General features: G+C 37.7%; 1 protein-coding gene and 3 long non-coding RNA genes across 4 annotated transcripts; 1 reads left to right on the forward strand and 3 right to left on the reverse strand.

Annotated features, from left to right (window-relative positions):
* The first annotated feature begins 20,430 nt into the window (after positions 1–20,430).
* Positions 20,431–20,963, forward strand: LOC149640718 (uncharacterized). The gene is made up of 2 exons (XR_016372282.1): positions 20,431–20,780; positions 20,847–20,963. It is a non-coding gene; the product is annotated as an uncharacterized LOC149640718 (long non-coding RNA).
* A 6,318-nt stretch (positions 20,964–27,281) lies between these two features.
* LOC149640719 (uncharacterized) lies at positions 27,282–27,710 on the reverse strand. Its single transcript, XR_016372221.1, has 3 exons — positions 27,648–27,710; positions 27,516–27,565; positions 27,282–27,451 (listed from the first exon to the last, which is right to left on the reverse strand). It is a non-coding gene; the product is annotated as an uncharacterized LOC149640719 (long non-coding RNA).
* Positions 27,711–36,887: 9,177 nt separating this feature from the next.
* LOC149640720 (uncharacterized) lies at positions 36,888–37,376 on the reverse strand. The gene is made up of 4 exons (XR_016372222.1): positions 37,216–37,376; positions 37,095–37,146; positions 36,969–37,020; positions 36,888–36,910 (listed from the first exon to the last, which is right to left on the reverse strand). It is a non-coding gene; the product is annotated as an uncharacterized LOC149640720 (long non-coding RNA).
* Positions 37,377–40,598: 3,222 nt separating this feature from the next.
* LOC149640721 (uncharacterized) lies at positions 40,599–41,720 on the reverse strand. The gene is made up of 3 exons (XM_089850696.1): positions 41,715–41,720; positions 40,930–41,189; positions 40,599–40,866 (listed from the first exon to the last, which is right to left on the reverse strand). The coding sequence occupies exons 1-3, from the start codon at positions 41,718–41,720 to the stop codon at positions 40,599–40,601; spliced, it is 534 nt and encodes a 177-aa protein (XP_089706822.1).
* Positions 41,721–72,089: the final 30,369 nt, after the last annotated feature.

Here is a 72,089-nt window from a genome sequence, read left to right on the forward strand (position 1 = left end):
GATGGCGCTTATTTTTCCGTTGTGACAGGGGTATTCCTTAAATTATCGTTGATATTTTAGGGGTCAGTCATAAAATGTTTATGATTGAGAAAAGTTTCATCCTAAAATTAACGTAAATGTTTTTGGGGCTATTCACTTTTTACTGAATCTTTCGGTTAGATGTTATTGATGACAACAAAATAAATTATTTCAATTAAAATAATTCAGTAAGAGTTATAAAAACGTATACTTACAATCCGCGACCTTGGCCCAAATACTTAAGCAGTGACAGGGTCACAGGGTTGAACTTTGTTTATTTTTCGGTCGTATCAGCGCCCCCAAACGGGAAAACACGGCGAACTAAATTAGTTAAAAATATATTTTCGCTTCGCCACACGCATGGGCCTAGTTCATTTCGGAGGCTCCGATCAGGGAAACCTCTGTAACTAAGCAAGTTTATGATATTACCATCTCTGTAAGTGTTCGAATTAAATAAATATATATTTATATTGTAAGTTAATTAAATTAACTTGCAAGTGCGTCTAGACAGACACATTTTTGAGGTTAACTATACCTGTACATTTAATTTGGGAATTTAGGTTTTGGGATTACATAAGCTAAAGTCTAAAAACTTTTTTTTCTCTTTAAACCAGAGGTGGATTAGGGGAAGTTACGAAAGAGGCCGAATTTCTGGATGGGCAAATGCTTTATAAAAGCGATGGGGGAACATAGAGCTACTCTTTATTTTTTAGCCCCCCCCAAAAAAAATGAGAGAGAATTCGCGAGGATAGCAGGGTAACGATATCGCCACCTAACGGATTGAAAATAGCGTCTGCTTAGTTTAGTGTATGATGTACAAGGCTTACTCAGTCAAGAGTCGTTTATAGTTAGAAATGGAACAATCGTCGGGAGGCGCGGACTTTCCCATTATTAAGAAGTTAATAGAACAATTTAAAAATGAACTCAGCTATTTGTGACTTCCTCTGAAACTAGAGTAGCGTTGGTGGCCCATATTTTAAGTTCCAAAGCAGGGTAAATACCTTTCCGTTTAACATCCGATTTCTTTGGTGGTATTGTGACGGGGTTTATTAAAGTCAAGCACTGGGTTGAAACTGATTTAAAGCGCGGCAAAGGCTTAGCTATCTTTTCCGATTTTTCGCTACTTTTTGTCGGTTTTTTATCTATGTTATAACCTACAGCCTTATTTCTCATATTTTGTTTGACCATTAAATAAAGATAACATTGAGTTGATACTTCTTCATAACTTTTAGAGCTGTTAATACTCATAATAGGACCCGAAGAGTTTTCAAGCTTAACTTCGGAGGCCATTTTCTCAGTTTCCCGTGTTACTTCTCTTAACATCCACCAGGTAGAGACCTTAATCTTACTCCGTTGATAGAGGGGAGGAATTTTAACCCACCCAGCCGTTCCTCTTCCTCTCTCTCGTAAATAAAATGCCCCCACAGTGAGCCCTATGGCTCGTTCATAACTTCCCCTAATCCACCTCTGTTTAAACGCGTTACAATTTTAAACAAACAAAAACGATAATTTGATGTTTAATTTTAGTATTAGCATTCGCAATAAAATCTTTCTATTAACGTTTGATTACTCAAATAATCCTAATAATAAATTTTACGAAGCACAAGCACTTTCTAAGGTTCTTTTCACTTTTCAGTAACAAATTTTGACAATGAAAAATTATCATTTCAAGTTTAAATTTGCCAAAAAACGATAATGATAATTTATTTAATTAACTCTTAATTGGATTCTTTTCAGTTACATATTTGCCAAAGACAAAATATCGTTTCAAGTTTAAATTTAACTATAAACGTTAATGATAATTTATTTAATAAATTCTTAATTTTAACTAATAAGAGTAATCAATTACTAATCATTACTTATGATCACTAACTTTAAGAAAAAAGTTCAATATTATTTTTATAAACGTAATCAAATTAAGCATTGTTAACATGATAATTAAAAACCTAATACTACAACTTCACATTAAGTAATGAGTTTCGAAATAAATGTACATGTTTCTCTCACCAGAAGGAAAACCATTATCTAGACATCAAGAAACAATATCAATATCATCATCCCATTCGTAAACGCAACAGTTATGAACCAAATTTCAAAATTTGCAAAAAATTGTCTTCGAACTCACTTCCTTGCTGATTGCAGACGCTTTTCTATGCCTAGCAGCCTACCGGCGTTTCCCTATTGTAGCGTCATCTACGTACACTACTATTTTAGCAACTTGGAAGAAATAATTATTCATTGTTAACTATCTATTAAATTTAGTTTTTTAATTGTAAATTTTATGTATGAGCAAAACAGTTTAAAATTACTTTGGCATATGTATTAAAATTAGGCCGACATGATGGCGCTAAATAGAGCCTACATCTGACTTAAATAACCAGCCTTCATTCCGACTCTCAGAGCATTCCACCCCCATTTTTCCTTATAACTACTCCTCCAGTTCAAAGAATTCGATTTACATGTATAAGCGCGACTTTTGAAGAAAATTCGAAGGAACCGAAAATTAACATTAAGTTTTATGGGAGGAGGTAGGTATTTTTGCCAGATCCTGCCTTTGACCTATTGATTCAAATGACCTTAAATTGTAGTGAGACGTGTGTTTCAATGTGTTTTATTATACTAAGAAAGATTAAACCTTTTTTGTTTAAAAATTATTTCCAAGGCCAAACTGATGATATCTTCGGATCTACTGATCCAAATGTCCTGAAATTTTACCCTGAGGTGTGTTACAATCTATTCTATTATATTAAATAGGATAAATATTTAATAAAAATGAATTTCTAATGTAAAAATTGTAAATTCAGTATTTAATCCACAATTCAGTACTTACAACCATTTTCCAAGAAAGAAACCCATCCCCATCCTTGTCCAAAACAGGCCTTTTAGAGAGTAATAGATTATAAAACCAAGACCTCTTGAACCAATATTCTTAGATTTGTAAACGTGCCGAGGGGCAGGTCTCGCGAAACCTGATCAGTTGAATAACACACATAATGAGAACGTTCTGCGTTCGTTACCAAATGATACTGATAAAAAAATATTGCATTAAAATGTAAGGTCTCCCTCGCAAGAAGCTTCAGAATGTCATCGAAAAAGTAGAGTACCGCTGAGAGGAAGCTTTTTTCTTCTTGGACCTGCTTGACAACTATGTATAATTTAAAACTATATCTCAAGTAAATCCTGGTTTTTTACCAACAGTAACTGATATTGTGATACTTTTCCCCCACCCTTTCAGTTAGTTTCTTAATCATGATTTTTCTACTCTTCATTGTTTTTCAAAATATGTAATATTTCCAATAAATACAGTTTTGAACTAAAATTGCGTTAATATAGTAACGTTTACTTGGTAGAAACACAAGGGCTTTTTTGAACTTTCCCATTTAGATGTGTTGTAAGTTTTATGGCCTGTAATTTGGTTTAGTTACAGGATTTTTAGTGCCATGTGTAAGCGATATGTTTGATCTTGGAAAGGGCCTGAAAGTACTATATTTATCATTTTGACAAAGCTAATTACTTTGAAAGTTTTAACCATTTTTAGATATAATAGATAGTAGCACATCTCTCATTAAAGTTTCATTACATTTGGACCATTAGACCTAAATATATTGTGGATTGAATACTGAATTTACCATTTTGGCATTGGATATTATTTATCAACAAGAGGAAAAAAATGATACTTGAACTTCATATCATATTATTTGTGTTTTTGCTTTTGCGCTTCGAGTTGCAAAACTATTGGCCTGACCCTTGCTGGAAGGCTGGCTGGGTGCCTTTCCGCCCTTTTTCGCGCGCGGAATTAGATTTAAATTTATTAATAGCATTTAGAACCATACTTATGTGGCTTTGCAACGTCAACGTATTTTATTTATTTAAGAAACTATTAAGATTAGTCATGGTAAGTAATTGACTACACTTGTTATAAGTTAAAATCAACAGATAATTAAATAAATTATTAAGAACGCTTACAGGCAAATTTAAACTTCAAATAATAATTTTGGTTTGTCAAAAATTGTATGTGAAAAGAACCTTACAAACTGCCTGGTCCAATTTATTATTAAGGGTTATTTGAGTAATCAGACGTTAATAGAACGATTTTTTTGCGAATACTAATGCTTATAATTTAATCTACAAATTATCATGTTTGTTTATAAAAAATTGTAACTGAAAATAACCGTTGAAAGTGCTTTGTCGAAACTATCATTGAGTTTATCAAACCGCACTAGAAAGATTTTATTGTGAATACTAATTCAAAAATAGTTTGTATAGTATAAAAACAACTGTAATTGTTTTTGTTAAAGAATTTATTTTAAGGTCAATGATTATATTAAACCAAAGTCATACTAAATTGATTTGGTTCATAATCGAAAGGATATTTGATAAAGAAAAAGAGAATACTGCCAAAATATTTGCCGGAATCACACCAGTTCTAGCCAAAAGAGGGCGCGCAAAGCATAATATGGCCGGGGCCATCTTGTTAATTCTAAAATAGTTTTGAGATGCCAACCTATTTAGAAAGTCCTATTTTGTTACTCTAGCTCAAATACGAACAAAATGGCAGCCAAATGAAAATGTCCAGAAACTTTTGTCCGGGACTGTACATAATATTGGGATGTAAAAAAGTGTAACTTTATGATTTTTGTGTAGGATTGACGAACCAGACAAGGCTGTGCTGAAACGAGGCTGAGCCAGAGATAAGCAAGGTCATTAGACCTACGTCTTCAACAATCAGGACCTAAGCAATGCACACAAGTAGCGCTCTTTATCTTGCATCATGGCATAACACCTCTGCTTATGACAAGACTGCTGAAAAGAGACTGAGCCATAGAAAAGCAAGGTCATTAGACCTTCGTCTTCAACTATCAGGACCTTAGCACAGCACACAAGTAGCGCTAATCTAGAATGCGACATTAAATTTCACTCATGCTTATTGGGTACCGCGGCTGCAAGGTCAATCAGACATCACACCTATACAACTACGTCATTCGAAGACCACTGAATATGGGAACCAACAACTAGATGAACCATTGCATCCTTCAACCCATGAACAAGATTTGAGTCGATCTCCATGTCAAAAAGAATCTGCCCAAGCACAGTTTCCATGGTTTACAGTCTTGTCTGTCTGGTCCCGAAACATGCACCCTTCTGTTTTATTCTCAATTTGGACCTACATAAGAAGTAATAACGCACGAACGTCTTTTATGGGCCCGTTGCGTTGCAGTTGACCAGCAATATTTTACACCTACATTCCACCATGGGTACATTAAACTCACATAACTATACAAAGATACTTAGGAAAGGATTGATGAGTTTGTACCGATTAGACAGCAGTGGAGGCAGCTCCCCTGTAAAGTAAACGCTTAGATAGGACATTATAAATAACTTGCTCCATGTATTGGAGAAGAAGAACTATCAATAAATTAACAGTTAGTGAAGTGTGAACGGTGGTGAGCGTGTATAGAGTGCATGCAATATATTATGTCGCCGGGTTCTTACTGGTAAAGGTAATGCAGGTAGTGTATGCGATAAAGTAAATAAGAATCAGCATTAAATGCAATGAAAAGAGTGAAACAACGCCAACAAATATAAAGCAAGCTTTGTCAACTACCCAAAATTGTAAAGCAAATAAACACATTAAGTGTGAACAAAGACCATAAATAGCGCAAAAGACAGAAGCTCAGTAAATTAAATATTAATAATCGTTAAATGCCACGCATGTTATGCACGACTTAATTAAAACAAGAAAACTTAATAAATTCATACCAAATAGAGCAAGTAATAAATGAAGGTTTAATTAAATAAGGAATTAGTCCCAAATAGGGCAAACGCTGTGAAAAGCCAGGACAATAATTATGCAACCACTAATGATATTCAATAATGTATATTCTGAAGAAGCCAACCAGAAGCATGTTAGCTGGATATATCGTACCAATAATACTCAAGCTATTTAAAGTAAGGCAAGAAACTAAATACACATTCAGCATGCAATAAATAAAGCAAATTCGTTCAGTAAAGACATGAAACAATTTAAAGGCCAAAGTACATGGAGAAATTAGCATGCAATAAATAAAAAAAATTAAACAAATAAAAGGACAAAATGCACGGCTAATTTAGCATGCAATAAATAAAGCAAATTGATTCGATAAACATTTATAAGGCCAAAGTGCACGGGTAATTTAGGATGCAATAAAAAAAGCAAATTAATTCGATAAACAATTTAAAGGCCAAGGTGCACGGGTAATTTACGATGCAATAAATAAAGCAAATTAATTCAATAAAGAATTTAGAGGCCAAAATGCACGGTTAATTTAGCATGCAACAAATAAAGCAAATTAATTCAATAAACAATTTGATGGCCAAAGTGCACGGGTAATTTAGCATGCAATAAAAAAAGCAAATTAATTCAATAAACAATTTAAAGGCCAAAGTGCACGGGAACTTACCATGCAGTAAAAAATAAATTAAATAAAGACAATAATTTAAATGAAGCGAAGAAAGGCAATGGAAATACTATATACAGGAAATTAATAACGTACACATGTGTTTTTAACATGCAAATTATAAAAAAAGAAACTCAAGAAATAACTATGACTCGTTAATAGGGTTGGATGGATTCGGATGTCCGCCTAAAGGCTAAATTTTCATTTATACCTTCAAGTACATGAAGCATTTGGCGCTGGATGTCATTCGACGCTTCCATCGCAACCCTCTGACGTTTGGCCTCTTCGTTCAACTGTTCTGTTGCCAACCTCTGACCTTTGTCCGCCTCGGCGCACCCTTTGGCTGCAGCTACCATCTCCTCCTTGTGTGTCAGAGGCCTTTTTCGGGCTTGCGATTGAGCTATAAGACACGTATAGTCAGTTTATAAACTAACCAACCATAAACTCATAGGGTAATAGCGATCTGTCTTGTCACGTGCAAGCAATACTATGTAACTGGGGTTTGTATTTGTCGCACCTATTTTATTAACAGGTCGTAGTGCACAATAGCCATTGCAACCAGTGTTTCAACAAAAGAAGCCATTGGTATTGTATATGTGTCACAAAAGAGAAGGAGTATTTCCAATGTCTGTAACTGCTTTCATTGTGTTTGGGGATAATAACACCAATGTACAGAATATGCTAAAATCAAACTTACAAGTTCCTGGTGCTTCACTGTTGGAGCAGCTTGCTTCTGCCTCTGGTGCAGGAACTGCAGGAGCAATACAGGTTTTTGGAGGGTTACTACCGGAGCAGCTAGCCTCGGGATCACTAACGCTAGCATCTAGGAACATACATGCCTACTATTAATAACCATTCATTTTCATTAAAGGAATAGAAAGATAATTTTTCATCGTACCAAAGATGGACGAAAAGGATGATGAAGTCGTGGAGTCGTCTTTAAATGGTTGCAAAATGGCATTTATCTCCACATCCAAATCCTCACTACTAATTGAATAGGAATCCCGCAATTTTAATATGGTTAACAACATTACAAGCAAAACGTAAGTTTAGTTCCACAAACCTTTCAGCCAATGGGTCCGGATTTGATGGTGCAATGCAAGAAGACCTGTGAAAACAATGTTTTAACTGTTTCGCTCTTGATAATATACAGGGTGTTACAAAAAGATTTGTCACAAATTCAGGGGCGCATTGTACGGGTCAAAACAAACTAAGTCACCAAAGAACTATGGTCCAAAACTGAACATCCGCGGAGATACGGGCCATCAAAGTATCACGTAAAATGCGATGAATTTTCCCTTCAAGTGAAACGACGAATATGGCTTGACCATATTGTTTTCAATTAATTGGTCATAATTGAAAAAGATTCGATATTTAAGAAACAATCGATTCTGGGGGCAGAGCTAAAAGCATTTTACACCAAAAAATTAAAAATTTAATTTGGTAAAGTGTTTTAATGTGGCCTAAAGTTACAACGGCGTTTTCAGATCGCTGTAGTTGCTGAGTGGCTTGGTTTTTCATTCATTAAAACGATGGCCCATTCAACTTCTTTGTCAAGCCAACGAGTAAAGCGCTTTTACGTGTAAGCAAGAGCGCCTAGTTATTGGAAAGATGTCGTGACAACGGAATGAACCTAGTAAAACCGGCGTTTTTAACCAGACCGTGGTATTATTACCCAATCTCGCATGTCTGTTATCGAACTCCTGTGGAAGTTACGTTTGCCATCGAACACTCGTGGATATCTGTGTCGTGGGACATTCTTCTAAGACAGATTCACTATTGGCGACGTATGCAATAAATGACGCATACGGCGACAAACGACAATGCTATTTCTCACGTGATTGTAATACTGCTAGATCAAATGTCACCTAATACATTACAATGTTTTTTAAAGGGTCTTAAAGTAGACCAATTAAAAAACATTTGTTTTGCTATAAGAAGGGACTTTGCTAGTTTCAAATCACTTCAGAGAAAACTTACAGTCCTAAAAGTTATGGAAATTTATTCAAACGAGGAGCTAGCCGATATGCACCTTATGTATGGACGAGCATTCGGGAATGCTCTGGAAGCCAGGCGCCTTTACCAAGATATGTTTCCTCAACGACGATTGCCGTGTCGTCAAACTTTCGAGGCGGTAGATCGACGTTTGCGAGAGACTGGGCAACTATGGCGAAGGAGTGGAGCTGGAAGACCGCAAGACGTACCCGAAAACTTAGAAAACCAAGTCCTGCAAATCGTACAAAATGATCCCGGAACCAGTACCCGCAAGGTGGCAGATCAACTTGATGTGAATCATGTAAAGGTTTGGAGAATCCTAAATAATCACGGATTTCACCCGTACCACTACCAGAAGGTCCAGGCTTTAAATCCAGATGACTATCCAAGGAGGCTACAGTTTTCAAACTGGTTTATCCACCCATGTGTTGCGAACCCCCAAATTCCAGGCATGGTCTTAGTGACCGACGAGGCCACGTTTGCCCAGGACGGAATCATCAACTCTCACAACATGCATCAATGGAGCCAAGAGAACCCGCACGCCATCGTGGTAGACAGTCATCAAGTCAAATTAAGTTTAAATGTTTGGTGCGGTATTGTTGGTAATCTTTTAATCGGACCGCACTTCCTCCCACAAAGACTAAACGGTCAACATTATCTCCAATTTCTAACTGAAACGCTACCGGAACTCTTAGAAGATGTGCCCTTGTCTCAGTGGCGCGACATGTGGTTTATGCACGATGGCGCTCCCGCTCATTTCAGGCGCGACGTTCGGGCACATTTGGACGCCACCTATCCTGGAAGGTGGATCGGTCGTGGAGGACCTGTTGCTTGGCCAGCTCGTTCGCCCAACCTCAACCCTTTGGATTTCTTTCTTTGGGGTCTTGAAGGACATCGTTTACCAAACGGAAGTTCCAAACATCGAAGAGTTACGTCGAAGGATCATTGAGGCATGCGAAACCATCAGAAATACACCAGGAATCTTTGAACGAGTTCGTGGGTCTTCCGTTAAAAGGGCCGAAGCTTGCGTAAGAGCTCAAGGACAACATTTTGAACCAATTTTGTAAAATTTAAATAATAAAATACAATCTCGATGCTCATTGCACCCTTTAAAAAACATTGTAATGTATTAGTTGACATTTGATCTAGCAGGTGTAGTTATCAATCATTACTAGCAGTAATGTACTTCAGCGACTTCTTTTCGAAGGATTACGCGTCATACAATATTACAATCACGTGAGAAATATCATTGGTCGTTTGTCGCCGTATGCGTCATTTATTGCATACGTGGCCGATAGTGAATCTATCTTAGAAGAATGTCCCACGACACAGAAATCCACGAATGTTCGATGGCAAACGTAACTTCCACAGCAGTTCGATAACAGACATGCGAGATTGGGTAATGATACCACGGTCTGGTTAAAAACGCCGGTTTTACTAGGTTCATGCCGTTGTCACGACATCTTTCCAATAACTAGGCGCTCTTGCTTACACGTAAAAGCGCTTTACTCGTTGGCTTGACAAAGAAGTTGAATGGGCCATCGTTTTAATGAATGAAAAACCAAGCCACTCAGCAACTACAGCGATCTGAAAACGCCGTTGTAACTTTAGGGGTGGCGTAGCGGTTAGCGCTTTCGCCTCGCAGCAAGAGGATCCCGGGTTCGATCCCGGATTGTGGCACCGGGTGAAAATCTGGGAACAAATCCTTCTGCGTAGAGTTTGCAAGTTCTCTCCCCGCTTGTCAAAGGAGTTTTCCTCCGCGGTCTAACCCGGTTTCTCCTTTCCATCAAAACTTGCAGAGGTTAACGGTAATAGCTAGTATAGGGCGCTGTCGGTTAGCTGTGGCATAGGGGCTAGCCACCACCCCTCTATGCATTGTAAAGGGACCCACCTGTAAACAAGCCAAAGGCTTAGTGTGGAAATCCCTTCATAGGCAAAGCTTAGATTATTATTATTAAAACACTTTACCAAATTAAATTTTTAATTTTTTGGTGTAAAATGCTTTTAGCTCTGCCCCCAGAATCGATTGTTTCTTAAATATCGAATCTTTTTCAATTATGACCAATTAATTGAAAACAATATGGTCAAGCCATATTCGTCGTTTCACTTGAAGGGAAAATTCATCGCATTTTACGTGATACTTTGATGGCCCGTATCTCCGCGGATGTTCAGTTTTGGACCATAGTTCTTTGGTGACTTAGTCTTGTTTTGACCCGTACAATGCGCCCCTGAATTCGTGACACATCTTTTTGTAACACCCTGTATACAATGTTCTGAGAACAAGCACGTACGGGTCATATTGAGGAGCTGACGATGGACCTGCATTAGACTGTGCAATCCAGTTACGACCAAAATCATAGGCTCGAGAGATCCCTTGCATTGAAACTTTCGGAATCAATGCGGAAATCTTCGCCTCAGGTGGTGTAAGCGGTACTGATGCATTGGTACCACCACCAGTTATACGTCTCTCCTGAGAAATGTTTGCCGCCTTCTTACATAAAACTCCTTTCAGGTTGGCTTACTTCTTCACCTCCGCGTCGTGTGCTGCTATTGTTTCACATCATTGACGCGTTCAGTGATTCGACTATACATCTTTTTGTGCTGCTCAGGGGAACAGCCATACTCGTTTAAGACAAGTGATGGAACGGCCTCCGGCTGTGTCACCAACGTTTCAATTTCGTCTTGAGAAAATGGTACCTTCTTCGACGAACTTGACATTTCTTGAAATCTCAGTGTAAATCATGAATAAACGGTTAGAATACAACATACTGAAGTACACATTTCTAGCAGAAAAGCTCAGTGGTAAACGTAGTAAGGATATATATTACTACAGCTTAGTTTTAGAGAAATAACACATGTTCCTGCAAACACTAGTATAGTTAACAGATTACAGGAAGAAAAGTGACCTAGGGTCGAAACATTGTTGAAAGATAACTATGAAACGAATTGCAAACATTGAGCAAAGCAGCAAACTCAGACAATTCATTACCGATCAAAAACACATAATGAAAGCAGATAGTGCACTATAATATATGGTTATATTTCAAATGAATTGCACTACTGCTTTTTCCTGTAAAGGTTAAGACTGCAATACGTTCACAGGCCTGCCTACAGCCACAAATAACTGCTGAAAATATTCGCACCATGGTAAACGACTTACTTACTTGTAGAGCTCAGTAAAATGGGGTCAATGGAAACCTTTAAGGTCCTTAGAAGTGCGTATTTAATTAAACATCACAAATCGCTGATGATTTCTGTTTTAGGCTTAGTAGGTGTTCATTTCGTTACGAGCGGCTAAATGTGCGCCGGTTTTTGTTATTATAGAGGTTTATCAACTGAATAAATTCCCCCTCCCATTTTCCAAAATAATTCAAAATGTCGTGTGTTTTTACCTCAAAATGTTTGTGTTTTACCTAATTATTGCTAATTAGCTTGTTTATTGTCACCTTTTTCCACAGTATTGTTATTTTACGTCATATCTACCCTAAAAAGCGGCGCACGTTTAGCCACTGTATCTCTTTTCATATATCAAACTCAATGATTTGAGACATTCTTGTTGCAATGAATTTAGTTTTCATTATTTATTTTTATTCTATACATTATTGTCACTTAAATGTATTATCATTCATTTAATTCAGTTAAAGTTTCAGGAAATGAAACATATACATAGTAATTAATTGTTTCATAGAGTCTTACCCACCTTAAGGCAAACACATTTGACGAACACAAATAACACTTTACTTACTTTCAAAAGACACGTTATTCACTTATTTCAAATAAACGTAGCAGACGAAATAGAACAGGCTTGTGCGGTTAGTAAGTTAGATGGCGCTATAAACCTAAGTTGCATCGAGCTTTAACGATAATTTACAATGTTCACTGACCTTACACCCACGGTTCAGTGTCAACTAAAAACAAAACTGACCTGAACCGCAATCTTTCCTAGATTGTAGGAACATCCAATCACGGCACAGAATCCAAAATAGTGGTGAAAGCGTTTCCGCCACTCAGAAGAGAGAATTCAATTTCGCTCCGGACCAATGAGCGAGGAGAATCCAAGTGGGCGAGGAAGGTTAAGCCTGCAGAATACGGCGGCAGAGAAACTAGAAGGGTCGATAATTGATAAGGAATGCAGATGCAAAGTAAGGACCTTCTATTCCAGTTCTTTTTTCTCTTGTCTAACCTTTCCCCGCTTTGCCGTTCATTTTCATAAAAAAAAACCAATATTTCGTCTAATTTCGTGAAAGATTGCCAGTGCGTGATTGAATTTTATTGCATCGAGACGCGTTGATGCCGAGTTTATTTGTGATTTGAATTAGTGTTGCGCCTTGACAACGACAGTATTTATAATACCTTGCTTCTTTCAGTCAAATTGTAAGTGCTTGATTATGTTTAATCACTTATTGGTATGGGAATCCAATATGTATATGTATTTATACCCGAGTCTGTCTTAAATGTTTTTAACCTCTAGCTGGTGGAGAATGGGGATGTTAAAAAAAATTAATCAATGGTGACATGATCTAGGTATTTCGCTAATACAGCCCGAGATTTGTGATGCTCGCGCTCACCGTAGTATTAGGCTTACGCATGTAAAATAATTACGGGTCAGTGGGATACTTATTGTTTCTATTGTTGTCAGATCTTACCTTAACCGAATTTAATCTATTTAGAATATCTTAGTTTTCGTAACCATGTAAGATATTAGATAAATTCATTTCGTATAACGCTTTAGATGGCTCAAAGACCTTCAAAATTTCGTGCTAAATTTAATGCGTGGAATGTACTTCAACGAGTAGCTGGATCGCCTGCTTCATCATGGCCAAAACCAATTTCACGATTATTTTTTTAAGACAAAAATAATATATACTAATCAAATTTCAATGATCTCTGCTTTCGGTTATTTAAACGGCATTCCATCTACAATAAATAAGAAAAAACCAGCAACCTTTTCTACGACTTATGGGAAGGGAGTCCGGATGCTTGTGGCGCAGTTGGGAGCTACTCAACTCAAAAACAAAAATATTGCTTTCTTAACGGAAACAAGTACTTTTTTATGTTAATATTTCAATCATAAGTCTGTTCCTTACGATTAATGAATTAACTTAAAACTTTTAGAATTTCTCAACGTGATTTGATTGAGAAAGGAACCGTTTTTGGGATTGATTATGTTCCGACAGTTGGAGAGTAAGTGCATGTACATACGGGAACACATGTCGTGATTGTAACGAACTATTGCCATGTGTAACATATTTTAGTGCACCAATGAATACAACTGAAATAAGCCTAGTAAGTGATTCATCGGATGAAGTGGATGATGGTAATGATGAGGATCTCTCCCAATGTCTAATCGCTTATGAAATACACGAGTATTTTAAAGACCTCGTGGATGAAATAATGCAAGAACGTCTCTGTGTAATATCTGTTACTACTAGATATTCATAAATGGATTATATGTACTTTAAAACGTTCCAAGGAACAGGTTTAGAAGAGTTCATATAAATACTTGATTTAAATTTCGGGAATGCAGCTATTACAATGTGCGTCATGAATGAAGACATTTTTATGGAAAAATAATATGAAATAAAGGAATTGCCCGGACTGAGAGTTATTATTTCGGTTATTCCAACTCCTTTGCGCGAATGTCAAAGGTTATTGATATTTTACCTAAAAAAAGGGTTTACGTTATCTCAAATATTATTTCATAAGGTGGATTCTAAGCCAAATCTTTCTCGTGATTTAAAGTTCTGATATGTCTTCGAATAGACCGAATAGCATATCCATACAGTATAGTGAGTAATAATAAGAAAGCGTTGAAAATATCGCTAATATTTGCCAACAATTCTTCGATAATCGTTAATTCATTAATGGAGTTGACAGTAGGCAAAAATGTATATTAAAGTTGAACCTAGATTAATGGTGGATGTTAGTCTCGACGTTTTCATTGGATACATAAGGTTATATAATCTTCTCGACTCGAGGAGGTAATATTTTGGTTTTCCCAACTTGTTGTAGCTAAAAGTTCCTTGCAACCCAACACATTGTTTTATGACTGCGAGATTGGCTGACGCTCCATCACATACGACTCCAGGGAGGCTATTCTCTAAAAATCGAAAATCATTCGGATCACTCCGAATCCTTATGATTCGGATCGGCCTCATTCGTAGTGGACCGAAAAAACCGTATTCTCTAACACCAATCCTTATCGTCATTCGGATACAATCCAAATGGACGTCACTTCCTCTTAAGCCACGTGGTATTTTTTGACGCCCACTTTTTCTTTATTGGACAATTTAATTTGGCGCGCTTTCAAATTGAAGGGATGGAAACTTTGGTTTTTCCCAAGGAGTGGAAATTTTGGGAAATGGTCTTTGTATTGGGAACACATTCAATACAAAGCAAATTTTCTCTTTTTTGATTTCTTTTCTTAAGATAGAAATAAGTGTTTTTTTTCCTTTTTTATTTATTTATTTATTTTTGATTAAAAAAATTATTTATTCTTAAATTGCTTCATAATATTCTATTAAAATGGGTATTAAAGAACACGCTAAACAACAGTTAATATACGTCGAATTTTGAATGAAACTTAGCGCAAGTTTTAGTAGGGTTAAATATGAGGCAATGAGAACCTAGAATAACAACGTTAATTAATCGCAAATTATAATTGAATTTTGTGGATCTCGTGAGATTATAATAAATTCATTAATGTAGATCATTAGCCCTCTATCAATGGTTACACACCTACCAAAATTTAATAATTTAAATAGATGCAAAACGAAATAACCAAATTAAATCTAGCAATTATTAATAGTTGATGCAATTGGTCAAAAAAAGGTGGCTCTAACTTACAAGCCCCGGTAGAAAAAATGTTAAAATGAACAATTAAATCTGTGTTAAGTAATTGGATCTCGCGAAATTATCCCGTAAATGTAGGATAAATTCAACGACTTTTTTTACCTTTCAATCTACCAAAAAGCCGTCGATCAGTACCTTGTTGATTTCGCCAAGGCCTAAAGCAATTTCCCGCTTTAACCTAAAATTTTGCCCACGCTTGATTTTAAGTCTCGAAAAACCCTTTGAACTCGTAAATCGCGACGGGCAATGCGATTACGATGTTCAAATGGCAAACGATGAAGCTTGAGTTGAAAAAACAAAGCAGCCATACTAAATAAAAATATGAACCGCAGCCAAGGTGCCAGCAAAAAGGTACGGCGAAAATACTTAAAAACTCCGGCGAAAGTTCCGCGAATCTAAGATTGATGGAGGGAAGAGAGGCGGTAAAAACTCCGAATGCCCGATTCGGCCGTCTCTTACGGCCGCCAAATGATTCGGAGAGGTTATCACCGCATGATTAGGATAAGGTGCTTACAGAATACGTTTTATTTTCATTCGGAGAAAATGACTCCGAACGAAAAGATTCGGATCGAAATTCCTCCAAAAGGACCTTAGAGAATAGGGTCCCTGCTCTACTTCATCAGCATCTCTTTCCATTTCATCTCCATCTTCCTCCCTGAATTAAGGTTGCCCAAATTAGAAAGAACCAAGACTTTAGGAGGAGAGTTTTAAGTTTAACACAAATGAAAAGGGCATGTTTACTTTTCAAGCTCTTCCTCCTCTTCCATTTCCACTTCAAATAAAGTACGTTTTGCCCGTTTTGTTGGAGTTCTTTTAACAGGCGTATTAGCCAATGGTGACTCCATAGCCAAACCTAGCCTCTTATAGGTATGAGTCTCTGGTTTATCTGCAAATAAAAGAAAAACTAAACTCCCGGGCTTAGTTAGGTCAATAAAGCATTGAATATCTACATTTTGGTGTCACACGCCGATAATGTCCTTGAGGAGGAAACCCTGGAGATGTCATCATCTCAAATGTGGTAATGGGGTCAGTTTGAGTATTTTTCTCAGTGGTATCAAACACACTTTGGGTCCATTTATTACACATTTCCCCATGGCTTGTTTTCAATAAAAATGTATATATATATTAGCTAACAGCATAAGAATTACTGTGAAAAAGAGGGTTGGGGCCTCAAAAACTTACTGCAGTTTGTCAAGTAGGCGTTGTCCATCTTTCAAAAACTGCTTTACTAAGCTTTGTTCTATGGATAGCTTCTGCAAAACATAATGGATTTCTAATTTGTCAGACAGTAATTGGTTTAGTTAAATTTTTAACCTTTATTCGCCATAGTAAGTTTACTTATAAATGAATTTCCAAAGCCAAAATGACAAGTTTCCTAAGCCTTTGTCAAAACAAACGTTTTTTTTTGCTTCCTAAACTACCAAAAAATTTCTAATATTTCAGTTAGTGTTATGTTACTAGTACTATTAATTCTTAAATTATGTTATGAAAATTATAATAAATGTATTAAAAAATTATAACTTTATATTCGTAAGGAACTAGTACAGCTCTCTACGACGAATAGACCAAAATCGTAAGCAGACGAAAGGTCACGAGGAACGTGATGTGATGCTGTCAGCAATCTGCCACCATGGAGCAGTATTAGTAAAGACGTAAGTACATTTAAGGCAATTTTAATAGAAATACCATTATCACTCCTACTCCGTGGAAAACGCCAACGGAAAAGAGGCAAAAAATGTAAGTAAGCCTATTAAGGGCCTGCGCCGATTGGATGGCCAACTATGTTACCGAGTTGTATTTAAGGCGCGAAAAATCGTTGTTGTTTGTGAGTCGTGACACGGTTTCGGTGTTTGCAAGATAGTGCTTATACGTATTTAGTTTTAAATCTTTTAATTGTTTAAATTCCCGCACCGATATTACTTTAAGTTTAGTTTTCGCCATCAACTTACTTCAATGCCACCCAAAAGTAAAAAATCATCTACTTCAAAGAAAGTCGAGAAACAAGAAGAAGGCAAATCACCGTGTGAAATCGTTGAGGCGCTATGCCAAAATGCGATTGCTAAACTTGAAAGAGATTTCAACGCCAAAATGGAAAGGCTGGCTGACGAAAAGGAAACGCTGAATGCCAAAATAAACGACTTGATTGTCGAAATGAACAACCTAGATGCGAAAATGGAAAATTTCACTGACGAATTTCATCTAGCTGTAGGGCAGATAACATTGGTAAGATTGTAACTAATCAAAAGGGTAAAAATTTGTATAACACATGTAACGTGTTACATTGTCTCATTGTTACATTGTCTCATTGTAGCAAGTTATGGAACAGATGAAAATTGGCGATGCCTTAAAATTAGATGGTAGATTATTAACTTGCCTCGCGTTGTAATCTTCTAGTTACTGGTAATTAATAATATATATAATTACTTATAGGCAAGCAGCTTCAAGAGGTAAAGGGAGCCACAGCAAATGCTGTGGATGATGAGAGCGATAGCGACAGTGACATGTCCATCGCGTAAGTTTTAGTTTGGGCTTAACCGCCAAGTTACTGATATACTAAAGCGTATTAAATTTGGTTTCCAGGCGACAAACCCGCAGTCAGCGAGCCAGGTCCAATTCGGCTGACTCCGCTGGCAAGCCCACGCTAACGAGAAGCAGATCAAGGGCAGCTTCATTAAAGAAGGCTGGAAGCAGTCAATCAATTGCCCAGGTGAAAATTGATAAGGATATAAGTTCTAATCATTGCGTTAAAAATAATTACAAGCATTATCATCTTCTTTTTTTCCTAGCCCCAGACTTCAATAGCCGAGTTGGAAAAGGCAGCAGAAATGCTAAAAAAGACTCTGCGGCCAAAAAAATAAGTTTTTTTAATTTTCCGTTTTTATAATTTAATTTGTTTTTCTAATTTCAACAAATTACTTGTTAAATATTATTTTGAATTTTATAAATTTGTTCTTCTAATTATATGTTAAATATTATTTTGAATTTTATAAATTTGTTCTTCTAATTATATGTTAAATATTATTTTGAATGTTATAAATTTGTTCTTCTAATGATATGTTAAATATTATTTTGAATGTTATAAATTTGTTCTTCTAATTATATGTTAAATATTATTTTGAATTTTATAAATTCGTTTTTCTAATTTTAATTACATGTTAAATATTATTTTGTCTAAATTGTTTTAAATCATTCTTGGAAAAAAAAAATTTGTTCATATCTAAAACGACTAAAGTTGATATTAAAAACTGTTCGCGCAATTTCTACAATAAAGAATGCTGGTCAAAATATATTTATACGCTCTTTCAATATCAAAATATGAATAAATTATCAATTGCCAGTTAAAAACCACAACTGTTAAAATTATTGAAGAAAATACAATCTATTAAATAAATTTTTATTGTAGCCTATAATTAAGTAACCTCGTTCATTTTAAATAACTATATAATTAATTTCATATATTCTAGAATAATTAAATTTAATTTGATCATATCTTCTATAATATTAATATTTTTATGGACGCGAGTTTTAATTTCAATAGGGATATCTCAATCGCGACGTCAGTGCAAAGGTAAAATGTCAGGGGCTTACCTTTGACAGTGGGTGGCCGTGTCTGGTACCACTTTGGTTCTATGGGAAAATACTGCGTGGGTGACGTCACACTAAAGCTTCTGAAATGGCTCTATTTTGAATAATAAAGAATTTATACCGAGTAGACAACAAAGACTTCATTACCAATTAACAATAAACAAATCCATCAATTAATATCTAAGCAATTTTATTTAAACAAATTATCTTAAACAATTGAGAATTCTCACTGCAAAAGAATGACAAGAGTTCCTTTTACTCCGCAAAGCTCTGAGATTTATAATAATAAAGTTATTCACAATTTGGTAATTATTTTTTTAAAAAAAACACGAGTTTAAAATAACAAACACTTAAAAAAAAACAAATGCTCATGAAGATGACTTGAATTTCTCATAAGGCACAATTATTAACATTTTCTTATTTTTATTCAATAAACTAGTTTAAGCCTCTAAGGTGATATAGAGTAGTGGCACTCCATGTTAACTACCCATAGAGCTTAATACAGTCAAAGGCAAGTAGGTGCCATTACTCTATTAGTAGGTAAAATATGTCAAACTTTGTACGAAGTATCAATTAAATAATAATTATTATATTTAAGATAAAAGAAATTACGATTAAATATTATATTATTAATAGCGAACCACTACTACCACCCAGCTCTATAATCCATTATTTACGCAATGAAATCGGTTTTCAAAATCACGCCCAAGTCAGTGTGGGAAATAAGGCACTTTCACAGGCCAATAGCCAGTTTAAAAATTACCTGGGCCAGTTTAAAAATTAAACGCTTTGGGGTCTACTGGCCCTGGTGGCCACTTAATTAATTCAAAGTTTTCCCCCTCAAGATTTTGGATCATTAAATAAATACTATGTTAATCCCTAAGATTGTCTCGTCTTTGCTTCTATGCTGTTTGCTTGCTTGGCCTGAAATTCCTGAATTGTGTATGTGGGAGTGGGATTATGGGTGGTTTTCGTCTGTCTACGCTCTACACAGTGTAGAATCTGTAGATGAAGTGATTTTTGCAGTTAGCTAAAGCATGGCTAAAGGGAAGATAATCTCTCGGTAGTCTTGTTTGGGTCTGGTCTCTGGGGAAAGGCAGCCTGCTGCCTTTGATTGTATTAGAGTCTATGGGAAGATAGCAATGGAGTGTCAACTCCCTCCCTACGGGCCGAATTTTTTAATTTAGCATTACTCAAAAAAGACTTATAGTTCTTAATTTAAGACTCCAATATTTTTAAATACCCATAACTATAAAAACTAACCTACTAAGCCTACGCCCTAGCAAATATTGTCCAGAATAGATAATTTGGCCCTAAATTACGAAAGCCTGATTTTTTAGGCTAAAAGTGGTAGGTGGCACCGTGACCAGTTTTTTAATTAAAATACCTAGGCTCTACCAAGGAAGATGGAGATAGGGAAGTTTCGTGTAACGCTATAACTTCGGTCGCCCAAAAATCCCGTTTTCGGCGAGGATGCGCATGTGCGCACGCGCCGCACTTTTCTCGCGCATCGTGCTGAGGATAGGCGCCACTACCGCCCCAGTAGCACGAGTGTTCCGCGTTCGAGTCGGTTCGAGGTAGATTCGTCGGTTTATGGTCCAGTCGGTAGTTACGACTAAAATCCGACTCTTATCCAACTTCAGTTGCCAACTCCGCTTTGCAGTCGGCCGTGAGAACAATAAAATAGAGTTGGCTGATAGTTGTCTTTAAGTCGGTTAATGTAATGAAGGATTAGGTCGGCTGCTCGACTCCTTACCAACTAACATGCGTTTCTATCAAATAAAGGATAACAACAAGGGTCTAGAGGTCGACATATCCGACGGCCTACCGATCACACTGAACATTTCTGATTTTGTTGTAATGAAGCTTCTTCCGCGATTGAGTCGGTTCGAGGTGCATTCTTCGCTTTATGGCCTAGTCAGCACTTAGGACTAAAGTCCGCCTCTTATCCAACTTCAGATACCAGCTCCGCTTTAAAGTCGGCCGTGAGAACAAACAAAAAGAGTTGGCTGATAGTTACATTTTATGTCGGTTGGAGTAAGAAAGGACTAGGTCGGCTGCTCAACTCCTTACCAACTAACATGGGTTTTTATCAAAATAACAACAATTAAGGGACAAGAGGTCGGCATATCCGACTACCTACCGATCATACTAAAGATTTCAGATTTAGTTATAATGAAGCTTCTTCCGCGTTTGAGTCGGTTCGAGGTAGATTCGTCGGTTTATGGTCTAGTCGGCACTTACAACTGAAGTCCGACTCTTATCCAACTTCAGATACTAGCTCCGCTTTGAAGTCGGCCGTGAGAACAAACAAAATGAGTTGGCTGATAGTTACATTTTATGTCGGTTGGTGTAAGAAAGGATTAGGTCGGCTGCTCAACTCCTTACCAACTAACATGGGTTTTTATCAAAATAACAACAAGGGACAAGAGGTCGGCATATCCGACTTCCTACCGATCATAGTAAAGATTTCAGATTTAGTTATAATGAAGCGTCTTCCGCCTTTGAGTTGGTTCGAGGTAGATTCGTCGGTTTATGGTCTAGTCGGCACTTACAACTAAAGTCCGACTCTTATCCAACTTCAGATACCAGCTCCGCTTTAAAGTCGGCCGTGAGAACAAACAAATAGAGTTGGCTGATAGTTACATTTTTTTTTCGGTTGGTGTAAGAAAGGATTAGGTCGGCTGCTCAACTCCTTACCAACTAACATGGTTTTTTTTATCAAAATAACAAGGGACAAGAGGTCTGCATATCCGACTACCTACCGATCATACTAAAGACTTCAGATTTAGTTACAATGAAGCTTCTTCCGCGTTTGAGTTGGTTCGAGGTAGATTCGTCGGTTTATGGTCTAGTCGGCACTTACATCTAAAGTCCGACGCTTATCCAACTTCAGTTACTAGCTCCGCTTTGAAGTCGGACATGAGAACAAACAAATAGAGTTGGCTGACAGTTACATTTTTTTTCGGTTGTTGTAAGAAAGGATTTGGTCGGCTGCTCAACTCCTTACCAACTTACATGGGTTTCTTATCAAATAACAACAAGGGTCGAGAGGTTGGCATATCCGACTACCTACCGATCAATACTAAACATGTCAGATTTCGTTATAATGAAGCTTCTTCCGCGTTGAGTCGGTTCGAGGTAGATTTGTCGGTTTATGGTCTAGTTGGCACTTACAACGGAAATCCGACTTTTATCCAACTTCAGTTGCTAACTCCGCTTTGCAGTCGGCCTTGACAACAATAGAATAGAGTAGTCTGATAGTTACATTTTAAGTCGGTTAATGTAATGAAGGATTATGTTGGCTTCTCGACTCCTTACCAACTAAAATGCGTTTTTATCAAAGTGCACTAGTGTAACAACGGTTTAAGATTATCTTAAACATTAATATAAATATAATTAATATTATATATTTTCTTTGATAATTATTAACCTTATTGCGCGTTACATCGTTTAAAAAATAACTATTGAACATTCTTGAGAGACTAGACTAATATTGACGTTTGAAATGAAGTATACGCCCATTGTTGTCTTACTCCAATCGGTACATAAGGTTTCGAATCTTAGTAATGGATAATAACAGCACAATTGCGTGAACCTTTGGTGGTAAATGCACCATTGGGAAACTAGAAGTTTCTTGTAACCCTAGCCGATCTCTAACCTTAACGATGATGAAGGAGTAGAAGCCAGTAAGTACACACTGGTGTCCATGTGGGATGGAAAAATGACCAGATGAAAGTGGTGTTTAGAAGACAGTAACTACAACCCTTAAAGCCGACCATAAACAAGCCAAAAGCCGACCATAAACAATCCTAAAGCCAACCATAAACAATCCACAAAACCGACCATAAACAATCCATAAAGCCGACCATAAACAATCCATAAAGCTAACCATAAAAAGTCCACAAAACCGACCATAAACAATCCATAAAGCCAACCATAAACAATCCACAAAACCGACCATAAACAATCCATAAAGCCGACCATAAACAAGTCGTAAAGCCTACCATAATCAAGTCTTAAAGCCGACCCTAAACAAGCCATAAAGCCGACCATAAACAATCCGTAAAGCCGACCATAAACAATCCGTAAAGCCTACCATAAATAATCCGTAAAGCCGACCATAAACAATCCACAAAGCCGACCATAAACAATCCATAAAGCCGACCACAAACAAGCCATAAAGCCGACCACAAACAAGCCATCAATCCGACAAATAACAGTCGATAAAGCCGACCGCAATTAGATTAATATTCCGACCATAACCAGATAACAAAGCCGACTTCTTGTTTGATAATGTAAGAGCTGGACACGCTTACTTTTTAGAGTCGGTTAAAGTGCTGGCCAAATTTCTACGGCCGGAAGTCGGGCCAACGCTTAAACGGATAGGACATTTCGACGGTCGAAATGAAAGTTTACCGACGCTTTTACGTCAGTGTTGGTTGGACCTCGAACCGACTCCGTTGGCCCAACGTCGATTTTGCTACTGGGGCGGTTTCCTGCGCAGTTCAAACTAACGCCGAATATAAGTCATGTGACCTGCTACATTTCGTGAAGAGAGATTCCTATACTGACCAAACTTCCCTATCTCCATGTTCCTTGGCTCTACTGGCCACAGGTCCAGTTTTTAAAAAATCCTTACTTCCCACACGGGCCCAAGTAACCACGCTTCTCGAAAGGTTTTTGAAATTGACGGTGAAACAACAAAGCAAAGAATAGACCAAAATCGTAAGCAGACAAAAGGTCACGAGGAATGTGATGCTGTCAGCAATATGCCACCATGGAGCAATATTAGTAAAGACGTAAAATACATTTAAGGCAATTTTAATAGAAATACCATTATCACTCCACTAAAACTACTCCATGGAAAACAGCAAAAAATGTAAGCTTATTAAGGGCCTGCGCCGATTGGATGGCCAACTATATGACGGTGATTGGCTTGATTACCGAGTTGTATTTAAGGCGCGAAAAATGGTTGTTGTTTGTGACACCCTTTTGGTGATTGCAGCGAGACAGTCTCTTATATTTAGTTCAAATCTTTTAATCGTCTAATTTCGCGCAAGGGTTATTAAGTTTAGTTTTTTGTTTCACGTCGCTAAATCGTTACCAATTTACTTCAATGCCACCAAAGAGTAAAAAATCATCTACATCAAAGAAAGTAAACGAACAAGAAGAAGGCAAGTCATCACTTGAAAACATTGAGGCGGTATGCCAAAATGCAATTGCTAGACTTGAAAGAGATTTCGACGCTAAAATGAACAATCTGACTGCCGAAATGAACAATTTGTATGCCAAAAAGGAAAAGATGAAGTGGAATTATTATTTCTTGAATTAATCGAACTAAGTTTTTTTTTATCATTAGAGGTTTCAATGTAAATTGGGTCCCTTAATGGTCCGCGACAAGGATGCGATTATTCAGGTTTCAGTTTGTGAATAATCAGGGAAGGAAATGAGGTTTACTTGGGAGGTGACGGAAGGGGTGTGGGGGTCAAGTCACCCCCGGCGGACACGGGGCAGTCGGCACCTATAGGGGAGGATCGCCGACATGTGTCTTATTCCCTCAAACTTTGTCGCCCAGAAGCTTGGCTTACAGGAGTGCGCCACACTCCCGGCTTAATCGAACTAAGTTTCTTGAAGACACGTTTATCTTAATTACGGGCCTGTACTGTACTTTTAAAACTTTTTTCACCATTAGCCAACCGGCAAGCGCTGCCTGCTTTCTACTACCCCTAAGCCTTAGCTGCTGCCATGAAAGAAGGCAACGCTCATTAACCGAGGCTTAACCTATATATTTTGAAAAAAACGCTTTTAAAAATTTCAAAGTGAAATTATAATCCATAAGTGCTCTAAAGGCTGCTAAATAAGTAATTAATCACAAAATAAGCCTAATTTTTAATAAATTTTCCATTTATAATCATATTCTATGGTAGTAAGTTTAAAAATAAATCCGCTTACTTGGTAACGTCTCGTTGTTTGAAAATTGTAAGTGCGTTCAGCAACCACTACCAAGATCTCGGTTTAGTCATAGCCCACTCGATCACGCGCTGCTCGCCCTATCTTTCTACGTAACCGGTAACCTAAAGCGCTTTTATGGTGGACGTAGCTAAACGCAGCGAATAAAACCAGGGAATACGGTAAATTTACTTTCTTCATTAATATAGCTTTTCCAGTAGTTTTAAAACAAAAATATAAGATAATTGAAAGAACAACAGTTACAGACAGGTTTACAATATTTCTTTATTTATAGGGTGGAAACAATCATAACTACATAATTTTAAAAGTGGCGGTATAGGAAGTTTGTTCTGTTTAAAGCGACATCTCGAGGAAAAGGTGTTAAAAAATATGTTTATCTGATCTCTTAGAAGGAATAAAGAGTATCAGAAGTATTATACATAAATATTATTATAAGTAGGGAGGTTTCTTATAATACTTCTGAGAGTATGTATAATTTCGGCATGATTGTTATTTTAAAAATGATTTTCACTATATGATTTCTAAAACTCTATTTGTAACGTTAATCTTGAGCTTAATATAAAGTTTAGTCGGTTAGAGTATTTTCAAAACTAAACTACCTGTTGCGACTTGCGAGTAATAAGCATCTCTTCAGAATCTATTTACAATGCCATATAATAAACGATGCGTGGTTCTTGGATGTTCAAGTTGTAGTGACAATCTAGCCCAAGACAGTTCCTACAGTTTACATTTATTCCCGAAAGGTACTGTAAACCTTAACAAAAAGTGCCCTTTTGGGCGACTGGGGTATTTGGCTAAGTTTTTTACCATGTAAAGGTAATGATGATCTAATTAAAATGTGAATTTTGGCTACAAATCGTGGTAAAGAGTGGAGACCGAACAAAGTGTCTGTTATTTGTTCAAAACATTTTAGTCAAGATGATGTTTTCGTTACTAAAGGGAAAAAAAGGATGTTACTGAAACCACATTCAATACCAATTCATGGAACAAATTTAGATAAAGACCTTCTAGAAAGCTCAAATTCTAAACTTTTACTAACAGTACATAAAGATATAAATTTACTACATGTTCAAGCTTTTGATGATAATGAAACAGCAATCCAATCAAAACCAACTGGAGGTAGCGCTGCGTTTGTAGGTACAGTTCTGCCACCATGTAAAGAAGGAATAAGTATTGCAACAAGAAAATTTGGCACTAAATGTAAAGCTACGCAAACTGTTATTACAATGGCTACAAAAGGTACTCAGACACTAAACTTAAATAATGTTTGGTTTCAATCGAGAGACATTTTTGGAGTATTGCTGCTAGAAACGTAAAAATTCCGAGATCATTGATTACAAACAAACGTCAAACAACTCTTATTTAATTCAGCACCTAGCATTCACAAAGTAGAATCTACACTGATAATGTTGAACCAAAATCAAGATGTCAGCTACTGCCCATTAGTAAAAGAAGTAGAAACTAATCTTATAAAACTGTTCATCTTGCAAATAAACATTAGGCCCAGAAGTTTTTTTCAGTGTAAATGTTTATTTTCAACAACATTTTCTGCAAGGACAGAACATTCAGTTAGATGCCTTGCATTTCAATTTGAACTTGAACATAAAAAGAAGAATAGGTTTAAAAAAATTTACAAAGTGGGAAATGCTTTTTTTTTAATATTTTAAACAGTAGATGCCAGAGACATTTGTTGTGTTATCTAATGTTTCAAGTCCAGAAAAAGGTGAAGAATGAAATTTAAATTTCTTCCAAGCTTTGCGTCAATTGCAAACAACATGCAATAGAAGTTGCAGATTATGAGGCTAGAAATGTAGAAAGCAACTAAATGCATGAGTAATTTTTACTAAACATTATGTCATTAAAAATAAATGACTATAGAATTGCATGAAAATATTGTTTACCTAATTTTTACAAATTTAAGAAACATCAATACTGCTTTTGAAAAGTTTGCCTCACTTATTTTTCTTTATTTAATCCTTCTTTGTGATTTCATTCTGTGTACATTATTTGAAATAAACATCAAAATTATTGAGATGATATTTTCCGCAATCGTGATAATTATTATGTGGTCTATTGCTAAAATTTGCAAATTTCTTTAAATTAAATATTATTATCATAACAGATTTAAAAAAAGCAAACTCATTATTTCTTCATTAATAGACTTCCTTGCTTTTAACGGAAAAATATAAGAATAAGAACAAACTTACGTGCTTTTAACGGAAAATATAAGAAGAAGTATTTTTTTCTCAAATAACAACTTGATTACATAAAATAATCACAACAACATAATAATTTTAAAAGTTGCAGTATATAGCAGGTTCGTGCTGTTTCAAGTGATAGTAATTTTCACATTCCGAAAGAGGCTAAAAAAAGGAGTAGAAGGCTTTACTGAAGTGTTCTGGCTTTGAAATATTTCTCTGAACTTCCTGTGTGCTCCTAAAATGTTTTGCCAAAGCTGCTAGTTCAACTCCCGTTCTTATTACCTTCTTTGATTTAATGTAGTTTGAATTCCATTTGCTACATATTTATAAGGGTTTGTCGGTTTCAGTATTTTCTTCACTAAACTCCCTTTTGCATACAGTCATGCCTCTCTGCAACGAAGGCAGTATTGAAACGAGAAATATGTCACTAAATGTAAAGCTCAATTTCACTTACAATTTTCCAACTTCTTCAGATTGCACATTCCACACGAGTTTTCTTCCAAACTATTTAAACATACGTTTAATGTTTCAATCAAACTCAAATTTCTATCCTAGTCAATTTGGGTCTTAACCATTTTAACTATACCTTCAAACTCCATCTTTCTACCCAAATCCAATGGTGTATTGGCATTTTTGCTAACCACTTTTTTACTGTAATCCACGCCTTTGGACAAACATGGATCGTTGGTATGGGTAGCTATGTGAAAGTCCTTTGATGGATTTAATGTGCGCCCCTTTTCAATCAAAGCAACAGTTACATTATATTGGCCTATATTATTACTGATTAATGATGTGAAGCTCTTCTGAGCTTTTCGAATAAGTTACCTAATTTTAAATCAGGGCATTTCGTTGTCGATGTTGAAGTTTACACTACAATTAACGTTCAAGGATGTTATCAAAGTATCTATTGCGAAACGGCAACATTAAACTTGCATAACTTACGTTCGCGGGATTCGAAAACTAAATCATAATTATAATAATAAAAAAGCTCTTACAATATACACTTTAATTAAAATTCAGCCTTGAAATTAGAAACAAGAAACATCAACCAAGGCTCGGCTAAAATCGAGGAAGTAAACAACATATACAACAATGGAGGGTTATTCTCCGCATCTCTGATTGGGCGCTGTTTGTAGGTCTTACCTACCTGGTCTTACCGTTTTCCGTAGAGTACTAGCAATCTGTTACCATGGAGTGGTATTAAATGATTCTAAGAGAGAATTGGGGTATTTTTAAAGGAACTTTCGTTTACACGACAATAAATCTACCCCACGCTAAATAGCCCACGGAAAACAATATTCAAGCTCAGCCTCGTGTCTAAGCGGTCGTATTAAAAGGTTTACAAATTTCTTCAATAACATTTCAAACTAAACTGAACTGAATCAATGCTAGCTGGAAATCTAACAACAGTGACGTATACGCGTTAAATGACTAACAGTACAGTGCACGTTGACTCGTGCTCGTGTTTGGTTCATTTTTGAATTTAATTGACGAATTCAGGCTTATTTGATAGGCCTACTTTTCTCCAAACTCTTAATTAGTTTTGATTCAAGGGCTGCTTATGGCTTACGCTTTTTTAAAAGCGTTCTAAGCTTAACTTTGCTGCTTTGAGGATTTATTAAGGTAAGATTTATTTTGATTTTTTTCTTTGTTTGTGCTGTATTCTTTTATATTTTCTTTGTTTGTGCTGTATTCTTTTCTGTCTCCGTTGTTTGTGTTGTATCCTATTTTTCTTGTCTACGGCTCCTGTTACACTGAATAAAATAGACCTCTTGTGGCTCACTGAGAAAACCTTCAGTGACTTGGTAATAGACCTATTGTGGCGCACTGAGAAAACCTTCAGTGACTTGGTAATAGACCTATTGTGGCGCACTGAGAAAACCTTCAGTGACTTGGTAATAGACCTATTGTGGCGCACTGAGAAAACCTTCAGTGACTTGGTAATAGACCTATTGTGGCGCACTGAGAAAACCTTCAGTGACTTGGTAATAGACCTATTGTGGCGCACTGAGAAAACCTTCAGTGACTTGGTAATAGACCTATTGTGGCGCACTGAGAAAACCTTCAGTGACTTGGTAATAGACCTATTGTGGCGCACTGAGAAAACCTTCAGTGACTTGGTAATAGACCTATTGTGGCGCACTGAGAAAACCTTCAGTGACTTGGTAATAGACCTATTGTGGCGCACTGAGAAAACCTTCAGTGACTTCTTAGTAGACCTATTGTGGCGCACTGAGAAAACCTTCAGTGACTTGGTAATAGACCTATTGTGGCGCACTGAGAAAACCTTCAGTGACTTGGCAACGAAACACATCTTTGTGTGCTAAATTTAAGAACTCAAAATGGTTTCTCGAGAAAAAGTTAGAAGGGACAAGAATCGTTTGAAAAACAAAGTCAAAGAGCGTTGATAGCTAAAACTAAGACTTTAGCGAACAAAAACAAATCAAAGTGCAAAAGGTACTATATAAAAAAAACAGCTCTTTCAGAAGAAATCGAGTGATGGACTCAATCGCAAGTCTTTATTGACAAGTTCAATAAAAACTCAAAAGGTTTTGCAGGCCCCTAAAATAGGTGGCGCTTCTCGACAAATAAAAGTTGGTGCGAACCCGACTAAGAATTATCTTAAAAAAAACTCCTTTAACAAAGGAATTTTTAAAACAAAAAATAAAAAAATGATTTCCGAAAGTTTCAAGCGGTTTTTGGTGACGCGACTTACGGACCGTTTAATGACGAAAAGAACTTTTGCTAATTCACGTAAAAAGCAAAGTTCCAAATTTGCATCCCACAAACTCCTATGCCAGTTGCTATCTGGAAAAACATTCTATTTAAAAAGGCGAATATATTCGGCCTACCATGCAAGGCGCTCGTTACTTATTGAAGATTTCAAAAGTTTCGCGAAGAAAGTGCAAGAAATTGGATTGGTGGATAGTGACAATTTTATCAAAGTCATTGGAGGAAAAAGGCTTCACAGTAGTCTGGAAGAAGCTTTTTATCACCAGACAACATATTTTACTTTGGGGAATGATGGCAGAATTTTAAAAAACGAGGACCACGAAACGCGTTTTGAAAAAATTTTGCAGTTCGACGAAAATGGTCTATTAATAAAAGTGTTAAGAGAAAGCTCTCGTATCGGCGAAAAGGTTAATGAATTATGGGTTGATGAAAGTGGTAATTTTATTGACCAGAAAAGACTGAACAAAGGCATTGAACGCTGCTTGCAAGTTAATGATTTAGGGGTTGTCACGAATCTATTCAATGCAGTAGAAAACGTGTCAGAGGAAAAAAATCCCAAAGCGAATATCGTAATTAACGAATCTGGGTTTATTGAAACCAAAGAAAAAGCTTCGTATTGGGAATGCAGCGACATTTGCAACGTTAGAGAGCGGGCTATTTTTAAAGTCATAGCTTTCATTAACCAGACGGCAAAGGCCAGTGATAGCGACCTAAATAAACTTTTTGGCTCTGATTTTGACATTTGCTCCTACAAAAATAAGTTTTGCCAGAAATCCATTGTCAAATTGCCATTGGACGATTCAGATTTTGAAGTTAAAGTTTTGCCGTACCTTGGTCATTTCTCTTATTGCTCTGAAAGCGAGGAATGCGAGAGTTACTTGAGAGCCTTCAGAGAACTGGCTCCACATTACACTACAATTAGAACTATTTTGAGTAAAATCTACTCCGTTAAAGCGTTGCTTAACGCTTTTTCAACATTGACCGATGAGATTGAGCATGGTGATTACGAATCTCTTCAAAATGTTATACCCAAAATTAGTAAAGTTGTGGAGGCACGTGGATTAAAAATGTCAAATGCCGAAAACGAGGCGACGAAAGGCGGTGAGAACGATATAAGGCCTTGTCTCGATGAGGGTGAAATCTTGGCTTTCTACGCTAAACAATTTGCTAGAGCTGAGCGTGATACGAATGAATTTCACGACGCATCTTGCGATTGTTGCGCTAGATTATTGAAAAATTCTGATTTGAGGACCGTGGAAAAACTAGCATGCACTTCAGTTTTTGACAACCACGCCTTTCTCATTTTAAGAGCTGGTTTACTGTTGAAAAATCCAGAGTTCAGAGAAATGGACATGCTTTTATGCCCTTATTGTTCTAAAGAGTTGCAAAAGGGAAAGGTTCCAATTAGATGTTTCCTCAACGGCTTGGGGGTTGACGTTCCTCCGACCGAGGTCACGAGTTTGAACATGTTTGAAAAGGCCTTAATTCAGCTTGTGAAGGCATTTCACACTGTTGTCCGGTTAGGTACTAAAACTAATTCCAACATGCAGTTTGGCGCGGTGAAAGCTTTGAAAGGTAGAATCATATATTTGCCAATTCCAGTCCAAAAAAATTTGGATATGATACCAGCAGCACTGCCTAAAGATCAAGAATTGCACGTCTTGGTTAATGGTTTGCCCACTAGTGACAAAAAGATTTGGCAAAAAATTGTTCGCCTTGATGCTTTGAAAAAGGCCGTCGCTAAACTGAAAAAAATTAATCCATTGTACAAAGACATTGATATTACTCTTATCAATGAGGATTACATTTATGGCACCGAAGAGATTAACGGAACTATTGAAGACGAAAATTCATTAACTCCCGATGAATTATTGGCGAAAACGGATCCTCTGGCGCTGTTAAACAACCGCGACGAGGTCAATACAAACGGCTTCAGTACATTTGCAAAAAATCCGCAAGCGGAATCGCACCAAATCGATACCGATGTTATCAATGATGGTGTGCTCGAATCAAATCTTTCGCCAGACGACCGTTATAAAATTTTAACTCAACCCGAGGCACTGTTGTGAAAACTCTCAAAAGATGAAGTGAATGAGCTGTACGATCACTATACAATTCACCCGGTGAATGTTCAGCCGTCAAAAGATTTGTTGGCTTCTTACCAAATGAAGCGTGTCGAAGCCGAGCCTATCAGTAATTGGGACAAAAATCTAGAATACATGTCATTCGTGCACTTGTTCCCAATGGCTCGCTATGGCAAGCACGACGAAAGACCGTTTGGGAAAATGACGGAAACTGAATACCGACTTTCTCGTCTTTTGAACGCGAATCCAATGTTTAGACGTGATTATGCGTTCATGTTCCATTTATACCAAGAGGCCGAAATGAAATCCATTAACAGTAGTTTGAATTACGTTCTACGCGTGAAAAAACCCATGAACGTATCGGTCAATGATTTCGTGAATCAAGTTGATTCTCGAGATTCGGAGCTCGAGAGTAATTTAGCGACTTTCATGGCCCACATTCGAGGAACCAAGGATTATTGGTATTAAGTTCTCAAATGTGTTTTGGCCATGATTAGGGAGTTTGGCCCCCCTACTTGGCTTTTAACTTTTAATCCGGCCGAATACGATGACATTGAACTTCACGACCACCTACGACGAGTGAATGCTGACGTGCCAGGGATCGAATCTATGTCGGTGGCTGAACTATTAAATTTAGATCCTCTTAGCGTTAGTTTACATTTTCACAACAAAGTGAGGTCTCTCCTAAGCAACTTTGTGCTTTGTAAAGAGAATCCGGTTCTTGGACCGATAGCGCATCATTTTGTGCGCGTCGAGTACCAGTCTCGCGGCTTAGCCCATTACCATTGCTTGTTGTGGGCCGAGGAAGCTCCCGTGATTGGTTCCTCTTCGGCAATAGCTATTTTAGAATACGTGCAGAAGTATGTCACGTGTTCAATCCCAAAAGCTGCTGAAAGTCCAGAACTTTACCGGCTAGTAAAAAAATTTCAAACACATAAATGTTGCAGCAGTTGCTACCGAAAGGTTAAGAGAGGAAATAAGGAGCTCAAAGTGTGTCGTTACGGTTTTCCTCGAAACGTAACAAACGTTGCGACATTGAACTCTGCTGAATCAGTTACGCGTCATCGTAAAATGAAACGAAGCCAAAAACGCCTGTATGATTTGCCCAGAAATGAGAGCGAAGTTTTTATCAATGACTACAATCCGGCATTACTTTTGGCATTGAAAGCCAATATGGATTTGCAGTTTGTCGCCGATTCCTCGGAACAAGTGGCGATATACGTCACGTCGTACGTGACAAAGGGAGATCGGGCTGAAATGGATCAGTGTTTCGCAGAGTTGGCACACGAAAGCTTGTCTAAAAGACTGTTCGCTTATGGACTGAAATCTTTCACAAATAAATCGGTCGGTATGTACGAAGCCTTGGACATGATGTTGGGTCAGAAATTGTTTCAAAAGTCTGACAGCACCAAGTTTATTAACACTAACGTGAAAGAAAACCGATCCAAAGTTTTGAAATGTTACAAGGATCTTGCGCGCTTGAGGGAAATTGATCCTGAAAGCTAAGACATTTGCCAAAAAGGTTTTGTGGACGATAAGTATCCCAACAGACCCGATAGCTTGGAAGATTTAAGCTTGCGCGAGTTCGGCCGATTTTACGATTACGTCAAGTACTCGGAGGCAGCGAAAAAATCTGAAAATGTAATCGAGTTGAAAAATAATCTCGGTTTGATGAGAAAGAGGATTAAGCCCTACATAATAGAACATTACGTTCACGACCCAATAGAGGAACCAGAAAAGTACTGCCACTCTCTACTTATTCTGTTCAAACCATGGCGAAACGAAACTGAATTATTGGGCGAATTTGCAACCTTCGCTGAAGCTTTCAAAAGCTCATTATCGACGCTAAAACCCATGAGAGAATACCATGAGAAATTTTCGGTTTCCAAAGAAGTTGAAAAGAAGCGCAAAGCCTCCGAAAAAGCTAAAGAGACTTCAGCTCTTTCGGATACAGAAAGCTATGACGATGAAAATGCCCTTCAAGGGAAAGAAATCGTCGTTGAAACGGAAAATGCGATGCACGATGTCGAAGCCGCTATGGAAATTGATTTCGAGGGCATGACACTAGACCAAGTTGCGCTACTCAACACTGATCAAAAAAGGGTGTACGACAAAGTCATGGATCACTTCACTCAAGAGGGAGGAGGGCAAAATGAAAATTTTTGCCATTTTGTGTCTGGTCCGGGTGGCACTGGAAAGTCCTTTCTTATTGCCACTATCGCCAACACCGTTAGACACCACTTTAAAAATGCCGGTAGCGTCGCGATCGCCGCTCCCACGGGCTTGGCTGCTCTAAATGTCAACGGCGTAACATTGCATAGATTACTTATGTTGCCAGTAGAACATGGGCGTACCGCGGAATACCATTCCCTCAATTCCGAAAATATTTCCATTATGAAACAAACTCTGGGAAATTTGAAACTCTTGATAGTCGATGAGATCTCTATGGTGTCTTCGGTCTTACTAACTTACGTTCATTTGAGGCTAAATGAATTTTGGGAAATGAACAAGCCTTTCGGCGGTGTCGTTTGCATTCTCGTTTTTGGAGATTTCTTCCAATTGCCGCCTGTACAGGGTAATCCCGCGTTTTTAAAAGTCACTTCCCAGGAATCGAGACTAAGATTTAATAGCATTGGTGGCACTGATCTTTGGAAGTATTTCCAATACGATGAACTAACGCAAAACGTACGACAGGCCGGCGACAGAGTTTATGGCGACCCACTTAACCGAATTAGAATTGGAACTGTTACAAAAGATGACGTTTCAACCTTAGAAAGTAGACTAGTTCCGGGAGGGAACAAAATTGAGGTGGCTATGAATCTTTACTTTAAGCTGGTTAAAGAAGGATTTCATCCCATCTGTTTGATGCCGAAATTGGCCATGTGCGATAAATTCAACATAAAAATGCTCGAAGAAAGCCGACAGAAAGTTGAATGCGTTGAATGCGAAGACAAACTCGTTGATTACGACAAAAAAATTACCAAAAACATTGTCAGGAGACTCAAAATGTTAGACAATGAGCCGTCTAAAACCGGAGGTCTTGAGAGCAAGCTGTATCTATGCGTTGGATCTCGAGTAATGGTTAGGAGAAACATCAATTTCGAAGAAGGTGTTATTAACGGCACCATGGCCGTTATAACGGGATTCCAAAAGAACGACCGTGGAAACATCATTGGTATTCGGATCAGAGTAGATCGGGAACCAAACGACGAGAACAATAAGCCCGACTTTGTAGTCGAGAAAATGAGCGTCAAGTTCTTGCTAATGACCAATGTATACGTGAAACGAACGCAATTCCCCATAATCTTGGCATACGCCATTACTATACACAAAAGCCAGGGAATGAGTTTAAAATGCGCAATTATGGATTTGGGATCAAGTTTATTTGGAACCGGCATGGCATACGTTGCTCTATCGCGAGTGACTTCCTTGGCCGGTCTCCATCTCTTGCAGTTAGACCCGAATAAAATTATGGCAGATGGACGAGCCATTGCGGAGTATAACAGGCTGCGTCAAAAACACAGACCTGATCTTCCACTTATAGAAATAGTGGGGTCGGAAGCAAAGAGAGGTACAAAAAGGCCAACGTCGAAGAATATTTTAGAAGGTGAAGGAGAGCGATCTGATGAAACGGCAAAAGAAAGACCAAATAAAAAGATTAGACTAGGTCTTCAAAGTGTAGACATTTTTCCCTTGAAAGGATTTGAAAATAGAGATGGAGTAACGTGCTACGCAAATAGCGTTTTGCAATTGCTCTTACTGATTCCGGAATTAAGAAACATGGTTAAAGGGCATAAAGGATCATTGAGCGATAAGCCTATTTTGACTTGCCTTCGTAACACTATTGAGCATGTTGAAAATTCAAATTCGAGTTCTGGCGACGATGGTTTCAATTTGCGAACGGCTGTTGGTCTGCCTTTTACCCACAAACAACAACAAGATGCTAGTGAATTCTTATGGGTTCTCTTGCCAAAACTTTGCGGAGAAATGGAAACTTGTGACTCTGACGCTCTTCAAGAACTATTATGGACAAAGTCGCAAAACGTTACCAAATGCCCGAACTGTCACCTTGAAAAAAGTTCTGGAAACATTATCCAAAGCTGCATCTTCACTCTTCCTTTGCCAAACCTCGCTAAAATTGATTGGAAACTATTAATCGAAAGGATGAGACCAGCAATGATGGCATGCGGAACTTGTAAACACAGAGAAATTAATGAACGTGATATATTGATTTCTGCCAGTAAGTACGTATTTCTGTGGTTTCCAAGAGATACTGTAGTAAATGGTCACCCTATTAAGATTTTAACCAAAATATCTTGATTCGAAAATCAGAAAGTGGTTTTAAACCAAAGCGTTTACAAAACTAGGGGCGTGATCATTCATAAAGGTTCATCTTTAAACCAAGGTCACTATCTGAATTTTATTCGAAAAGATAACAGCTGGTACGAGGTTAGTGATACAACAATCACCAAGCGTGACAGATTCGTCAGTAACTTGACTGATGTCTCAATTATCCTTCTGGAGAAAGTCTCTCCTTTTTAAAGAGAACCCAGCCAAACTAGCGTTGTTAAGGGTGATCACTAAAAAATGGTAAATTAAGGAAACATAGGAAATTTGCCCTTGAAATATACGGAGATGTTGGTGTAAAATGTAAGCGGCAAAAAATTAAATTGCACGGAAAAAACTTGGAAGAAAAGCGTAGATATGTAATTTTTTAAATTAATTTAGAGGGAATAGATCGATTAACAGTAAAATCAGTTCATTGAATTAAATATTAAATTAAGGATTAAAGGAATAAAAATAATTTAAAAAAAATCGCAATATCTGAAACTTCAGTCAAACGATAAACCTCACACATATCGTTTGTTTTTTTCGGCCTTGGTCCAAACCAAGACGTTTTTTTATAATACCCTTGATGATCTATAAATATTCTTGATTATTATAAAAATTTTCCCTAAAATGTTCAACTTACAGTTTTGGAGACTTGGGAGACCACAAAAATCCAAATTGCGTTCTAACATGTGAATGCTCACTGAGAATAGCCAAAATAAAATTAATTTATAATTAAAATATAGTGAAACCCTGTATACCTCATGTGGAAGTGTTGAATTAACTGCGCTTACGTAAACACCACTATCTTAACTGCCAAGCGAAAACACTTTTTGTCATCTTTCAAGTAGTATTTTAAAGTGTAAAACCTTGGGTTAGGAACTTACGATATGTTTCTAGCATGAAACGAAGCAGACTATATCAAATTCCAAAACGGAGCTGGAAATCAGCTTTTTTATAATCTTAAAGGACGAAAGACGCTATAAAGAGTATATTACACAGACTCACCAAAATTCAACTTAAGCCTTGGCCAAAACGAACGTCGGAAAATTACTTCAAACGATATTAAAACCTCTATTAACTGTAATTATTTACCTGAATTACTTTTTAGACGAAAATTGGACCTGATAACAAAGTAGTGGTTATTAAGGGCGTTATACTTCATTATAAAATCCAAATAATGGTGTTCAAGCTCGGATAAAATATGAAAAAATGAATTAGCGTCGACGACAGTAAGGCATCGCTAATTTAGCAATGCCTTACTGTGGTATGCTATGAAATAATCTTTCTTACTGTCGTCTGCTATGAGATAATCTTTCTTTCTGTCGTCTGCTATGAAATAGGGAATTCAAGGCATAATTAATTAGTTAAATTACAAAAATTAGGCTTCATTTAATTAAAAACTAAACAGGTAAGTTTCTCATTTAGTAAATTCTTGTTAATTTGAAAGTATTCCGAAAACTAACTTCGCTGTAGTTTTTGCGTATCGCCTATGACAATTTCCCTAAAAAACCGGGTAAAATGTAATGCTTTTTCTATGGGACGCTAACCCTAAAAAGGTGATTTTTTCGTTTAGCATTACAAACGGGTATCAAGTCATATCTACAAGGGCCTACCGGCCCTGTAGAATTACTTGTACGACTGTAACAATGCAAACAAGGCGTATGACCTCTTTAAGGTCACTTTGACTGACTCATATAATTCTAGTTTTCCTATGAAGACTATGACACTTAGTTCAGAATCCTGAATGACTAATAACCTAAAACTAATTAAAAAGTAAAGCGAAAATTGCACAAAACCTCAAAACGATACCCAACGACCCAAAATATAAAAAATTACACTACATATCGGAATTATTGTAACAATCATCAAACTAGAAATGCCCGCTGCTCATATATAAGTAAAACATTTGCCGACGCCACAAACGTTAAGGCCAAGTGGAGGATAATTAATCAAGTAACAAATAGGAAACAGAAACAAAAACTGATCCCGGATAGTATCACCCCAAAACAATTAAATGATCATTTTACTAGCATTATAGATTCTTCTCAGACTAGACACCCCAATTGATATAGAAATTAATATGTGCACTGTTCGAAGTGACTGAACCAGAACTAAGAAATATAGTTTTATCCCTGCCAGTGTCCTCAAGTCCAGGAGTAGACGAAATACACCCCAGACCCCTACGTCATATACTGGATATTATTATCACCCCACTCCTCTTCCTTATCAATTTATTGCTTCTGACCGGCATATATCCGGATAATTTAAAAATGGCATCAATAAAGCCAATCCATAAGAAAGGGGACCCGTCTGACCCGAATAATTAGAGACCAATCTCAGTGCTTTCAAGTATAGCTAAAGTCTTTGACAAATGCGAAAATCAAATGTTAAAAAAAAGTATAACATCCTCTCAGATCGCCAGTTTGGCTTTCGAGAAAATCGTGTTACGAAACTGGCCATCGCTAATGTCTATAAGATTATTTTGGACGCATTAGATAAGAGCAAATATTGCTAAGGTCTACTTCTAGACCTAGAAAAAGCCTTTGACAACGTTCCACACTCAAGATTACTGGAAAAACTAGAAAAATGTGGTGGAAGGAGGCTGGCTATAAACGGCCATTTGTTGGACTGTAATCTATAAATTATGGGCAACAAAAGAATTGTGGATCGATCGCCCATGCCAAAATTAGTATGCAGAAATAATGTGAAAAACGGTGTCGGACAAAAAGATGATTTCGCCTCGAATAAACTTCAAAATTATTCGTCTCTAGCCCGTCCGGGTAGACAATCACGATTGTTATTGGGACTCATGCTTTATAGGGGTACTTTTTTATATAATCCACTTTTCGAAATAGAAGCGTTTTCTTTCACAATGACCCTTAACATTACGAATTTGAACCTATTATGATTAGCGAAATGTGACCTTATTTTTTCCTCTCACAGATCATCAAAATTCCAAGATGAAATTCTAGAAGCGATAGCGACTTTAAATTTGGGTTTTAAGTCGTATTTAATTTAAAGAGAATTGGAAAACGGAAAGAAGTGATTATTCTAACAAGAAACGATAACACGCTTTACTTTTGAACTGCTACACCGTACAGAGTTATGAGATAACATGTACTGAACTAACAGATCATCAATATTCCAAGAAGAAATTGTAGAAGAGATAGAGACTTTAAATTTGGGTTTTAGGTAGTATTTAAATTATAGCGAAATGGAAAAGGAAGGTATACGTACATAAAGAATTGAGATTCTTAAATAAAGGTTAAGTCGCTTTACTTCATAACTGCTACACCGTAAGATGATAACATGTACTGTACAGTCAAGGTTTATATGAAGTTTTTAATTTTTAGTCGATTTTGTGCAACTCTAATGCTTCCATTAGAAAAACAATAGGGATTGAAAGAAATGGACTCTAGAACATACTATGCATTATCTTTAATATTGTGAAACAATGGTTTTATTATTTGTCCCGATAATTATATCCAACTATTAACTTTATTACGTTAATTTTTAAAGAACTCCTTTGTTCTAGTAAATCTTGCTTGAGGACGCGACGTTTTTAGAAATTGTATTTTGATATAACCCAGAATCGACCAAATTGTCGCGATGCACTAAAGTAACTTACACAGAGACATTAACAATGAACTTGTGAAATAGAGCTCTCAATTCTACCTTAAAGATATTCATCAGCTTGCAAAGCTGTGTATTAGTAACTATGGAGGGGTAAGACCAAACATTTTACGTGATATTTCACTTGCATCTAATAGCAAGGAATTCAGCCAATTGGCCGAAAACAAACAATTATCGCCGACGACACTAGGCAATATTTAGTCAAAATGCTCTATTTTCGTTACGCAAACTTCTTATAAGATTAGGGTAACGTTTATAACTAGAAACATGTTTAAATTATTTTACATAAAGAGAAACATGTTTTAAATATTCTACACAAATAAGTTTTATATAGTCAGCATAAAGTTAAACATGAGTTAATATTTTGCACAAATATAAATATGTTTTAAAAATTCTACACAAATACAAATATGTTTTTAATATTCTACCCAAATATAAACATGTTTAAAATATTCTACAAAAACGAAAACATGTTTCAAATACTAAACATAAATGGAAACATGTTTTATATATTATACACAAACAGAAATATTTCATTAATATTCTTTATCAATTAAAACATGTTTTACATATAAATAGAAATGAGTGAATATATTTTATATCTTCAATTTGAAACCCTTTTGCCATGTTTGACGTAAAATTGAACCATTTTAAAGTGACTTAAACACTTTTTGATATAAATTATTTTTAAATTTTAACACATTATTTTAAAGTTTTGTTCATTTGAAGTATGACAAGAGTGGTTTTAATAAATTTCAGCGCATGCTGTATGTCCGCAGTTCAAGAGCTTGAAGTCTTCGTTTCACATCTCTGTTGTTGAAAACGTGTCGTAACTGGCCAAGCATTAAGAAAAGGGACATCGTCACTGAAGAGATGTACACGAGAAATATAGCGCCAACATCACTGAGAGATATCTTCGCAAATTCCGAGCTTCGCTTTGTCTTGAGGTATTTTGAACAAGCGTGCTCGTTCAATAGGTAGTTGGCTCTCATTTGATGTCCAGTTTCCCAAAAGTTCATTAGTCTGTCGAGAAAGAGGGTGTCATCTAACTATTTTGGCCGTTCAAAAAAGACTAGGCCCTATTACCTTATATTGACGACGTCTTTCACTATAGTCGAAGCCGCCTTGGACAAGTGGTAAGCGGCGGCGACCGAGAGGAAAGGATTTATGCCGTAGTGTAAAGCTTTTTCCGCTTCGTAGGCGTGAAGGCAAAAATATTCCAGATGAGTAAGAGTGGCAATGAAGACGGCTTTCCCTCGATTGAATACGTCGTCGTCGTCACCCTTTCTTCGTTTGAATTTTCTGAATCTTCTTTCGTATTCTAACACAACGTCTTTTCGGATCCTCTATTTATAGAGAAAATAAATACCAGTTTTACGAACTTGAAAATAAGGACCTTCATTTTCTACCTTAATATATGTGAAAAAGAGACTGAAATAACTAGAAAAACCTTTTCATTTTACAGCAACTAAAGAACATTTTAACACTTGCGTAATCAAATTTTAATGTGTACTTGCTAAAGTCTTTGCGTTTTTAAAATTGTTTCTAAATGTCGAGACTTTTCGCAGTCGAGATTTATAATCTGTTGTGATCTTTTTCCATGGGATTTTGGTGTCGGGATCATAGCTATCGAGAATCTTAGTGTCGGTAATATGTCCATGAGTCCATGCTAATCCAATCTCCAACCAATATAAATTTATAAGGTTTTATTGTTTCAACATATACATTCTCTTAAAGACGATATAGAATGGCAATAGTTTAAAACAAGGAGCAAAATCAAGGATTTCTAGGTTATATATCACTGATTCTGATACATTGTCTACCTTGGTATCCTCGAATGTAACTTCTTGTTCCGAAACAAAGATTCATACCCGCATATCCTGCAGCGTGCTGGGATTAATAACAATCCGTATGCCTGGGTATTTAAATATATCGTCCAAGTTATTTATGTTGCGATCAATGTCCACTGTCAATTTGGTCGACAAGTGGGCTTTGAAGACTTCCACCAAAATGATACCGCCGACGAAGTAGGTTGCCAAGATAGCCTTCTTGGCAGCTTCGCATCTGTTCCGGAAATAGTCAGAGAGCAAAACAAGAGGCCTGCTTAATCTCGGCACGAAACGGGTCGCAATCGCCATGAAATTGAACACGAAGAGAAAAAGAACGATAATCGTCCACACCTTCGAGAGACAGAGTTCTTACTAGATAAATTCTCCTAATGATGAAAATATGTACACACCTCCGGACAAAAGACCTCAAAGATTCCACTAAGTGATATTTGGTAATCGGCTTCTTGGAAATAAGACAGCATGTTCGACTCGTAGAACCACTTCGGGTAGGTAAAAGTTCGATTATGCCTCCATAAGGACGCCAGAGTTTTAGAGTTAACTGTTGACCCTCTAAGATAAACGTCTCCATCCTAAATCAAATTTAATGTAATCGAAATATTTCCTCATACTTTTCAATCCGAAAACCAAACTTACCGTCTTAAAAATATCATCACTGGGAATGTACGTTACGTTCAGTCTACCAATATTCAACGGTTATCTTATGCTAAAGTAATCTGGTAACATTTTCAAATTTTACCTGCCATTAGGATAATATAGAAATTCCAAAGAGAGCCTATCCCCTGGGTGAAATTTTCCAATGTCAAAAACTTTCTTCTCAACGTCATAATCTTTCTGAAATAATATTTTACATTTCATTTTTCAACTCGATAAGATAGTGATGATATCGCCTCGAGTAGTAATAGGAGCGCATTCTTATTATTGAAGCGTTAACTACGTGATATTGTCCAATTTCAAGAAATCAGCTCGCTATATAGGTTCATTACGGTACACAACAATTTGGTCTCGCCGATTTGGTCTAGGGACAAATTGATCTCAGGACAATTAGGTCTCGAGACAATTGGGTCTTGGGGCAAATGGGTCCCGGAACAATTGCGTCTCGAGACAAATTGGTCCAAGAATAATTAGGTCTCGGGACAAATTGGTCTCTGGACACGACAGTCTCGTTTAAAAAAAATATCCCTTCAGTATGTTTTTAACCAGCCAAATTTAACCGAACCAAACGAAACAAAACCTTGCCTTACCAAATCTAATATAACCAAACCGAACCTAAACTAACCAAACCTAACCCAACCTTGTTTGGAGGTAAGAAGATTATTTATATGAGTACTAGCTGTTGCCCGCGGCGTCGCTCGCGTGTAATAAGAACTTCCATCAAAACGATATAAAGAATGGGTAGATTTTACTGATGACTAAAATTTTTGTACCAACCTAGGAGCAAAGGAACTCGGCGTTGCCCGTCGGGATATTTTTTATTATATTCCATGCGGACATAATTCCATAAAGAAGGGTTTTTAAGTTTGTGGCCGTCATTTAAAAAGATGGCAACAAGTCGAACCTAAAATACCATTCTAAAGGTACTAAATATTTTTGAATTTGCTTCAAACACGCGGACTTTGTTGCATAGAGAAGTTTTTTTACATTTGTGGTCGCCATGTTTTAAAATGGTGGCGGATTGGAAAAAACTTTCTTAGTACGCGCCTACTACATATGAGTAACGTTCCTGCAATTTTGACCCTTCTAGGGCAAGCGGTTTGGGCTGGGCGTTGATTATCAGTCAATCAGTCAGTCAGGACTTTGATTTATGTTGATATAGATTCAAAACCCCCCTCTTAACACGAACAATTTATAAGGAATAATAGAAATATTTTAGAAAAGGTGGCAGCTAATTAATTGGAGAATATTTTGGAAAAAGTGGCACCTAATTAATAGGACAATATTTTGGAAAAGGTGGCAGCTAATTAATAGGAGAATATTTTGCAAAAGGTGGCAGATAATTAATAGGAGAATATTTTGTGAAAGGTGGCAGCTAAATAATAAGAGAATATTTTGGAAATGGTGGTAACTAATTAGGTAACCGAATAATCACGAGACCAAACCCTATCAAGACCAAATAATCACGATACCAAATAGTACCGAGACCGTAAAATTACGAGACCATAAAATTACGAGACCAATAGTACCGACATCAAAAAGTCCCGAGACCAAACAATCACGAGACCCAATGGTCCCGCGCCAAATCAGCGAGACCATTTTTTCGTGTTCCGGGTTCATTAGACTTGGTCTTTAACACAATGTGTACAATTTGTCTATTCTCACACTTGTGGAGAAATATTTGGTATGTGATTTATATATAAAGCATGCTGCGTCATGTCTATTGTTCCCTCAACGGTATAAATTCCGTTTAGTTTCACTTTCAAATTATGTGACAAAAAAGAGCATACCGAGGCGCTTCAAAGTAAGATACAGGTGCATTAACGCATAATTAATACTTACTCTTAATATCACGACCCTCATGGACATATTTGAGTCGTAGGGAAATCAGCAACGACTTTCCTCGTTCTTTATAAAAAGGAAATTCAAAACGATTTCCGAAACATTTCAAAGCCTAGAAAGAGGCAAATGGAGAACTACCTTTTCTAATGCAATCCACCTTTCGAAGTAGAGCGGTGTTTTTGTTCGCAATGATAGCGTTCTTTAACAACATGTTTATTGACGTACATGAAGTATTGCGCTAGTAATTTCCCCACGATTTAGAATCTCGCTAATGGTGTGTTGGTTCCATTAGAGAAACAATCGGAATCGATACAAATGGACTCTACGTTAAATTGCATGATTTTTAATTTTTTCCTAAACAATCTCTGTTTATTCTTTAGTTACCCTGAAACCCGGACAAATCGATTCGACCCAGTTTTACTGCAGAGAAAGAAATAATTGGCAATCAATAGGACAGTCGGCCGAAATGGACCATTTGTTGGACTGTAATTCACAAGAATTACTCCACAAAAGGACTGGCGGCCGAACACAATTAGAACCAAAATAGGGTTGTAGAAATACACTTTAAAATGATGTCGGTCAACAAGTTGCATGGCCTCAAATAATATCTTCTTTTCAAAATAGAAATGTTCTTTCCGCTGTCGTTACAAACAATACCAGAATTAAGAAATAAAAAGAGATTCTAATAAAAAGGACATAAAACTAGGCCAAGCTTTGCTTTGAAACTGCTGCATCGTAAAGAGTTATGAATTAACATGTACTGTACAGCCAAGTTTTATGTTAGGTTTTTAATTTTCAGTCGAATTTGTAATCTCTAATGGATCCATTAAGCGAGGAACACACAAGCGTAAACGTTCGACAGAAACGTAAACATCGACGTAAACGTACTAGAAAAAGGAGTTGAAATTGTCTCAACTTTTTCCGACGTAAAACATTTTACGCTAAGCTCCAGGCTATCAGATGCTCGATCCGTACGAGATTTTATTGGCAAAAATGGCGGAGAAAAAAGCAGAGCCTAGAAGAGCGCTGATTTGGGGCAATTTATAGGGAAGGTTAGAAGTTTTCCATATCTTTTTGACAAGGTACTTTTATTTTAATGATACGATTTTCGAACAAACTATTTGGCAATACATTAGGGCACGGTACAGTTTATCAGACTCGTAGCATTAATTTCAACCCTAAGCCTCGGTCTAATCTATGAGCATATGAAAGGTCCGCGGCTAATCCTTTTTCACCAAAAGAGACTAATGATTGATGTCGCTGTATTTGAATTTCAACACCGCAAATTAGGTTTTTCGTTTGCGTTTACGTGTTCAAGTGCGATTCAGATCCAGAAACGTAAATATAAAAGGAATAGAAAATAGTTTACTTTTACTAGTTTTTAGTACTATTCCGTGAAATGTTTACGCATGTGTGTTCCTCGCTATAGGGAAACAATAGGGGTAAAAAAATGGACTCTATTTCCACATTTGTGGAAATTTACTTGGTATGTGAGGATTTTACATTTCATCCAGTGTCAAATTTCATTGTTTCCTCAACGTCATAGATTCCTTTTAGTTTAAAATTACTTCATAACCAAGGCGCTTCGAAGGAGGAAACCGAAGCATTAAGGCATAAGTAGTATTTAATCTTAGTCTAACGACCATCATGGACATATTTGACCAGTCGTTGGAATGTCGGGCAGACGGAAACACCGACTAGTCGACCCGACCCAGTTTTACTACAAGAAAGAAATATATGACAATCAAAAGGTCAGTCGACCCAATGGTCCAATTGTTGGACAGTAATTCACAAGTATATGGCTAACCAAAGGAATGTCGACCGACTGCCCATAATAAGAGCCAAATTAAATTTGCAGAAATACTCTGAAAAACGCTGTCGGACAAAAACGCGCTTTCGCGTCCAATAAAACTTAAAATTATTCGTCTCTAGCGTGACTGTTGAGATATTATCCCGACTGTTATTGGAACTTTACGCGTACCTTTCTAATTTATCTACTCTTCACCACACTGACCCTGAAACATTTACACAAAATACAGAAGATTGCATCTTTTTACCGAACGGTCAATATTTCTTTACAAGAGGTAGTGTAGAGTTAGAGTTTACCATATGTGGGACTTCATTCTTACACTATTTTCATATTGTCCCTGATTTATTTTGTGACATTACCTTAGGTGCAGATTTCTTTATGGCACACTTAGCTAATAAAGATTTTCCTACATTAACAGTTACTTTAGATTCTAAACCATACACACTGTTACCAGCGCAACCGATATCAATAGGTACCAGTGATTCGGTAGGTGACCAGCAAGACATAAGTCCTGCTTTAGAGGAAAACACAATGACACCATTACAAGTACAGGAACTTAAACAATTATTGTCTAGATTTCCTGCAGTCACAGCAGCTAAGCCAGGTCGCACGCATATGACTACACATAAGATAGATACAGGAGACACTAAACCTATTAGAACCTTTGCTTACCGTTGTACCGATGCAAAAAGAGCCATTACTAAGGAACACATTGACAAAATGGTACAGGCTGGACAAATACGTCCTTCCAGAAGCCCCTGGTCCTCAGGAATTTGCTTAGTATCGAAAAAGGAAGGAGGTTGGAGATTTTGTGTGGATTATAGAGCATTAAATAAAGTTTCTAAACCCGATCCCTATCCTCTTCCTAAGGTTGAAGATATTTTATTAGGATTAAAAAAACCGAAGTACATCACGTCTTTAGATTTAATGAGTGGGTACTTTCAGGTCCTTATGGATCCTGATAGTATTTCAAAGACAGCATTTTCGTCCCCTTTTGGTAAATATGAACTTGTAGAAATGCCTTTCGGGTTGTGCAATGCACCAACCACTTTACAAAAGTTAATGGATGAGTTGTTTCGAGATAAGTCCAAGTTTACCATTTTTGTTTACTTAGACGATTTAATCATTACGTCTAGAACATGGACAGAACACCTTAAAGCATTGGAATATGTATTTAGGCAACTAACGAAAGCTGGTCTCACCCTGAATCTAACGAAATGTCACTTCGCTAAACCTTCAACCTTAATATTAGGACATGTAATAGATAGGAAAGGTATTCATGTAAATCCTGCGAAAACCATAGCAATTAAACAATTTCCTAGGCCTACAGATCTTAAGTCTTTATCGCGATTCTTAGGTTTGACGGGATGGCATAGCAAGTTTGTTCCTCATTATGCAGAATTAGCTGCCCCATTATACCGTCTTAAGCGTAAGAATGTCCAATGGGTCTGGAGTGAGCAATGTGAAGAAGCCTTTTCTAAATTAAAAGCCGCTATAGTGCTTGCTAATGAGCATCCAGTGCATCATTATGATCCTAGTAAGCCTACTTACTTAACCACGGACGCTAGCAACGTTGGTTTAGGTGCTATGCTAATTCAGAAAGATGGTAACATAGAATTTCCTATAGCTTACGCTTCTACTCTGCTTAACGCAGCAGAAAAGAATTATTCTACGTACGAAAAGGAATGTTTGGCTATATTCTGGGCTATTAACAGATTTAAACATTTCCTCGATGGCAAAAACTTCACAGTGATCACTGATCATAAAGCTTTACAATGGCGTTATACACGTACTGACCCTTCATATCGCGTATTACGTTGGATTATGTATTTACAGACTTACAAATTTAAAGTGCAATATCGTAAGGGCGTAGAAAACGTTGTCGCTGACGCGTTGTCCCGAGATATTCCACCTACAGGATATGTTTTAGGAGCGATACTTAGGCCCCGTCCTCAAGTAATTCCGCCTCCCTTACCTCCTCCTGTTATGAATGCATTTAATCTGGCAGACATAACACGTGAACAAGGTCTAGATCCTAATATACAGAATCTTAAGGCTGAATTAGAAGCTAATGATAGAGTTAGTCCATTATGAAATCATAGATGGTCTCGTTTATCGTAAGCGCTATGGTAATCAACCGCGTAAGATTTACCTGCCTAGTGCCCTACGTCCTCAAGCGTTACACTTATTTCACACACACATGACTGCTGGTCATAGAGGTAGAGATAGTACGTATGAACGTATTCGTTTTAGATATTATTGGCCTACTTTGAAAAAGGATGTAGCCTTATTTGTGTCTACATGCCTTATGTGCCAACAATATAATGGACGCAACCGCAAAACTCCTGGGTTAATGCACTCTACAGTGGTAGAACAACCTTGGGATTTAGTTGGGGTTGACATTTTAGGTCCTTTACCTCTTAGTCCTAAGCGTAATCGTTACATCTTAGTGTATGTGGATTATTATACTCGCTATGTTAAACTAATACCACTAAAGAACATCACCGCTGATACAGTAAGTCAGACTCTCAAAGGTCTGATCCTGCATTGGGGAGCCCCAAAGGCTATACTCTCAGACAATGGAACGCAATTTGTGTCTCGTGTCTGGAAAGATACTTGTGCGCAATTCAACGTCACATGTACCTACACTACCCCGTACCACCCTCAGAGTAATGCTACTGAACGTGTTAATAAGTCGATAGGCATTATGTTAGGTATCTATGTAGGGAATGAACACCGTAATTGGGATCGTAACTTAGATTTATTAGAGTTTTCTCTCAATACAACACCTCATGAGACAACAGGGCGAACTCCGTTCTACTTGAATCATGGTAGAGAAGCACGTCTACCTTGGGAACTTCCTACGGAGCCTTTTCAGTCTCCTGACCTGACCCAAGCTGGCAATAGATTAGAGGATAGAGTTACTCAATTACAGGCTGACATTCTTGCCGTTAGGACTTACATAGATCGTATGCAAGTCAAGCAACGACATTATTATAATCAGCGTAGAGAGAAGTGGGAATTAGATGTAGGCATGTATGTTTGGAAGGTCTTACATCCCCAATCCCATGGTGCTACTTACTTCTCAGCTAAATTGGCTCCCAAATGGGGTGGTCCATATCGTATAGTTGAAAAACTGGACGAATTACGTTATGTAATTGAGGAGGTTGCAACAGGGAAACGATCTTTGGACAATATAGCCCATTTAAAGCTATATCGTACCACCAGGGGTAAATAACGAAAGGAGTTAGAGACGCTAGCTTCCGTAGTGTAGAATACAGTGGGATCTTGAAACGTCATAGTATTTGTAACTAACGTAGTGCCATCTTTGGAACTGTATTGTAAATAAGCCCAGAACCTTAAAAGTTTTGCCTTAAAATCTCGCGCCGCAAGGTATTCTGGGTAAAGTAAAATGGCGGGTGTCGATGTTGTGAAGTCGTCTCATAAATCAACCCAATATAATTATTTTATTCAATCGCGAGAAAACAGCGATTTAAAGAAGAAAGGTAAGTCAACAATTTGCAATTTGAAGCCGGGGAAATCCTCAAAATGTGTTCAAACTTGTTTTGCTGTAAGTGCGCGGTTACAGAGTCGGCCCAGTGAGCCAAGGCTTAGTGATTTTTCCGAGTCAGTGCCAGTGGGAACTGTGGGATGAGGATCATCGACATCGACTGTATCAGTGACTAAAGAAATTAAAACAACTAAAACTGTATTGAAGGATGCAAAAACGACATTTAATTCCATTTCATTATCGAATAAGTAACTTACCAACTTTAAAGTTGCATATTTCTAATTCAAGTGCACCTTAATGAATAAACTTTACTTTAAGCCTACTTGTCACTTAGTCGTAAGCAGACGAACACTAGCAGACAGGAGAAAATTGATATCCCATCATGACTTTCGAAACTTTGCTGCCACGCTATTGGTTGGAAAATATCATACTTATTTTGAATTATAGACGGCGCGACCGATGCCTTTTCTCTTTTCTGTGTCTACGTTTGATAGTCCCACGGTATTCTACACTAGGAAAGCTAGCGTCTCTAACTCCTTTCGTTATTTACCCCTGGTACCACTGATCGCTTTTTACCATCTTCCACTCCCACTTTGGATGACTCTGATCCAGAGGAACTGCGTGCTGTCTCGGACATCGACAGTCCTCGAACACCAGTCCGTCCTAATACTTCAAGTCCTCCTGCAGCACCACATACTAGTCCGCAATGTTTTACCTTGCGTGATCTAGCTTATGGGCCGAGTCCAGTTCAACCATGTCCACCATCACCTCAACCTGGACCTTGTTCAGCGCCACAATTTGTTCCACCTTCAACATTGGAACAGTCTTCTAACCGCAAACGCGCGGCACCGTCGTCGTCTTCTTCTTCGGAGGAGGAAGTCTGCGACCCCAAAATGGCTCGTGACGCTCTGGATGTTGCAGACAAACATCCTGCACATGGGGATTCCACACCTCATCATCTTCGGCAATATCCTTTGCTCACCAGGCAAACCCTTCTTCCATTCCACCATGGTTTCATACGAGAAGTGGTGCAGAGACGGGTTGTTCAGCCAGGTGGTACGGACCGAGATATCTATTACTACAAGCCGGAGCCGTTCAGACGAAAACTACGTTCCAGACGTGAAGTGGATGCCTACTTAAGGACATATCCATTTCCTCATCTCACGTCTGAGAATTTTGATTATCGGATACATGATATATATGCTCCTCCATGGGAGTTGACTCGATTAGCATGATAGCATGTCTAATAGAGTTTATTAGAGAGAATATTTCTTTCTTCATCGGCGGCATGCACATTACAAGTGACAAAGGGAACAGTCGCTTCGCCTTCATCATTGGCGCACATACGAAAAACCTTTCGATTGGTTGAGGCCCCATCTCCGACTACAGCTAAAATTCGAAAACCATGATTCTCCAACAAACTGATGGCCTCCCAAATCATAGAATATACTTCTCCACTTGTAGCACCTGTTGTTGGGAAATGGGCGAATGGTATTCTTATATTGCTTGTAATTCCACGGATCATAAGTTGAAGAATACTCGTTGCAAGTGGTGGTGTAGTTGTACCCTTCAACTCTTGCTCCTTGTCATTTAGAAAATTATGATAATCGTCAATATCAGTAAAACCAGTCTGATACCCAGTGTCTTTATGGCAGTTTAAATCGAGCTTATTGGACATTTCATCTAAAAGATGGACAAAGTATTTCTTGTGTTCTGGAAGGTTATCTATGTCAGTAACGTCTACTAGTTCATTGAAAACATCTTCATTGAATCCAGATTTGTTTTGTGTAGTATGATCATGGTTGTACAATGTTCTGATTGTAGGAAGTGTAATTATTCCAGACTTCTTTAAGGCTTCGTACGCAGATTTTGATTTATTTTTCATGTAGGAACACCACTTCAAAAAACACTGTCCCATCTCATGCCATATTTTGATCGTTCCAAAGCACGGAATTGTTGCTTAATGAAAATTGACATAAACGGTCCTGGTTTCTCTTTCTTCATTTTTTCCTTAAACAGCCGTTTTAACCCTGAAAGTTCTTTTTTAACATTTTCTGATAATGGCAGCTGTTTCTTCAGCTTCTTATTAGGTTTGGATGACTTGGCTTTCGCATTACAATGTTTAGTGACAACTTTGGAACGCAAACGTAGGGTTCGCAAAGTCGAGCGATATAGTCGACACGAAACACACCTCTTCCCCAAAACCTCAATGAGACCTTCGCATCTATTGCTATAAACAGATTTTAAATTTTCAGAGTAATTACTGTTAGTTATATGATTGTTAGGTCGTCTCTCTCTGTAAAGTTTAACGAGATCTTCATCGTTATTCCCAGGACAGATTTTGAAATAATCCATCTTTTTCAATAGGTTATATATGTCCAAATTACACTCGATTTTCAAAGTCTTATCAATTTTATCATTGGATATATTTTTACCCAAGGCAATAATGGTCATACCAACGGGATCATCATTGACATCAGAAATTCTATTATTTTTAAGAAGTTCACAAAATAAGACTACTTCATGGTTCCTATTTTTAGTAAACACAACACCATCAGAGAGAATTTCCATCGACCATCCAATTGGTGGTAATAAGCCTTTGAAGTCCAACGTGTTACTCTCCGGAGACGCAGGTTCATTTTCTTCTACTCCTTGATCCATTGTTTCTTGTACTTCCTGTGGTTTGGCTGGTTTATCATCTACTTTCCCTCTGACTTCTAGAGGTTTGGTTGTTTTATCAACAACGTTTTCTCTGTTTTCTTCCGGTTTGGTTATTCTATCTTTCTAAAAAATATGAAAATACTTCAGTTCAATATCTGTACAAAAAAACTAAACTAAAAGTATTTTACTTGATATATTTGGTTTTGAAAAGAAAAATTAGGATCCAAGAGAGTGGCTAAAGGTATCGGATCTAGATTTTCATCTGTCGGTCCACTTATACTGTAGAAATGTCTTGAGCAAATGTAAGTACCCCGAGAAACGTTGGCTAGCGTGAACTCTTCTCGCCCACAGGCTTGTACCCATCGTAAACATTTTTCAGTATCCTTTTTCGCGGACGGAAACTTTACGAAATACACCCCTGGAGCTCCATTAACTTGTCTGTTGGTTGAATTCTGTTTTGACGTACATAAACCACATTTGCATGAAAGCAGTCGAGGCATCCCTAGACCCCAGTAGAATTAGATCATATACGAAGGAACTCCTTAAGCCTTGCACTATTTAAAATATTAGCTTCACCTTTAAGTAGAATGAAATTATTAATACCAGTACAACTTGAAAATATTTAATGACATTTTTCAACGCATTCTGTATTTACCTTTATGCTTTGTTCTAGAGTTTTATCAGTTTAATCAAATTCTTTCTGGTTTGTAAATTCTCTCTGGTTTAATATCTGTTATTTTTTAAATTAAAAAGTAGCAGTTAGCCTCTCCGGTTAGCCAACGCCCTAACAGGGGAAGATTTGCCCAACATCATTGGTTGGAACGAAAATCCAATGAAAATCGAGGTGGGTCTCATGTGACCGGAAACTCGCCTGCCCTGAAAGCTCAAGATTCATGCAACGCGACGTCTTATTTGGGTGTCATAACATTTAACAGAGTAAAAGGGGGGCTTGCACTCCTAGTGTTCGTACGGGGACCCCGACCCCGAAAACCGGGTATCCCTGACTTTTTCCCCCGACCCCGACCCGGTACCTAACATGTAAAATGTAGTCGGGGTTTTTTTCGGGGTTAGATTTTGGTTAGGTTATTTTTAGCAAATTATTTTTTGTCCTTCGCCAAAAACAATCATCTCATGCGTCTCAAATAAGTGCTCCGCTTCTCCTTTATGAAAAAAAGGGCAAGGGGGTAACTAACAACAAACAAAATACAGTAAAAACAGTCACCAAAATTCCAAAGTTCACCATCCTCCCTCTCTTGGATCGGCGGCCCTCCCCCGTCTTTTGTTATGGAAGTGGTCTTTCGTGGGAATCGTAGCTGCGTAGCTCGGAAAGTCGGAATTTATTGGGCTTTTTTACACTTTCTTGCCTACTAGCTAAGAGTCACTAGCTAAGTGCGATACGAAAATTTTGCGTCAAATAAGCGACCTTTTTTTAGAATTTACCGAATTAAAAGTCGAAAATACAAAATGCCTAAAGTGTCAGTGATTTGGGAGCATTTTGATAAGCCTTTAGAAGGGAAAGCGGACCCCAAAGCGGTGTGCATTTACTGTAAGAAAGGCTTATGGATCAACAAAAAACCTTTGGGATCATTTGAAAAATATTCATCCATCAAAACATGTTCGACTGAGTTTGAATTTGTTTATTAATAAAGCTTCTTTTCAAACACCCAGAAATTTAACGATTTTTTTATCATTTTCCAAAATTTTTCAGCATGCGATGTCTTACCCCGACCCCGACCCCGACTTGTTTTTTCCGGGGATAACCTGCCCCCGACCCCGACCCCGATTAAATTTTTACCCCGTACGAACACTATCCACTCCCTTTGTAAATTCTCTCTAGTTCAGCTGTATTTGTTACAGAAGCCTTTGTTAGTCGAAGAAAAATGTTGATAGAATCAAAATTATGTGTAAACATACTAACTACTGAACAACGTCTCGGAGACGGTGAAGCAAGGAAAGTTATTTTCGTACGAAGAACTTAGCCCATTAATGTTAAATGTTTTTAAATATTTCGATATACTACTATGTTGAATATTTTTCGAGGTTGGAAATAAATAGGAATTTAATCTAGTCTTTGATTTTGGAAATATATTGTGTAACCCTCTGTAGAATAATTTATCTAAGGGAGAAAGCTCCCGAGGGCCATAAAAAGAATAAAGACAACTAATTAGAAGACTAATCTTCTAAGACTTTATTAATATAAAGTAAACGGGATAATCCCAATTTAACCGTACACTTTACAGTATATCAAAATAAAGATAACCGCTCCGTCCGAGATCTGACTTGAGACTGTTTTAACTAAAAATCACAGAGGTGTTTTGAAGAGGAGTAGTATGTAACATGGAGGCATAACACCCTGCCAGATCCAAGGAGTAGAAACTCCAGGAATCTGGCAGCCATGTTACATCCCCCCTCTTTAGGAACGCTTAACAAAATGAAAAAAGAGAGAAAAAAGGTTACCATTAACAATTTAGCAGGGGTAAGGCACATATTTATCACAAGATTTCTTTTTTTTTTTTCAATTAGACAAATGTTTTTTCTCTAACCGCGCAAGTCTTCGGGCTTCCCGACGGGCAATAGACTCTTTACTACGCCCTCCCGGGCAATCCGACACGACATGATGGCCAGTTTTTCTGCATCGTTTGCAGACTATGGTATTTCAAACAAGAGGGTGTTTCGCCCCTTCAACTTTCGCTGGAATTAGTATTTTTGGAGGTAATTTCGGGGTCCATCCCATTCGTCCAAAGCGTTCCCAACGGAACTTATCTTCCTCATCTAAATCCAACTCTGGGCACCATTTCTGGGGAGCAGGAAGGGCAGGAAACCGAGCCGGAGGTTGAGGCCAAGGTACTCGGAAACCTAGACCAGGTTTCTTTTGGCGCCGGAAGGCTGCAACAGGGCCACGCTCGATTTCTTGATAATCGTCAAGAGCTTCTTGGGCTTCGTCAAAGTTGGCCTGAGACTCTCATTCAGATTTGACTTCTGTGGGAGGAGGCGGAATTTTAGGAGGTTCATCCGAACCTTCGTTCTCCTTATCAATATGATCACGTCCAGCATGATATTCTCCTTTATTGTCTATTTCTCGTTTCACTACTTCCGTTATTTCCTTCTCGTGGTGAGCCTGGAGTCCTCGGTCTTTTAACTCTGCCAACTTTGGTTTCAACTCGTTCTTTCTTTGATTTTCCTTCTTGAGGAGCTCTTGACTATATGCGGCGTCTTCAATTAGGGAACTCCTTTCTTCCTGGGTGACATTTAATACTAACGGTATTCGTCCGCATTCAACGCAACGGAGAGGTTCCCCCTTTTTCCTTTTAGGAAAATAGCAGTCTCTTTGTTCGTGTGAATCTTGGCCGCAGTTGAGGCAGAATTCTGCGTATTTGGCGCAGATTTTTTGTGAAGAATCTACTTTGGATAAGCTTGATCTTGTATTATTTCTAATTTTTGCTCCTACTGGAGGGTCGAAATAAATAGGGCGTCCTTTATCCTTTCCTTCTTCGGCCATCTAAGAATAAAGGTTTTTAGTATTTTCTTTTTGTTGCATGGGAAATAAATTCCCAAGGGAAAACGGAAATTGGCTCTCGGGAGAAACAGAAGTATTCCCTTTTTTGGTTCGTGACGTTATTATTGTTAAGGTAAACTTGAACCTCATAAGGTGACCTTAACCTTTTATCATCAGGAGGTCGGTAGTAGATATCTACTTCATTACCTCCGGGCTGAACCGTCGCCCTCTTACATACCTCTCGTCTCCATCCCAATTTAAAAGGTTCTAAATAAATGTCGGGTAATGTAGCCCTATTTAGACGAGGAGTTCTCATTGATTCTTACAACGTGGTCGACGAACTGTCAGACGCACGCTGTGATTGGGATTGCGGTTGAGGAATTTGTTCAGGGGTTGATATTGCTTCCGTAAGAGGAGATATCTGTTCAGGGGGTACGATTTCGTCCGAAAAACCAGAAGAAGTAGAATGGTTTAATGCCGGTTCCGGGACTGAGTGTTCAGGAGCCGTCGATTTATGTTCCGGCGTGAGGATTTCTTCCGAAAAACTGGATGTTGGTGTATGTAGCTTAGTTTCCACGACTGATTCATGATCAGACGGGTAAGCCTCCCCTGCCGCAGAAGGCGGACTATCGTTAGTAGGATGATTGAGCTGAAAAGCCCTCATATCGTGGTTAGTACGGACATGGTGGCAGCCAAGTAAAGGAGAAACTCCCAATACGAGCTTGGCTACCAGTACAAAAACAAAAGACAAACAGATTATATTAAGTTATAAATTGAATTAAACAGTAATCAATGAAATTAAATCGTTCGTCGCGTGAAACAAATATATATATATATACATATATATATATATATATACAGATAAAAAAGAAATAATTTTGCAAACATAGATATAATCAACAATTAGAAACCTAACTGATTAAATAACTATAATTTAAAAATTTAAATTGGTAGATCTAAAATACCGCAAGAGCTCATCTTTAAAACTGGAAACCGACACAGACGTCTTAACAATCTCCGGCATACTATTCCACAGACGAGCTACACGGTAAAAAAAAGAGTTGTGCAAGGCGTCACATCGTGCACCCATAATCACAAAGGTCAAGACTTCATGCCGTTCATTAATTGTCATATAATTTAGCAACGGTAAATTGTACGCACAATTGATAGTTCTATAAAGGAATAGTAAACTCGAAATATCTCTAAGTTGATACATAGGTAGCAACTGCAAAGTGTTAAGACGGTCTGAGTAAGAAACCCTAGTCCTAGTATTGTACATTGGAATATCATAGTAACTCTGGCCAACTATAAAAGATGTAAAATGTCTTAAAACTCTTTCAATACATGCAATGTCCTTTTTCAAATACGGCGCCCGAACCTCGCATGCGTACTGCAAGATTGGCGTGACTAAAGCTTTGAAAGCTATAATAGACGCCTTGGATTTACCAAAAGTTCTCATAATTAGTCCTGAGAGACGGCGAGATTTGGCGCAAATGGTGTTTATATGATAGTTAAACTTCAAGTCACTAGAAATGAACACGCCTAAGATTTTAGTGACTTGTACACGAGCTAAGATGGCATTACTAATTTTATAGTCATAACTTAATGGATTTTTGCGCCTGCTTATTACCATATAAGAACATTTCTGAGCATTTAGACGTAGGTGATTGACAGTACCCCATTCAATTAGTGCATCTACATCATTCTGTAATTCTAAGGCTTGTGGTAAATCATTCACAGGACGGGATAAATACGAATCGTCCGCATATTGCCACATCACTGTCCCCGAGCTAATTTTCGCCGAAAGGTCATAAACATATAAATTAAAGAGTAAGGGTCCCAGCACGGAACCCTGAGGAACACCAGACGTGACTGGTAGGTAACCAGAGGGCTGTCCCTGAAACAAGACTCTTTGCTTGCGACCAAAGAAAAAAATCGTGAAAAGCCTGAACTAATTGAGTTACGCAACTAAACCCCGAACGAAAGCCAAATTGACTGTCTGGTAGAATGTTTGATACCGCACAAAAAGATTTAATATGATTAGATATTAGGATTTCCATTATCTTACAAAATATAGAAGTTAACGATATGGGTCTATAATTTGACATATCAGATCTGTCCGAACCTCCCTTAAATAGTGGTAACACGTTAGCTTTTTTCCAGTCTGAGGGTAACTGACCGCAACGGAGGGAATAGTTAAAAAATTCCGCAAGTGGTACAGATACAGAAGCACTACCGAGTTTTAAAATTTGTAGCGTGGTCCCATCTGGACACGCAGCATTTGACTTTAAATTTTTTATGGCTCGAACCACTTCCGAAGGGGAAAAGATAATTTCATATTCGTTTATGGTATTATACATAGGATCATCAGCACTAGGGCAAAGGGTAGAAGGAGCAAAACACGATTGAAAATATTCATTAAACTTGGTAGCTATTTCCGATTGGCTGTTTATGGGGACATTGTCAATATTCAAGAATTTCGGGACCGGAAGTTTGGTTTTACTTCCAACAAATCTCCAAAACTCTTTAGGTTTAGTTGGAATATTAGCAGTCAAATTATCGATGTACTTCCGATATTGTTTCCTCACAAGTTCTCTCACCTTATTGCAAACTCGCCTAAATTTGGTTCTATTGGTATCAGAAGGATTAGCTTTAAATTTCCTAAATAAATATCTCTTAATATGCGACAAGTGAATAATTGCACCAGATATCCAAGGTTTTGTCACACATTTGCGTTTTACAAGAGCTACTGGAACAGAGTCCTTAAGACAAGCCATAAAAATAGCTGACCAATTCAGCCAGATATCGTCAACATGATTGTGTATAACCTCAGAGATGCTGGTCAGGGCAGCACATAGCGCAACTACGTACTCTTGTTTAACTGGCGGTGGAACATACGCACAACCAATTAATATTGACCTTGTGTTACACCTGGCCGAGGCTAGCACTAATTCAACTTGGACCCCTGATGATGTTGTCAGTAAATCCGAGTTAATTGTTTGTCCAATAGGATGAACTTTCTCGTGTATTGCAAGCATAACACCACCTCCACGCTTATATACACTGTCTTGGCGAAAGACAACATAATGGCTGCTAGATAATTCCGAATTTGTCACATTCGCATCCAACCAGGTCTCCGTAAGCGCAAAAATATCCGGACTAAGGTTTTCCGATACCAACTCTATATCGCGTAGCTTATTTTTTACACTCCGAACGTTTGATAAGAAAAACGATAGAAAATGCGATTTTTTAAAACGAGATTTGATAAAACGTTTGTCTCTAGTCCTAAAGCCATTGACTGGCAACTCTTGAGTAAGATTCAAATCATTAATAAACAAGTTGGGAAAGCCAAAATATTACCTCTCCGAGTGGAGATGACTATCACTACCCCTTAAACAACCTAAATATATGCATCTATCGCTTTTTTTAATTCTTTGCAAGTGCAGGAATTCAATTTTAAAATAGTCAATTGTTCAAGCCTTTTCAATATCTCTCAATTGCTGGGGAAACTCTACTCTCTTGCTATACCTCAACCGTATTCTTAGTCTACCAGTATGATTTGTAACATTTGTCCATATCAAAGCTGAATCATACATCGCCACACAAAAAGCAAATGTCCCCAAAACATGGAAGCCACAACCCAATCACACATAAGCTAGGCTCGTACTTGTTCATCGCTTTCGATGATTTCACTAATATTAGCATTAACATTTTGTACATTATTGGGTTCCTTATTAATAGATATGCCTACGCCTACAGTACTTTCAATAGAACATTTATTTAATGCATTATCTTTCGTACGATCATGGCCAACTGGCCTCGTGGTAGGACCAACATTTTGCGTGCTAGAACCTGTTCCAGAAACAGCCTTTTTTTCCGCAGCTAACGCTCTTCTCCTTTCATTTTCTCGTTTCCTAAATTCAGGATCTGACCTTTTTGCCCTCATTCTTTCCCTTGCCTTTCGTTTTCTGATTTCCTCTTTACTTAAATTATTATCTTCCTCCATTTACTTATTAATCAGTTAAATACTCACAAAGGTTGGCAAAATCAATCTCCTTAAATACTCACACAGGTTGGCAAAATCAATCTCCTTCAGTAATACGTAAGGCTTAATTATATTATTTGCCGAACAAAATTAATCGAGCAAATTTAACACTTAACTTCTTCCTTCGAAATTCTATCAAAGAATGAATCAACTGTTTAAAAAAAGGTTTTTTTCGCGAATAGGGCGCTATCATACCAACAGCAATTCCGTCATATTTAAAAAATATACATTGCCAACACTTTTTTCAAATAAAGAATGATAAAAGTGCGTAAAAAAGGTCTTTCACAAATAGGCCTAGGGGGCGTATAAACTAAACAGCAACAACGCTCTACAGCTACACTAATCTTACACAAACAAGGAGTACTATAAACCCACTACTGGAAGCGGTATTTTTATTCAAACGTAAAACAATTTCGCTTAAGCTTAACATCTCTAGACATGGGTAAAAATGTCTCTATCACTCCTAGACATTATAACTCAAATTCATCTGATTATGTTTTAACAAGGTTAAATCTAACTGGGAGTAAGATGAAAGGAGTAGAAGCTTATCTGTCTAAGGAAATATGAAATTTTATCTTAACAGTTCGTTAAATCATAAGTTTATAACGAAAAAACGCGGAAGGGGAAAACGAGCAGACAACTGCGATTTTTGGGGGTAGAAGGTTAAGAGCGCCATCTGTCGTCCGTGCCAAAGTTGAACTTCCACTCGAAACGCAATGAGAAAGTGGATAAAATAATGCCATCAGCTATTTAACTGCGTCGATATATTTAACGACTTGACCCATGACATGCCCATAACACTGGCTTCTATGAATCCTATTTATTCTTGGATGCTAGGAAACTTGGTAGACGTAACAGTCTGTACCAAGTACCCAAGCATCCTTCAATAAACGCCTGGCAACATTGTGGTACGCATGGTACAACTAAAAAATAGGATGTGTATCTATCTTTCCAGTCACTCCAAGTCGTTAAGCCCTCATTACAGAGGATTTGAAACACTATCGAAATTCCAAGTGTCTCGAATCTCTAAGTTCCTGTCCATTATGAACAGTGCTGAGAGAATGATACATCAGAAAGAGCCATTCAAATCGAATTGCCGAAAATATTATCCATATTTTCATTTCATATAACAGAGAAAACAAATTATTATGGTTCTGAGAGGAGCTTCCCATTTTGGTTGTTGTTCTCAAAAATATATCGCAATGCACGGGCCTAGATAGATACAGGAGGCAATGTAGGAAATATAACGCAATGCACGGGCCTAAAAAGATATAAGAGACAATGTACGAAATATAACGCAATGCACGGGCCTTGATAGATATAGGAGGCAATGATTTAACGACTTCGGTACTTGGGTTTATCTTTAATATTTAAATAAATATAATTATTTTTAATTATTTTAATCGCCAGTAAATAACTTTAAAAATAGTTAAATCGTTTAAAATAAAGTTGTTCCTATTATTTTTCGAAACTTTGCTAATATTGACGTTTAAAGTGAAGGGTACCCCTCTTGCCCGCTTTTTTCAAATTTTGGGGTATATATACGTTTCGTTTCCATTATAATAATAGATAAAAACGCATTCGCGTGAACCTTTGGTGGAAGCCCTGCCATTGGGAGGCTAGACGTTTCTCGTAACCCTAGCCGATCGCCGCGTATATCTTAAAACCAAATAATAGATAAAAACGCATTTGCGTGAACCGATGGTGGAAGCCCTGCCATTGGGAGGCTAGACGTTTCTCGTAACCCTAGCCGATCGCCGCGTATATCTTGGAACCAAACGATGACGGAGGAAAAGAAGCCAGAATGTACTGACTGGCGTCCATGTGGAATGGACAAAAGACCTGAAGATGGTGGTGCATTGAAGCTGGTGTCAATGTGGAATTGACGAAGAACAGAAGATGGTGGTGCATAGAACCTGGTGTCAATGTGGAATTGACGAAGAACAGAAGATGGTGGTGCATAGAAGCTGGTGTCAAGGTGAAATTGACGAAGAACAGAAGATGGTGGTGCTTAGAAGCTAGCAAGTACAGACTAGTGTCCATGTGGGATGGACAAAGACTAGCAGATTGTGGTCCTTAGAAGCCAGTTAGTAAAGACTTGTGTTGGTGGATGAATGGCCAAATTTCCGTGAACCGCGAACGCGTTCCGGAAATCGGGTATTTGTTTGCTCCAATACGCAAACTGCGAACGCGTGACATACGTCACTCGGAGAGGTAAAAATGAATCGTTCAGCTGTGGGAGACCACAATTCAAACAAGTAAAGCATTGTTGCAGTTGAAATTTCGCAAAATTACGTTCTGAATATACGCACTTTGAATGAAAATAATTGCAGCACGAGGAGCACATAGTTCTTTTCTGATTCCACCGAATGACTTTTGAACAAGACTTACAAGTACTACGTTTTCCCGACATAGTTTTTAACACGGCTATATCAGCGCGAGGCTTAAGCATACACGGCGCGAGGCTTAACAACCAGTACTAAAAATCCTGAGACTGGAGCACTATAAAATGCGACTGCTCTCGATGAAATCCAACAGCAAATAAAAAAGTAGAACTGGTTAATGTTACGTGAAAACTTGTATTTTGTACATGCTCCCTTCTATATTTACAGGATGTATACCCGTGTTATTAAAATGCAATTCTTGTTTTTACAACATAAATAATACTGTTAATTTATTTGGTTTAAAACCCGTTTTTTATCAGAACGTGGAATGTAGTTTGCAATTACGGCGGTTCATGTTAATTTTTCATAAGGTTCATGGAATCACCAGTTTCCATAAACTTCCTGTAATTTCAACCATTGTTTTTTCTCTCAGTGCATGTTTGATTGTAAGCCGGACACTTTAACCTGGCATGAGTGCCTAAACATCGATAACAGTTTTTAATTTGTCCCTGTCCTGGTGACTTGGTGGAGTTGCCTGAAGGATGCCTGCTGTCATTAGTACGCTGCATCTGTTGCCCTGGTCTTCCACTCGAAGAAGTTGATTTCGGTTTTTTAATCATATCCACCACTTGAAGGTGTTCGGTAGCCCCGTTACTGGTAAAGGACTTCATTTGTCTTTCCTGGGTTTCTGCCGCCTGGCAAATTGCCATTGCTCTGGCAAAGGTCAAATCTACCACCGCCAACATCTGTTTGCGAATTCGTGCATCCCGCACGCCCGATAAGATCTGATCGCGTACTATCGAGTCTTCCTGATCTCGAAAGTTACATGATTGCGCCAGCAGGCGTAATGCAACATATTGTTCAATCGTCTCCCCCTACTTTTGGAGACGACAACGAAACACGTAACGATCGTAGGCTTCATTTCCCCGAGGCGTGCAAAAATCGCGAAATCGTTGTACGACATTCGCATAAGTACGGTCCGCAGGATCCGGAAAACCAGAAGTATTATAAACATCTATCTTCTCCTGAGAGTCCTGACCCGCAACAGTCAAAAATAGCGAAAGCTTTTGCCCATCCGTGCGCGCTGGAGTGGGAGCCGTCGCCATCTCATTGGGTTCAAAACGCTGGTGTTACGTTGTGTCGGTTATTTAAATGATTAAGCTGTCGACCGTGGTTTCTGAATATACTTTATTAAGCGAGAAGCTGAGCGGAACTGGCCGCCTTCTTTATGGTAAGTTCTACAGAATAACTATGTTGCGCATTGCGCCCTCTATTCTTGTGACGTCAATCGCCAGTGCGTTCCGATATGTAACATGTTTATTCTTATTATTATTTTTTTTGTTTAAATTTATATATGCTAACAGCAATTTCCAGTTAAACAAAATTTCCAATTCAGAAAGCAAAATTCAATATTTCAATTAAAGAACAAAATAAAACAAAAACAAAATTTCAATTAAAGAACAAAAATAAAACAAAAACAAAATTTCAATTAAAGAACAAACATCCATTATTTTTAAGATCACGTAAGAGACTATGTTACCATTATATTACCTTTTAACCCATAAGACTCTTTCCCCATTAAAATAAAAACGGCAACCATCTACGTAGCTATACTAGCGTTGCCCATTCCATACAGCTAAGAGGAATCATTCTGTAGCCTCCCCGACTCCCTTTTATAAGTCGCCAAAGATTGAGTGAGTAGCCCCTCGACTACCATTAAAAACAGGCAATGATTAAGCGAGTAGCCCCTCGACTCCCTATTAAAATCTCCAAAGACAAAGTGAGTAGCCCCTCGACACCCACTAAAACAGGCAATGATTAAGTTAGTATCCCTCGACTCCCTTTATAAATCGGCTATGAATAAGTAGGTTGCCTCTCGACTCTTTTGAAATCGAAAATGATTGAGTTAGTAGTCCCTCGAATAGCCAATCATTACTTATGAATTAGTGAGTAGCTCCTCGATGCCCTTTAAATATTACCAATTATTAAGTATAGGTCACCATTGAATAAGTGAGTAGCAACTCGAGTGAGCCTAAAAATCGCCAATGATTTAGCGAATAGCCCCTGGACGCCCTTTTGAAATCGCCTATGGATAGCCCCTATAGACTGCCTTTGACGCGTAAGCGTTTGAAAGAGAGTTTTTCTTAGGGTTACGAATGAATTTGGTTTAGGGTTTCGTTTTCATTCTCTACTTAAGTCTCCTTAAAATTTAAAATCAATTATAGCATTTCCCAACGGATGTCATTTAAAACGTTTTTTCAAAAATATGTGGCATTGCGCATCCGCACCGCACTCTTATTTAAATCATGACCGCTTCTTTTCCGTTTTCAGTCTCCCTTTAAAAAGGCGAACGATACTTTTTCTTCAGACCAAGTGAAAATAATAGCCCATCGTTAGATGTTCATCAAACGATGTAGCGAAAAACCATGGATAAAGAATGCGCGTGAGCTTGAAATTTAATTATCACGACGCTACAGGATCGGCAACTCCCTATCTCGAACTACAGTTTATTCCATATATACTCTGTTACAACAACGGTTGTCAGCACGCGCAAACCTACTTCGCCATGTAATTTAGCTTTGCGTGTGCTGACAAGAGGCTAAAACACTTCGGGATATTTTAAATGATTTTAAATCCTGAAGATCCTGAAGTTTTTCGACTCTTGACAGCACGTACATGGCTAGGTTACATCGAGATATAGGTTTGCGCTTGCTGACAACCGATGTTGTAACATGGGTATATACAGAATAAGCTGTAGTTCGAGATAGGGAGTTGCCTATCCTCTACAGTGAAAACAAATTTCACGCTCTCGGGCATTCTTTATCCATTGAAAAACTATCGCGTAGGACTGTTCACGAGCCGAGCTGAGCGAGGTTTTTAAAAGCTCGGCTCGGCTCAAAAAAACGACGGCTCGGCTCGACTCGAGCCGAGCTGTGTCTTGGCTGGGCTCGATCATTTTCGAGCCGAGCCGAGCTGGCTCGATTAACATATACATTCTTAAAAAAATTGCTACTACCAACGTCGAGCTTGAGAATGACTATAAATGCCATCCCATGTTTAGGAATGTAGTGGTTCAGTAAAACCCGCTCTTTAAAATATGCTTTATTTCATGTAAAAATACAACGGAACGCTATTGGTGGAGAGAATAAAGACTAAAAGGGAAGCACTATATCAGTGACTAAGCTCGCGAGCCGGCTCGCGAGTCGGCTCGGCTCGGCTCGAACTCGGCTCGCTCGTCACGAGCCCGAGCTGGCTCGAGCTCGTGAACAGTCCTTCTATCGCGCTACCTTTAAGAATGCTAAATTATAATCCAATAGCTGGAAAATGAAAAGCAAAAGCACGCGTCTTCTATTCATCGCATTCTATTCTAAATTCTGGGCACCCGACACCAAGGCCTTGCGAGTACTCGAATAAAGGCGAGTGCTCTTATCAAGTCTAAAATATTTACTCGGTGACCCGGAATTTTAAGTAAAGCGCCGCATCTAGTAGGGTTTTATCGATTTAAAGTTTAGAATAGACCAGTGATTGGACAAAAATTTGACTTCAGCTAAAGGAGTCAAGCAAACCAAAACCAAAAGTTAAAATTATTGTTACTGCGCGTCATTTTCGTCGTGAGATTTATACTTTGTTAGTAAAATTTATCCTTATAAGAAATTAATTTATTATAATTCTTGTATTATTAATTATGTAAAATTAAACTGGACTCGCACAGGCCTACCCGACACCCTGGTGAATATGCATCTTAACCCGCGTCTAATTGCCCGTCTTTCAATTTGAGAGATTATCGGCACTTTCCAAGAAGGACAATCGAGTTTAAGATCCCACGCATTTTTATAAACCAGCTCAATACATTCAAACAATTACCATTCAATTACTAATTTTAATTTGTTGAGAAAATTAATTAACGCGTGAGTGTGGCTAATCGTAATAAAAACTTTATAAAAATGACGAAAATCGCCGAGTCTTAGTGTTGTACTTACGATGACGTTTCTTGGATGCGAAGTCCTTCTGATGTTTCTTCACGAAACTTTCATTAATTGTAACAACTTAAATTTGAAGAAAGTTTTTCAAACCAACAAACAACGCAAAGTATATTTTTCAATAGAGGAAATTTTTAAAGGAAAAAAAATATTTTCACGGACTATAGACGAAAAGATGACTTTCAAGCTAAACTTCTATAACTATAGTGTGATAGGTCCAATAGCCGTCTATGAGACGGAACTCGTAAGTCTATAATATGTATCGCATAAGTCTATAAGTTGTATCACGCGTCTAATAAGGAGTAATTTCAAAGGACTGTCAGATACTATTTCTCGGATCAGTTCCGCTCCACATAAACTTAGAAAACAAAGATTTTCAAACAATTTCCATTTTGAAATTTTAATTAATAACGAAATACTTCAAAGTAATACAGAATTGACTAACTTTCAAAGCGATACTTTCTCTTCGAATTCAGAATGAATTCCGTCATACGCTAACGCTATGAAAAACCCAAAATTTGAAGATGTACTAAAGGGAACAAATTCAAAAATGCCAAGAAAGTTTAAACATTCCAAACAAAGCTTGCATCCTTTTGTCCAGTTTACCGCTGTCATATTGGAATACCGATGGGTAGAAGGCCTGCCAGCTTTACTCGAGCACCGTCTTTACAAGCAAGTAACGAAAGAGCCCCATGCCCCTAGTTCCAACTTTGGACTTTGCCGCGCTACAAACCCTGATTTCCTCGTAATGCTTTTTCTACCATGATAAAGTTTCAAAAGTCGACTCGTTTTCAGAGCATTTCAAAGATATTTGCCCAGTATTTACTTGGCTGAATTTTACAAGATTAGTCACATATGTTTGATTTTAAACTTGGTGCGTATTTCGTAATTTTATGCCCGTTATTTGGCGAATAATCAACGTTCAAAGTTGATAGAAATGCTTTGAAATCGAGTCTAGCACTACCATGAAATTTGTGGTGAAAGTAGGGGCGCTTTCGCTAGAAGTTTTTTTAACATGGGTCGCGAGAAAAGCTGGCAGGCCTTCTACTCAAAAGTCATTTGGAACTCGGTATCTGCTTGGACTGGTATCTGGCTGGACTTTCCCATGACCCCTTTACTGTTCACCCATATTTTCACCCTATTTTTTAGCAAACCTGATGTTAACTTTACCCAATAAAAATGAATAGAAGTTACCCAATCAGCGTAATTAGAAGAAGCACACATAACCCAATAACCATAAACCCACCTGGTGTTAACACAACCCAATTACCATAAGTAAGTATGAATTAAAAGTAACCTTTATTAGTCGTAAGATATAAAGGCTTCATTATAAGTAACATTGCAGCAACCCGATGCCCAATTGACTCCTATCGAGGTCCTTGATTGGAGTAATTAAGCGCAAAAGTAATATCATTATTGTGAATCTCGCCTGAAATTAAACCTGGTGTTACGACTTTCAACTGCATACTTGTTCTCTTAATTCGTCGAGAGATTTACGGCTCGCAGATCGGTGATAATTTTAAACTATTTGTATTTTATCAATAAATGGCGTTAAATCAAGTCAAATGCGTCTATAATTGCTTTAATTTACGTGAAATATGCGTTCAATTGCTCTCTGTGTTGTGGTTTAAAGCCCCGAATTTCAAATTTGGCTCCCACGAAAATGATTGGGCGCTGTTCGGCGCGTGCGGTCTCATTCCGTTGCTAGGTTACGCGTCCTTCTATCTCCAGAACGAAGTGTCGTCTGCTTTAAGGCCGATGCTTAACGATGCTTTAAATTAAGTGTATTAAGTTGGATTATTACATATTACTTACTCCGTTCGGCTCTTCTAACGGCCAGCCATGAGAGAAAAGGCCTAGAAAAGGTTAAACATCCATTCGCCCCATTTCAGCCTGTGTTGAAATACGAGTGGCTTAAAGTAAGCAGTGTTGATATCTTTTAATTTAACTTGATTCGTCTTAAGTCGACAGTTTGTTTGCTTGGACGCTGGTTGGTTATGCTGGGGTTGATCCTGGTTGCGTTTCAAAGTTACGTTACATTTACACTATTACACATTTGTATGGCTTAATTTAATGGTTGATGATTTAATTAATTTAGCACTAATTACTCCAATCAAGAACCTCGAAAGGAGTTAATTGGGCATCGGGTAGAATTATACTGGACTTAGTAACATTAAATTACTGTTAACAAAAGCGTATAGAAACCATAAAGTGTAGTTCATTACCGCCCGGGCTGAACGTGTAAAAGTAGGAGCCCCCTCTCTATCGCGTTGTTCCGACCCGCCTCCTCGTTAGAGCCGGTACGATGGCGCTTCGTCGTGGCGGAAGATTAAATTCGCGTAGTGTTACACAAGGTTCATGAGTGAGTTGGCTTCAAAATATAGCTCCATTAAATTTTGTAGGAGTTGCGTCGGCTGCTTATATTAGGTCTAAAGACGAGTATGCCGTTCTGTTGCCAGTCTGTGACATCCGTTTGGTGACATTTTAACGTGACTAATAATGACTGAATGTATAGAGTTAACAAAATTGTTACACGATTATGAAAAGATTGATATTTTCGGTACGGATAAAAATGGGAAATTGAAAGAGGCAATAAATCAAAAATGGAAGTTTGAAAGAGTTGTTTGAAGAAATGTGCGTTCAGCACGACTTATTATGGAATAATTTTGTGAAGAAGTATGTGGGTATTCTTCATTGTTGTTCAACTGGAACAACTGGCTCCAATCCTTAATATTTAAGAATGCAAAACCAGAGCCGGTATTCGTTCTTGATGAAGTGCATTTGCCTAAAGTTGGAATATTGGTTCACTGGTTTACATGGAAGGTTTTAAGACGCCAAGGGAAAAATAAACAGGGAGAAGAATTTTGAAATAAATGCAGTCCTTAACAACCCAAGAAAACACGAGAGGCCTTACGATCTAAATATCCCCATGAGCAAGCAGTTAAATGTAAAACGAGACATTTACGGTCTGATAGACTATACACCATGAAAAGACTAATTGGTGGTGCTTTAGGAGAAATGTGAGCAGTGAACAAAGAGGGAAAAATGCTCAAGAGCAGAGGAAGACCTTTAACTAGAAAACAGAGGGATCGAGCACTTACATTTTACAAAATTAGCCTTTCTCTCCGCAACAAAGGTCTTTTAAAAAAGGACATACCACCAGCATTGGAAGCTATCAATATAGGGGGTTTATTCGTTGCCGATGTTGGACTAATCCCGTATGTCAACAAAATATGTAAAATTTTTATCGAAACGTACCGAAAATTTAGATTTTCTATTGTTCCGGGCAAAGCAATAAGTAGGTTAACTTTTTAACAATTACTTTACATTTTATCTTAAATGCATTGCTTTTATATAGAAGAAACAACAAATTTAGTGCGGAATGATCAGGGTTTGAAAATGCAATTTCATCAAGCCGTGAAAAACATTTCTACCATTATTGATCATGGCTTTGATGAGGATAACTTGGAAAAATGCAGTTATTTTTTAAAGGAAAATAATGCATGCCAAAATAGCTGATTTGATCCGGTCAGCAACAAGGAGAATAAACGAAACAAAAGGGCAACGAGGACAAGGAGGTCAAAATCTTCGTTGCATGTTATACGGATTAAAGAAAAAAAAGAAGTCAAAGCTAAAACTGTGAAATTTTTAAACGAAAAACCAAAGTTCCTAAGAATAAGAAACATAAAAAACTACTAGTCATCCACTGAAGAAATTCAAAAAGGCAGAAAGCCTCGGCTCAGGGAATCTGTTGAAAGCCCATTGCCAGTTCCTTTAGAAGAAAGCCAAAGATCTCCAAAGGCAAACAGTCCTGAAAAAACCCAAGTCATTAACACCGCAGTTACCTAATGTTTAAGACTCTCAAAAAGAGGAAGAGTTCTTCGAAAGAAACTTTGTGAAGATATTGAATGCAATTGATTGTGATATTTTAAATTTAAACTTTTGTAATTGTTATGAAAAATAGTCAATAAAAAAGTATCTTCAACAATAAGCGACTTCAGTTCTAATTAATTACAGGGGAAGAAAGGTAATAATCTGAATTGTTAATCAAAGAATTTGTTTCGCAAATAATTGGTTTATATCGGTAAAAACAGGTCAATAACCGGCAAATAATCAGTATGTATCAGAAATTTATTGATGTTGGTCCGGTGCAGATTTTCATAGTTCAAACATCCAATCCAACTTTACGATATGATGTCTTGATATTCTGCGCAGTTTAAGTACACCCTTCAATTAACAGAGTTATACCCTAGTTGTCCCAAACCGATTCTCTATAAAACATCCCATCACTTTACTGGATACAGCCCTCATTTCATCCCTTCAGTAATGGAATGGCCGTCAACTTTATCCCTTAAGCAGTAGAGCGGAACTCTGTGTCCATTGGCGCGGCACACCGTTCATGGTTCTCTCCTTTATCCCACGCGTCTCTCACCCATTTTCCTCTCCATGAACAATAGGTTTTGCCCGTTCTGTCCCGGATCGTTTTTCCAGATGAACTATTTTTGCCCTTTAGTTACCTCCATTTTGACTGTCATTAATAACTGCCTTTTCCGATGGAAAGGCCACCGCCATTCTCCCGAAGATTTTCGGTTCTTGATCATCTCCTCTGGGAGGGATCATATAATATGCAATTTCACTTTTGTCTTAACCCTGGTAGTCTTAACAGAGATTATGCAGATCTTTCTACCATCGCGCTGTCGTCCAGTCCTTTTCCCCATTACGTTAACCGCACTACTTCGCTAATTTTTACCCGGATTGTTGCTAGTTTTAAGGTGGAAAGATCTCGTGATTTAAAGTTAGTTGGGGATTGGAGGAGGAACCACTTTGGTTTTGATCCCATTATTAAAAATGTTTTGTTTATAAATCTATATAAATATGTTTAGTGATCCTAGGACCAAACTTTTTACTGGTCTCCTTTCGTTTTTCTTCTTAGTCAGATTAGTTTAAATGTGTTTTTTGTTTCGCGTTAAGCGGTTTTATTTCTGCGTAAAATAAGTCACACTGTACTCGGGTTTTCCTTTTTGAATTTTTGATTTTTTTGGGCCGTTTATGCTTCTCGTTTTGAATAGTTGTTTATGTCATTTGCCTTAATGCTTTTTTCTAAATAACGTTATGTTGTTTTGTTTTATATATGTATAGCTTAATTGACCAATAAATTAACCAAATTGAAAAACAAAAACTATCTCTCTCAATGGTTGGTAATTACGCAGATTAACTGTGACTGGTAATTAAGCTCGTTTACCGTTGGAAGGAACGAAGGCTGGAAATTACACTAGCTTAACGATGGCTGGCAAATAAGCTAGATGAACGATGACTGACAAATAAGCTAGAGTAACGATTACTGAAAAATAAGCTAGAGTAACGATAACAGGTAAAAAAGCTAGATTACCGATGGCTGGTAATTAAGCTAGATTAACGGTGGCTGGTTAATCAAGCTAGATTACCAATTGCTTGTAATTAAGCTAGATTACCGATGGCTTGTAATTAAGCTAGATTACCGATGGCTGGTAATTAAGCTAGATTACCGATGACTGGTAATTAAGCTAGATTACCGATGACTGGTAATTAAGCTAGATTATCGATGACTGGTAATTAAGCTAGATTATCGATGACTGGTAATTAAGCTAGATTATCGATGACTGGTAATTAAGCTAGATTATCGATGACTGGTAATTAAACTAGATTACCGAGGGCTGGTAATTAGGCTAGATTACCGATGGCAGGTAATTAAGCTAGATTACCGATGGCTTGTAATTAAGCTAGATTACCGATGGCTGGTAATTAAGCTAGATTACCGATGACTGGTAATTAAGCTAGATTACCGATGCCTGGTAATTAAGCTAGATTATCGATGACTGGTAATTAAGCTAGATTATCGATGACTGGTAATTAAGCTAGATTATCGATGACTGGTAATTAAACTAGATTACCGAGGGCTGGTAATTAGGCTAGATTACCGATGGCAGGTAATTAAGCTAGATTACTGAGGGCAGGTAACTAAACTACTTAAGTATAT

Source organism: Phalangium opilio, unplaced genomic scaffold (genome assembly GCF_054372755.1).
Source record: "Phalangium opilio isolate 3A_F unplaced genomic scaffold, DU_Popi_V2 ptg000093l_1, whole genome shotgun sequence".
Taxonomy (NCBI): Eukaryota; Metazoa; Arthropoda; class Arachnida; order Opiliones; family Phalangiidae; genus Phalangium; species Phalangium opilio.

Bases quoted from the DNA above. Each gene is read 5' to 3' on its own strand.
- LOC149640721 (XM_089850696.1), bottom strand. The intron at 40,867-40,929 runs GTAATAGGGCCT...CTTTCTCGACAG, and splicing joins AAAGACGTCGTCAATATAAG to ACTAATGAACTTTTGGGAAA.